At 33.4% G+C, this 51121-nt stretch overlaps 4 protein-coding genes across 7 annotated transcripts; all 4 read right to left on the reverse strand.

The window, feature by feature from the left end:
• Window positions 1-9523: 9523 nt before the first annotated feature.
• Window positions 9524-11222, reverse strand: LOC125844562 (steroid 5-alpha-reductase DET2-like). The gene is made up of 2 exons (XM_049523872.1): window positions 10770-11222; window positions 9524-10047 (listed from the first exon to the last, which is right to left on the reverse strand). The coding sequence occupies exons 1-2, from the start codon at window positions 11088-11090 to the stop codon at window positions 9577-9579; spliced, it is 792 nt and encodes a 263-aa protein (XP_049379829.1). The 5' UTR covers window positions 11091-11222; the 3' UTR covers window positions 9524-9576.
• Window positions 11223-12361: 1139 nt separating this feature from the next.
• On the reverse strand, window positions 12362-14773 carry LOC125845493 (uncharacterized). The gene is made up of 2 exons (XM_049525007.1): window positions 14404-14773; window positions 12362-12916 (listed from the first exon to the last, which is right to left on the reverse strand). The coding sequence occupies exons 1-2, from the start codon at window positions 14752-14754 to the stop codon at window positions 12446-12448; spliced, it is 822 nt and encodes a 273-aa protein (XP_049380964.1). The 5' UTR covers window positions 14755-14773; the 3' UTR covers window positions 12362-12445.
• A 1300-nt stretch (window positions 14774-16073) lies between these two features.
• Window positions 16074-19300, reverse strand: LOC125844677 (protein GAMETE EXPRESSED 1). Its single transcript, XM_049523994.1, has 6 exons — window positions 18758-19300; window positions 17470-18057; window positions 17177-17303; window positions 16911-17097; window positions 16618-16765; window positions 16074-16537 (listed from the first exon to the last, which is right to left on the reverse strand). The coding sequence occupies exons 1-6, from the start codon at window positions 19261-19263 to the stop codon at window positions 16261-16263; spliced, it is 1833 nt and encodes a 610-aa protein (XP_049379951.1). The 5' UTR covers window positions 19264-19300; the 3' UTR covers window positions 16074-16260.
• Window positions 19301-21687: 2387 nt separating this feature from the next.
• Window positions 21688-48302, reverse strand: LOC125843744 (ubiquitin C-terminal hydrolase 12-like). 4 transcript variants are annotated; one of them, XM_049522934.1, is made up of 32 exons: window positions 48142-48302; window positions 47803-47869; window positions 47455-47602; window positions 47206-47363; window positions 41919-42184; window positions 41627-41845; window positions 41404-41512; window positions 41189-41304; window positions 40406-40504; window positions 39268-39377; window positions 37659-37733; window positions 37271-37349; window positions 37028-37174; window positions 36863-36943; window positions 36655-36774; window positions 35796-35918; window positions 32641-32718; window positions 32424-32512; window positions 31605-31713; window positions 31439-31507; window positions 31203-31313; window positions 30891-30946; window positions 30636-30813; window positions 30409-30510; window positions 30233-30304; window positions 29839-29904; window positions 29404-29469; window positions 23383-23469; window positions 23148-23264; window positions 22882-22956; window positions 22712-22798; window positions 21688-22159 (listed from the first exon to the last, which is right to left on the reverse strand). In XM_049522934.1, the coding sequence occupies exons 1-32, from the start codon at window positions 48169-48171 to the stop codon at window positions 22118-22120; spliced, it is 3351 nt and encodes a 1116-aa protein (XP_049378891.1). In that variant the 5' UTR covers window positions 48172-48302; the 3' UTR covers window positions 21688-22117. The 4 variants fall into 4 exon arrangements, with proteins under 4 accessions (XP_049378891.1, XP_049378890.1, XP_049378889.1 ...); XM_049522933.1 differs by having other exon boundaries at window positions 23148-23267; XM_049522932.1 differs by having other exon boundaries at window positions 47803-47872.
• Between the last annotated feature and the right edge of the window lie 2819 nt (window positions 48303-51121).

Raw genomic sequence — 51121 nt, forward strand, 5'->3', positions numbered from 1 at the left:
AGTATAAGATGAATGAAGTAAATTGCTTGAAGAACTATAGTGTTAGGCATGTAGTAAATTGTTCGTATCCACAATTTAGTCTCTCCCTCACGGATATTTTCCACAGGGGGAGAACTCAGTTTGCCGCCTGAATCAATCCCTTTATGGACTTAAACAAGCGTTCCGAAATGGGTTTGCCAAATTTGCTTCTGTGGAGGCTGGTTTAGAAATTAAGTCATTGGCCTTTGTCATGTGTGTCTTTCAATCTGGACGGTGACTTCTTTCTAGTTCTCCAATCCTAGTCTGGATTTTTCCGCGTAAGGAGTTTTATTCCAGATTGGATTCATTCTAAATTTGAAATCACCGACAATGCATCTGCGATCGGACAATTGTGTAAATATACCCCGCGATATACTTTCATGCACAAAGATTCTCATCACTCTGTTTTCCCATTTCTTCCCCTGTTTCATCAGCATTGTAATCCTCTGTTTGATCTCTTCAAGATTTTACGATTCATCATCTTCTTGTTGAGCTCAGTACAATCATCATCTTAAATGAAGGGTCGCTTTCGATTTGAATCCATTATGCTTCTTTCAGTTGAAGCAGACGATGAATTTGAATTCAATCTGATCGTCCTTCTTCTTCGTCTTTTTCTTCTTGTCGTTGTTGTTGTTCTTGTTCTGCTGCTTTTGGGCTATTTTCTTCTATCATCAGCATTGTTATCACGAAGGGGTAAATGATTATCAGGAGAATCGATTGGATAAGACGTCGATTCTACTACTTAAGATGGGAGAGACGAGATTGAGATGGTTCAGACATGTGATGAGGAGATACACCATTACCCTAGTGCGGAAATATGAGAGGTTGGTTAGAGATCAAATTTGAGTACAAAAATGGTAAATTAACACAATAATCATATCAAAAAAAAATTATTTGTTCTAATTATATATTTCTTCTTTCATGAATTTCATATAATCATATAAAGTTACTTTACATTCTGAATCCGTCTATAATTAGTAACGCTTCACTTCCTCATGTTCCATACATGATATTACCATACCTTACAAACAATTAACTACAAGAAATTAAACTACAACAAAATATATCATAATTACCAAATAATGAACTTGACTTGTACAAATTGTTGCATGATAATTTTCCCATGAAGAAAATTGACTTCGTAGAAATAAAAGATCATTTTCTTGATCGTCATAAGAGATCATTTTATTGTACTTGTACCAAACTTCGAGAAAAATCACATACACCACCTTGTTAAAATGGATCGGACCACAACTGCAACCACTACTACTATATTCCCGCGATATATGGTGACGCCACTCTAGTGGGGCCACCACTACCAGGTTGGTTAGGGTTCGAATCTGAAAAAAGGCTTTGATTGTCTGGCTTCTTGCCTATGCAAAAGCAAAGAGATATTGATATTGATATCAAAAGAAGCAAAGTAACAATTAAATATATTATTATACGAACATCCATTTTTCTATAGCTCTTACAATAATTATCAACTTTAAGTTGTCTCTAAACTTCCTTTGTTTTATAGCTCATTAGTTAATGTATATCATTTTCTCCTTTAATTTTTTTCTTTTTTTGTTGGAAATCATGTTGAATAAGTCATAAAATGTCAACGATTTGCTACTTGACTTTTGAGTTTATTGAAGGGTTAATTTCACATATGCGCATTCATATAAAACAAACTCATGAGGCGTTTAAAGACGGAGCCAAAATTTTAAATTTATAAGTTTTGGATTTTAGAAAAGACATTTGAATTCTAAGTAAATTATTTTTGTATGATGAGTAAATATTTTAAAACAAATACAGATTTGAATCAAAATTACTAAATTCTATCGAACGTGTAAGCATATATATATCTCACCCGATGAATGCTTCATAGTGAAATCATAATTATTTTTTAAATATTTATATTGACAACAACGTATCGAACAAATTTCTGATTTCATTTATTTGCAACACTTGCAGAATTAAATGTCTTCATATCCCTTTCTCCTTAGTTGAGATATATATATATCTTGAATCATTCCAGAATCCAGCAGCACAGCAAGAGGAAGAAAAATATAGTATATAGTTAAAACAATTTAAAATCTCATGAAGTAGTCGATATATAACAAATTTGAACATTCCAACATATGAATTAGTGATTTATTTTAATATATAAATTAAATAATTAGTACTAACTATTGTTTGCCAGGGTATTCACTTAAGATTATTTCTTTATGCAACATAATTCAATAGACTCACTATCTCACACAAGATAAGAATAAGATCTGTGTACATCTTAACGTCTTCAAAGTTCAGACCCTATTATAGAATTTCAGTGTATATGTTATTGTTGTCCACTAATCATTTAAACTAAAAATAGATTGTGGATATATAATATATGTTAATTTATGTATGCCAACTATAAAAAAAAAGTAAATCGTAAATTTAATCGGCATTTGAACAATAATCATAGGCTCATAGCAGCAAATCTGATATACATAAATTCATTTAAAATACAAAAGGTATTAAAGCCTTGGCATTTCTAGGGTCCTTCCTATCAAATAAAATAATGTCCCTATGGTAGNCTTTGGAAAAGTCACAATCTTTCGGAAAGGTCACCACCTTTCATAAAAGTCGCAACATTTCATAAAAGTCATAACTTTTCATAAAAGTCGCAACTTTTCATAAAAGTCACAACTCTTCATAAAAGTCGCAACTTTTCATCAAAGTCACAACTCTTTATAAAAGTCGCAACTCTTCATTAAAGTCACAACTCTTCATAAAAGTCGCAACTCTTCATTTTCCATTCACACCTTTTAAAAACCCAACAACTATCTCACACAAGATAAGAATAAGATCTGTGTACATCTTAACGTCTTTAAAGTTCAGATCCCATTATAGAATTTCAGTGTATATGTTATTATTGTCCACTAATCACTTAAACTAAAAATAGATTGTGGATATATAATATATGTTAATTTATGTATGTCAACTAAAAAAAAGTAAATCGTAAATTTAATCGGCATTTGAACAATAATCATCGGCTCATAGCAGCAGATCTGATATACATAAATTCATTTAAAATACAAAAGGTATTTGAGCCTTGGCATTTCTAGGGTCCTTCCTATCAAATAAAATAATGTCCCTATGGTAGAAGAAAACGAAAACAAAGTCATGTTGCGCACACAAAAAAAATATATATATTTCCTATTCATATGTGGAAACTTTCAAGTCAGAAGTAAGTAATTTTAGATTTAAAATTTGAGGGGAAATAGATGTATTTCAGGTGTTTTGATGATCCTCACAAATGCAGGGACTTGATCCCTGACAAAGTGCTCTCGTCCAGGTTCAAAATGATGTACAACTGTAAACCTGTCTTGTCAGGTGATTGGTGAGAAGGTCAGCGTACTTCATCAATAGGAATGAACGAGGTTGTTTGTTCAGTGGTCAATAACTCTTGTTGGTGATTGATATATGCAACAAAAACAAACAACAATTATTCATTCATTCAAAAAAGGAGCGAGTGAGTCTTCAAGAACTCAAGCATCAAAGAACACACGACAATGTTTTGAATGTTCAGTGGTCAATAACTCTTGTTGGTGATTGATATATGCAACAAAAACAAACAACAATTATTCATTCATTCAAAAAAGGAGCGAGTGAGTCTTTCAAGAACTCAAGCATCAAAGAACACACAGCAAGGGACCTGATACACTGAAGAAAAGCAATCTTGAAGTGTCGTTGTTTTGAATGTTTGTATTGTGCTAAAATTGTAGGATTCGTTTCATATTCATAAAGAAATGTATCAAAACCTTTGGTGTGTATTGATTGTAAGAACACAATTAGAGTTAATTGTGTGTCTTACGTATTGAAGTCTATATTAATTAGAAGTAGTCAATATAGTGGACAATGGATGCATTGCGTTGGCTCAGTAAGTAATAGAGGTATTACTTAGTGTGAGATTAAGAGTTTAGTCTCATTGTTGTATTTGGAGTCTGTATTCACTTTTGCTTGTGATTAGTGAAAGCAGTTGAAAATTCTATGTGACAGGTCGGATTTTTTTCTCCCTTGAGCAAGGAGGTTTCCACGTAAAACTCTTTGTTTCCATTGTCGATTGTTTTATCTCTTTGTTGCATTTTTCTATACTTTTGATAGATTTTACTAATAATTTTTCTTTTATCTTATATATGAAACAATATTTAGTATGGATGTTCATAATGGTTATAAATAATCATATTTATTATTATCGCTAAATCTAATATCGAGACAATATTATATTATTACCGCTAAATAGTTAGCGCAAAAATCTTTTATTTGTAACAATAGTGATAACAATACTGATACTTACTTGAGAGTTGTCCAAGTCTCCCTTTTTGCTCAATATTTTAACCTTCAATTTTGCATTCTTCATTCATGTGTCTCAACCTTGAAGTACTTTTTTTAGAGTAAGATCGAATTTTTAATACACTTTCAATCGCTTATAAAATGTGTAATTGAAAATCTAGCTTTACTCTGAGGAGTACTTGTTATGCCTCCTTTTTTATCTGACATCGGCTGCGAGTTCAACAAAATAATTATTTTGATTTATATATATATATGATTGTTCATGGTTATGGTTAAAAAATCAAATTGAACCGCAATTCGAATCAAATTGATATTTGGTTTGATTTGGTTTTAAATTTTGAAAAACCGATACTATTTGTTTTGATTTTACTAAAAAATAACTGCAAAAATAACCAACCTGAACCGATAAATTATATATATAAATTTTATAATTATTTATATATTATTCATAAATAAAATATAAATATTTTGTTAAATTTTAAGTAACTTAAGTCTTTAACTTTACCAATTTCTCAAGCGCAACACTTAAATTTTAGCCCAATTATTATAATCATAAGTCCGAGACCATCAAAATTCATTACTTTAATTAGTCTTCCTACCATACCTTTCATAAGATAGTTACACCTTCTCTTAATTGAATCACTTTGTTTGTGTAATGATAACTTTAGTGTTGTTTAATTGATTAATTGAACCAACAATAGTTTTTTAGCATATTGTTCATCTACTAGGTGTTTGTGTCTAGCAAGGTACATATGTCCTCAAAAATTTATTATATTCAAACTGAAAAAACCAGAAAAACTAAATCAAACCGAACCAAATCGTCAATAACCAAACCGACGGTTATTTTTTTCGTTTGGTTTAGTTTGATTTTAGATATTAAAAAATCGACTAGGTTGATTTGATTTTGGTTTTAACCAATAACCAATCCAAACCGAACCACAAACACATAATATATATATATATAAAATTCACAAATACAAAAAATAATTGAAATGTATATACATGATAAATTACAATAATTTTGAGTTCATTCAATACTTTACATTCTGATTTTTTCTCTAATTGCTGGTAGTACAACTGTACAAACACTTCATCACAAACAATAACAATTATACCAAAGGTATAATATATAAATGTGTTATTTAATTTGGATCAATTACTAGCTATGTCCTTCGACTTTGGGTGTACACAAGTAAGCATTTAAACTATGCAAAAGTTAAACAAGTAGACACACAAGTCATATGTGACATATTACACGTAGGATGCCATGTAAGACGCATAACTGCCACGTAGAACGCCACTTATGACACGTGAGTCTACTCGTTCAACTTTTGAATAGTTTAAGTGCCTACTTGTGCACACCTAAAATTGGAAGGCGTAGATGCTAGTTGAGGCCAAGTTAAAAGACACACTTATGTATTATAACTATAAAAAAAAAGACTATAGGATACAACAAATGCATGACAATCACTCAATAGAGAAAAACATATACACACCATTCACCACGCCATCTTGTTATGGCGTCGGATCGATCACATGTTCATGTATGATCGACCACTATTATATTCCTGCCGCATATGGTGGTGCCGATGGGACACCACCATTAGCTGGTGGTGCCAATACGGCATCACCATCAGTGGCTTGGTTAGTAGAATTTGGAAAAAGGCTCTGATTGTCTGGCTTGTCCCCAAGATAGAAGCAAATTGATATTCCTATCGATACCAAAAATAGAAGAGTAATAACAGAATATAGTATTGTTTTGCCATCCATTCTATAGTCTATACACCTTAAATTACCTCTCTAATTCATTCTATATATATACATGAGTTAGGTTGAACCCTTCTATTATCCCCCCCACCCCACCCCCCACACCCCCCACCCCTATTTTTCATGACAAATTAATTCATGTTAACTTCTCTGTTCGTTCTAACTTGTTTGTTCTGTTTTGACTTGACACAAAATTTAAGAAAGTAAAGATGATTTTCGTGACCTTAAACTAAAAATATGTCAAATGTACAACGATATCTTTTAGAGCTTGTTTAGATCAAATTTTGGCTTATTTTGACTTAAAAGCAAGTGCTTATTTTATTTTACCCAAACACTATAAATGGTTTAAACATTATTTTGGCTTAAAAACACCTAGAATAAGTCAATCTACACAGACTAGGTTGGATCCTAGCTAGTGTAGATAAATGTTATCCGACTTTAGTGATTAAATTTTTCGTTTAGAGCTTCGCACGAAATATCCACTTACAAACTGATCCGAGTTTGAATTAGGGAACAAACGATCTAAGTAAGGAAGTAGCTCCAGGTTAGTAGTTCTTTGATCCAGTTCAGTGAGATCGGAACATAGCTCTTTGAAGTAGATATTTAAGGAAGTTTCTAAATGCTTACTCAAAAGAGTAAGGAGAAGAGTTGCTTTAATCATGCGGAATCAGAACTCTTGGATAAGAAGGCAGAAAGAAATTCACACCAGGATTGAAGAAGCGGATTTGATAGAACCAGTCACTTTTAATCTTGTGATCTTAAATATGTGTAGAAAATCGAAATTAAAGAATTGTCATAAAATAAGACAAATAAATTAAACGGAGAGTATAAATCAAAGAATGTCAACTGCTTGCTAGGTGACTCGTCAGTTTATGAAAAGAATTAGTTTACTTTGTCATCCAACTTTCTAGGTATTGTGCTAAACTCATAAAATAATTTTTCGTACGAACTCATAGTACATCATCAACATAGGGGTAATTTATTAATTTAATTAATAAAAGTATTATTTTATACTACTTGAATTTTAATTGAATTACTTAATCTATAACTTGTCCTATTTTAATTTAATTAAGGGAAAATTACGCGTATAAGCAAATATATACTAGTTAATTAGTTAACATAGTTATAGTTTGCTTTAATTACAATTCGCGATCTACTTTTAGCTATAATCACGCGGCTCAACTTTTTAGTTTTGTATAATTCAGAATTTATATAATATAATTTGTATAACTTTTGTATAATACAAAATTTGTATAATTGTTTACACTTTTGATGTTTGTAATTGTATAAATTCGTTATTTTGAATTTATACAAAAATATCTGAATTATACAAATGTACCCATGAATTATATAAACCTGTGAATTATACAAATCTGTGAATTATAAAAACGAGGCAACTTAAACTGTAGCTACAGCTCGTAAATATGCAAACTATGCTATGAAGCATAATTAAGTTTATTATAGTGGTTATTTGCGAAAGTACTCCTATAATTAATTAAATCAAATACCTTATACCATTTGAAATTTAAATTTCAAAATTTGTAGGTTTTAAGTGACTTTTTCATAAAAAGGGAAAGGGGAAAAAAATATAAAATCTGGTTAATTATGACAGAAAAACAAATTTCTGACTTTATCTGCAAACACTTGCAAAATTAAGTATCTTCATTTCCCTTTCTCCTTGATGTAGAAATAGATTTTGAATCATTCCAGAGGAAGAGGAAGAAAAGTATAGTCAAAACAATTAAAAACCTTATGAAGTAGTCCATATGTATATGAACTTGAAACATTCCAATAATATAAAATAGTACTCCCTTCGTTCCATTTTATGTGAGGTAATTTGATTCGGCACAGAGTTTAAGAAAGAAAGGAAGACTTTTAAAACTTGTGGTCCAAAATGAATGATAGAAATTTGTGTGGCTGTAAATCATTTCATTAAGGGTAAAATAGATATTTTATAGTTAAATAGTTACTTAATATAGAAATGTGTCATTCTTTTTGGGACCGAAGAAAAAGGAAAGTAAGTCACATAAATTGGGATAAAGGGAGTAACTAATTTTATTATGTAAAATAATTAATTAATTAATTAATATTGTTTGTCATGTGTAGGGGTGTTCACGATTTGAATAAAAACCGATCCAAACTGAAAAATCGAACCAAACCGATTAGATTAATCGATTTTATTTGAGCTTGGTTTGGTTTGATTTTAGATTTTAAAAAACCGATAGTATTTGGGTTGGTTATGATTTTGTTTGAAAAAAACCAAAGAAATAACCGAATCAAACCGACAAATGATATAGATATATTTTATTATTATACATACATAATATATTATTTTTTAAAACATTTTTAAATATCTTATATACATTTTAATCAAAATTTATTTATATTTACTTATGAAAGCAACAATGTCCAAAGTGAGAACATTTATCTTATTGGCTTCATGTATATGAGTGTCTATGACAATTCTTTGTGTGATTGAAAATGTCATTGTCTCTTCCTTCTAGGCCAAAATAATGAATTTTGAAGTTTTATTCGTAGTAAATTCAATAATTGAAAGTTATGTAATGTGAGACATTCTTACTATTTTTCATTTTGAATGGATTGTTGTCACTTTTTCACATTTTGAATGAATTATTTCTTTTATTTTTGTATATGGTTAATAACCGAACCGAAACCGATAACAATCAAACTGATAAATATATATTATATTTGGTTTGGTTTAATTTTGATAATTTTAAAACCAATTAAGTTGGTTTAGTTTTGACCAATAACCGATCCAAACCGACCCGTGAACACCTCTAGTCATGTGGATAGTCATTTAAGATTATTTAATGTATTATGAATATAATTGGGCTCCAATACAGATATCGAACACTTATAAAAAAATTTATTTTTAAGAAACTAGAGAGTTGATTCGCGCTCAACTTGGCTCAAACATGATTAATTAGCTTGAGTTCGGATCGACTTGACTCGACCTTATTCACTTATGCTAAAATATTCGGGATATCTCTAAATAAAGAGTTAATACAAGACATAACACATAAATAAACATTTTAACTTGTTCTCAACTGAACAATTTAATTTTGTGGATACACATATAGATACCTCAACTCGTTTTAAATGTGTTGGTTGAACACTTTAACTTACAAAATAATTATCTATGTACCTCTAAAATTTATGTGTCGACGTCGGGTGTCAACGAGATACAGTAAAGACAAGTCAAAGTGTCTAGATGTGCATTCTCAAAGTTGAATTGTTTAGTTGTCAGTTGCGAGATCAAGTTAAAGTGTTTATCTATATATTATATCAATATATAAATATTCAATCACTAACTGCTTAAATTAAAAATAGATAAATATGTATAATCGTGTATAATCTATATATACCAACTAGAAAAAAAGTAAACAATAAATTCGGCATTTGAACAATAATAATAGGCTCATAACAATTCTAATATACTCATAAATTTATTTAAAATACAAAAGGTATTAAAGCCTTAACATTTCTAGGAAAATCTTCAAATTTGGAAAGGTACCATTTCCTAGTAGCATAACTCCTCCCCATCAAATAAAATAATGTCCCGATGGTAGAAGAAAAAGAAAACAAAGTTTGGCTAATAAGAGAAAAACCCAAAAATGTGACAATCTCAAAAAGGTAATGTGGACAAATAACTAAGTTAAAGAGGCCACCTTTGGGAATTTTATATCCACTTTCACCCTTTTTCCTCATCTTAGAAAGAATAAAATGGTGATAAAAATTGCCAATAATTCCCACTAAAAATACAATAAAACCAAAATACTTCAAGTCAATTATTGGCTCTGTTGATCCTTTTGTCAAGTGTTGAATATATATTAAGCTTGAAAAGGCTATAAAATAGCTTGAGGAAATAGTAATTGCAGAGTTCATAGCCATGGAACCACTATATTTGTGCACAAACAAAACCTGCAAAATATGTAAATTGTATGTTAATACTTAATTGCTAGTCTCATAAACAGTCATTTTTCTCTTTACCTATCTGGACTATCGCCTTTTCGCAAGTTTCATATCTCAACTATCACTTTTTTTGTATTAAAACACACCTCAATACTGATTTGGCCTATACGTGTCAGACTGTTAGTTATCGAATGGGAATAAATATTTGGCCAACTTAGCATCGAAGAATATTTTAATATAAAGAAAGTGATAGTTTAGATATTTATATAAAACAACAAATTGTTAAAATATGAAACTAACAAGAAAAATAACAATTTAAATGTGTTTTCGATCATTAACTCTTAAATAAATAAAAAAGTGTGTACATTTTGGCGCTGTATTTTAGTCTATTTTATTTTTAGTCCTTGCACAGTCATATTTAACAAGTTTAATCACCATTAAAAAGTGTAGTGAAATATTATTATTGTAACAATTTCTACATTTTTAACTAAATGTATCGGATTTGAGCCCTAATAGTCCTAATATTGACACCCTCTTTAGTAAGGAGCAGAAAAAACTTCCACAGTAAACTTTTATCATGTAAATTTGAATTAATCAATCCAGTAATCCAAAACATTAGTTATTAACAGATAATCTAACTTATTTTCAAAATTAAAAATTTCACTTTTTTTTTTTTATCGCATCTATGCATATAAGTTAAACTGCAAAAAAAGGGTAAGATGATTAATTACCTCAAGAAGTCTTTTGAAGAAATGAATGGTAATAGCAAAATTAAGCATGAAAAATCTGATTCCACCATTTGGGAATATCCAAAAGAAGCTTAAACATGTAATTAAAGTAGGAGTATAAGCAATAATCATCCCAATTTTGCTTGGGATTTTAGCTTTTTCTTGAGATTTCAAATTCCAAAACTTTGAATATTCAAGATTTTGTTTGCCTGAGCCTTCTGAATAACCCAATATTGCTGAAAATATTAAATTCATCATTATCATAACTTTGATAAATATAGAATTTGGTTCTTGAAATAATATTTCTCTAAATATTTGTGCCATAATTGGTTTCTTTGTTATTGTTTAGGATGTGTGTGGATTGATTTTTATTGGATTAGGGGTAGAAAAGGACAAAATAAAAATATTTGAGGACTGAAGTGTTTAGAAAATAGCATCTTACAACTGGTTGGCTATAATAATAATAAGAAAATATGAAATACTATACTAGATCTACAAGCCAAAAAATAAAAATAGAAATATTTTTTTGAAAATACTTTTCAATTTTTCATGTATGATTGATTAATATATATATTATTTTTAAAAAATATATTGATGAGAAAAGGCCAAAACTAAAAATGAGGATGGAAAAAAAATCAAGATTGTAGTTATCTATTTGCCACGATTCATAACTATCAATCATTTAAATTAATATAATACTATCTATCAATAAAACATTTTGCATTTTGTATGGTGATTAGTGATAGTAATGGCTATAAGCAATCGTTATATTGTTAATTGGGGATGATGTTGCCTAATGGTTGGATGTTGGTAGTAGCTAGTGGTTTGTGGTTGACAGTATATGTTGATGGTGGTAGTAATCAGTGCTGATAATGACTAATAATTGTGGTGAATGATAGTGGTGAATAATGACAGTGATTAGCGATATATAACATGGTGGTTGATGATGATGATTGGTGGTGGTTGTGGTAATTGTAGTTAGTGATAATGATTGTAAGTGGTGGCTAGTGAATGTGACAAAAGATTAGAGTGATCGACAACAATGATGGTTGTGGTGGTGAGTGGTGACACACAATTGATAAAGGTGGGTGACAATGATAATAGTTGATAATGGTGGATGATGACAGTAACAATGAATGAATGAATGAATGAAATTGATGAACAACAAATTTTGTAGAAATCTTTAAATAGACACCTTAATGATATGAAAATTTTATTATGAATTTTAATTATTCAGATCTATTCATACTCATTAAGTACGGGTTATCGGTTGAAACATAAAAACAATACTTAATGATTGAAATTTTATTTATTAAGATTCATACATTGAACTTGTAATTCCTTTTTATTTCATTTATCACTTTGCCACACCTCTTTAGTCGAGTAGTTCCTTTTTATTATGATTCAGCATCTTAAGCTTAGAACAAGTATATATTGAAGATGAATATAATATATACCCCTTGCGAAGTCAGTCAATTTTATTATGACTCAGCATCTTAAACTCAAAAAATATATATATTAAAGACGAGTATAAGTATATACCCCTTACAAAATCATTTAATTATTTTTATTAAGATTAAACATATTTTAAAGGATCTACATAAATAACTCATAACTTATAATACTTGTTCAACATAGCCACATAAACAAAAATTGAAGGTCCTATTGCAAGTTATAACCTAAAATATGTAAGGAATAAGTGCCTTAATATCCTTTGGAAAATCATCAAACTTTGACTTGTACCATCTTCTTGTAGCAATGCTCCTTCCCATCAAGTAAAAGATAGTTCCCAAAGTGAATGAAATTGCATATAATGTTTGACAAGTGCATGAAACTCCTACAAATATAAGAATCTCAAAGAGATAATGTGGGCATATTGCAAAATCAAATAGGCCACCTTGAGGAATTTTGTACTCTTTCTCACCTTTTGTTCTCAATTTAGAGAGCAAAATATGATGGTAAAAGTTGCCAATTATACCAACCAAAAATATTATGTATCCACCATACTTGAGATCAATGGATGGCTCTGGCAAATCTTGAGAAAGGTGTTGACAATAAATCATGGTAATTGTGGAGAGGAAATAACTTAATGATATTACAATTGCATCTTCAACATCCATTGAACCACTGTATTTGTGAACAAATAGGACCTAGTATAAACAAAGCAAAGGAATTAGGATTTGTTCAAGATAAGTTTGTAGCTAACTTCACTAAAAGAGACTAGTTTAAATGACCCTTTTTTTAATGCTTCCCATCCGGTATATATATCTAGTATCCACTTTGGGACCAAACTAATCAGGGTTAATTCACACCTAGAAGCCCCACTTTTGAGCTATCAAAGGCGACTTCATTCTCAAGACTTGAGCGAATTATCTAAAATTATGTTACACTTATGTGTCAGATCCTCTAAAAATGGATTAATTTTGGAAGATCCAATTAGCATACACCCGACAATGACATTTCTAAAGAGTTCAAGCGACATAACCCAAAATTTCTTATTAAAGAAAGAAGGATACTTACCACTCCATCGCAATTTTTCGTGCTATTAAAAGAACATACCAGTCACAAGTACCAANTGGATGGCTCTGGCAAATCTTGAGAAAGGTGTTGACAATAAATCATGGTAATTGTGGAGAGGAAATAACTTAATGATATTACAATTGCATCTTCAACATCCATTGAACCACTGTATTTGTGAACAAATAGGACCTAGTATAAACAAAGCAAAGGAATTAGGATTTGTTCAAGATAAGTTTGTAGCTAACTTCACTAAAAGAGACTAGTTTAAATGACACTTTTTTTAATGTTTCCCATCCGGTATATATATCTAGTATCTGCTTTGGGACCAGACTAATCATGGTTAATTCGCACCTAGAGGTCCCACTTTTGAGCTATCAAAGCGACTTCATTCTCAAGGCTTGAGCGGATTATCTAAAATTATGTTTTACTTATGTGTCAGATCCTCCAACAATGGATTAGTTTTGGAAGATCCAATCAGCATACACCCAACAATGACATCTCTAAAGAGTTCAAGGGACATAGACCGAAATTTCTAATAAAAAAAAGAAAAATACTTACCATTTCATCGCAATTTTTCATGCTATTAAAAGAACACACCATTCACAAGTACCAAAACTACATAGTGGTGGGCCTTGTTGTTCTCATGTTCTAAGGGGCATAAGGCTATAATACACTACAATTGGGACCACATTGGTCTAAGTTTGAATTGTGTCAACTAGAGGATAGGGTTGTTACTTAGGACCATTGAAATGCAAACACCTTAATTGAATTAAAAGAGCAAATTAAATTTTCATAAGCATAAAAGATATATTAGTTGAAGAGTAAGTAATACCTCCAACACTCTTTAAGAGGAATCATACATCATATTCAGTATTATAAGGCGTATAACTAATATACAAGTATACAACAACTCATGATATTAGTAATACTGGAATTATTAACGCATGGCCAAACATATTTAAAGACATAACTATCCCTTGAATAAACCAATCCAAACAATAAATTAATAATAAAAAAATATTATTATTATTTTTATACACTATACCAAACGACTTCTTATACTATTAAAAAAAAAAATCATGAAAGAGAGACTAGTTGAAGAGTTAAGTATTAGTACCTCTAACACTCTCTTGAAGAAATGTATGGATAAAGCAGAACACACCAAAACAAACCTTAAATCTCCATTTGGAAAAATTGCAAATGAAGAAATACCACCAAGAAATGAAGGACCATATAATAAAAGCATCCCTAATTTACTCTCAATTTTTGCCTTTTTTTTCTTCTTCTTCTTCTTCTCATCATTTTCATTTTTTATTGTTCCAAAGAATTTGGAATATTGCATATGCTTTCCTTTAATTTCTGAAAATCCAGCATTTGCTAATGAAACAACACTTATAATAGACATTGTAGTAATAAACAAAGATGGTGGTGGAGGATATAGAAATTTCAACAATGTAGACATCACCATTTTTCCAGTTCTTGAAAAATGTAAAAAAAAACAAATTGTGTGTGTATATGTCTATAGAAAAATAAAAAAATGAAAAAAAAAGTTAACTAATTTTGTGCTACTTGTACTCTTGTTGGATTTTGGTGTATTTGACTAGTTGAAAAAGTAGAATTTTAAGAACCACACAATTAAGTGGGAGTAACAAATTTGGAGAAATAGAAGGAAAGGGGATATATATATATATATTATATATCTAAATAAAAAGTTGTGAGTGGTATTTGGAGTGTCTTATTAAAGACCTACGTGGTCACAAATTTGCCAGTCAAATTTGTACGTTGATCTAAGTGACAAGGGTCCAAAGTAGGTAACGATTATTCGGGTGCATTAGGCTTCTGCTATATATGTAAGGATCGAAAAAGTGTTGAATTACAAGAATTCATTGTATACATCCTTTCATTGTATTCTACGACTCAAACTCTTGATCTTTTGATCACATAATAGGAACTTTACCAATTACATCAAGGCTTCTCTTCACCGCAAAGAGAAAAAAAAGGAATATAAATAAAAGGTCTAGAATATGGCACAACATATATCATAAGGTGATTCCATGGGCATGAAAACAAAGTCTTGCTTTAATACTACAATGGATATGAATCGGGGTGGATTGAGAAAAAATTGATGGGTTAAAGATTTAGTTTTATCCAATAGAAAATCGTCACGTAATAAATAATAATAATTTTTAAAAAAGTTGTTAGTTATAAGGGTAAAAGTAGGTCAAAAAGGTGGATTGAAGGGTATTTTTAAATATGATCTACCTAAATATCATAGTGTTAAGAGTTGATTACATTATTTACCTACGTTTTTCCAAATTACAAAATTCCCTTAAAATTTATGGATTTCAGATACATCAGTGGACTTCTGGATACATTAGCAGACATCCAGATATATAGGTGAGGGATGTATCCGAGGGGGGAGGGATGTATCAGAGAGGGGATAGGACATCGGGATACATCACTAAACTTCCGGATACATCAGCAGACATTCGGATACATAGGTGAGGGATGTATTCAGGAGCAGACATTCAGATACATAGGTGAGGGATGTATCTAAGAAGGAAGGGATGTATTCAGGAGGGGGATAGAGATGTATCCGCAAGGAGATTTTTGAATTTTTTTAAAAATAGTAAAAAATTTTAGAGATTATGATAAAAATAAGATGTGTATTTAAGACATTTTTCCTATTTTAAACCAAATAGGTGAATGAGGAGTATATTTAAACCTTTTCGAATAGTCTAGGGGTACTTTCAGCCCTTTTCAGAATAAATAATCAAGTCCCAAAAATTACCAACGCATATATGAAGTCAAGTCCCAAAGTTTTTACACATAACTAGTACTATTTATACATTAGTATAAGAGAACACTAAATCTAGAACATGACCCTAGTTCAATCGATAGATAGATCGAAAACATATTTCTAGACAACAAACCGGTCAAACCAGTAACCAAGTTCATTATCATGTTAACAACTTCAATATGTCAAAAGGTGATTTCTTAAGTTGTATCTCCTTGTAATTGACTTGCTTCCTACTAAATTCTCAGCAATTTCTACAGGATATACAAAATCAGGATCCTTCAATTTATCAACATCTTCTGGTAATTCTTCTTCAATCCATGAAGACCAATCTACCGAATCGTCCGAATCGTCGTTCTCCATTTCCCATAACAAGTACTCCTTATGTTTTTGAATTCCATTAACTTTTTCCATTAGTGTTTGTAACATCTTATGATTCAACACTTCATAATCTCTGCAAAAAAAATTATGAAAATTTGTTATGATGGTAAAACTAAGTTTTTGAGCTTATGTTCTGTTTGTTCTGTTTGTTACCTGTATGTCCATATGGAATATAGAAGTTGGCATGAGGCTAATAGCACAAATAGTGACCTAACTATGCTTACAAACCATGCTTGATTCTCCATTTCGTATGATCTGTATCGAAGTATGGCTAGTTCAATCAAGAATGTGAATACTAATCCTACAACAAAAAGAGAAATGATGCAACAATGATGAGAATCAAAATAGTCAAATAACAAAGTTGGTTTCGCGTTGGAAGAAACCAGGCGCCTTTCCAACACACCAAGGGATGCCACATATTTTTGAAAGGTGTGATGATGCTTTACCTATGTATAACCTAGGTCTCACGTCATATGTTTGCTTCGTGCTGGTGAACATGTAGAGAAGAAAGATCGATAACGAGTAAAGCAAGAAAGCTTTGATCACTCTTGATTCAAGAAGCATAGCATTGTGCAAGGTGAATAGCTTGTCTAAGGCAAGAAACATGCTTGCTTGTTTAGACTCAAAAGTTTCCTGTTGACACAATTTGATGAAAATTAATGAACAATTACAAGAAATTTAAGAGAATATGATGATTTGAGAATTAACAAACCTGAGCAGCTAATATTGATTTTGATTTCTCAACTAGATGATCATGAGTTTGTTGTAGTTGTTTTTGCCTTCTTAGAAGCTCCTCTTGTTGCTCGTGTCCGAATTGAGCCAATTGTTTCAGAGTTCCCCTGTAAAAGTATTAACATATTGCATTACATCAATCCTCAAATGTCGCGGAAACACTTAACAATGCACTTACACTATCAGGTTAAGTTGACCTACGACAAGAAGTAAGGCATATAGTCGTAAGGAACATAAGAACCACACGAGAAGTTATGGTTGACGAGTTTTTACCTGCTCTCTTCAAGTGCTTGAGACTGAAAATTATGAAGGAGTTGAAGGCCATCAAGAGCTTTATATTGTTCATCCAAAAGTTGTTTCTGTTTACTCAAAGCTTGGCCAGCAATATTACCAATATCATTGGCTTTATTCTGCAATTTATCCATCCTACAACTCATTTCATCTCCAACTTTCACAATCTCGTCTTCAATGTCCTCCGTTTTAGTCCTTAAACCATCAATCCCATGGTCTAAATTAGTATATGATTCATGAACTATCGCCATGTTTTCGTGCAAACTCTCCTTCATTTTCGCCTGGCCTTCGTTCAACTCTAGTTGGGAAGATGCTATCCCTTTAGATTGCTCCAATATCACTTCTGACTGACTCAACACAGCGTTCACCCGGCCTTCAACATTCTTGGAAGTCTCTGCTACTTGTTGAGTACGAACATCAATCGAGGCTAATGATTCTTGAACATGTTTCGAGTTTTGCAATAGCAAATCCCCTACATGTAATATGTTGTCTAATTTTTCCTCAGCAAATTCAGCAGAATCCTTCAAACTATTCACCAACCTCTCTGTTACATGCTTCCATGCTTCTCTCCTGCAATTATCAAAATGCATAAGAGCCTCTTTACCTAGTGTATAGTATCGTTAAATTCATCCTCATGTAACAACGAAAGTCTCATTTTATGTATCGATTGTTTTGGTGTAATCTTATCTTAGCTTATTGTTTAGTAATAGTCTTAATAACTCTACAATATATCCAACTTTTCTATATAATATTGTAAGCTTATATTTCATATTGTTGATGTGTCGCATTATGTACAACAACAACAACATACCCGTATAATCTCACAAGTGGGGTTCAAGAAGAATAGAGTCTACCTTAGAAGGTAGACAGGTTGTTTCCTATACACCCTCGGCTCAAGGAAAAACATAGAAAAGCAGTTCAGGAAAAGAAATATGAAAGTGAAGAAATCACGACAAAATACCTAATGAAAACATTACAAAACAATCTGAAAAAAGAACAGTAACTACAACAAAATAATACTATAATCGAAGCTCATGACAAAAATTGAAGATCAAGAAACTACTTACGACCTCTAGTATGACATTATATAATGACCATCCAAATATTGTATTCATCAAAACAATATAGTTCAAACTAACCATGTGTCACAAACATCCAAACAAGTTACTGATACAATACATTATGAAACGATACATAAAAAATCATCCAAATAAGTTAGTATAACCTTCACTAAACCAAAAAAAGGGGGAAAAAAAGAAGAAAAACTTACTGCAATTGCTGGCAAATGGCAGGGGTTTCAATATAGAAAGCCAAATAAATCTTATGAACATCATTATCCAATTTCTGTAAACATTTAGTCATTGATGATTTTGCATCACAATAAGGCAAAGGTGACCTTCCAGTATGTTGTTGAAAACAATCACATAAATTCCAAGAAAGTCTAGACTTCAATTCTTCATCAGGCAGAGCTTTTCTACATACACTAAACAAATTCTGATAACTTCTTTGCCAACAAGAATCTGTAATCAACATCTTTTGTTCCGCGTTTTTAACGAGTTCAATTCCCTTTTGTGAATTCTCAAAAACATCCATGGAGAAATCAGACATCAACTTAACAACTTTGTTGTTTGAAAATTTGCCTGAATTTGTTTTTTGTTCTTCTTGTTTATCATTTTTGTTATTTTTAGTAGAAAAGAACCAACCCCATGATGATGAACTTTGTAACAACAAAACTAACAACATAATCAACACCTTTTGTATATGAAATCGACCCATCTTTGTACTCAATCTGCACAACAACTCTGCAATTTCAAAATCGCAAAATTAAAAAGCTTATAGTAAAAACTAGACAAAAAATCAAAGTATATATAAAGGTTTTTTGGCAAACTTGGGGAGAAAGTATCGTTGGAAATAAAAAAAAAGAGTCTATGTATGCATGTATGATAAGTATAAAAGAAAGAGACACAAATTCTGACTACGACTCTGATGAAAATCCACGAAGTAAAAAAACTTATAAACTGGAAATTCTGACTCTGATTCTAATGAGAAAATAACAATTTGGAATTTTTTATTTTTTTTACATAGCGTCAAAAACAAGAAATTTCCATGTTTGGATTATTTTATGTTTTTGATGTACCTTTTCAATAATTAAAGTATTTCCAAAAGTGAAACTTTGTCTAGAGTTGGTAAAGATGAAGAAAAAGGAAATAAAACCATAAAAAAATGAAGAAAAAAGAAAATCTTTGAATTATTTTTAAATTAAAAACTGTACCTTAGACAATGAATCTAATTAACTAAGTCGGTATTTTTTATATTAATCATAAAATAGACGAACGGTTATTAATTTCGCGCCCTTTCAATACCGGTTGTGTCCGTTCCTTTTATTTCCCTCTTTTCGAAAATTAAGAAAGAAAAATACAAATATGTGTTGTTTTTTTAATTATTTGTAAGTGTGTTCGGTACGAAGTCAATTTTAACATATTCGATTGGTTAATTTTGTAACAAACAAAATTGTTAACAATGAGAAGAATGATTAATTTTCTTCTTAGTGAATATAGGAAAAAACAAGTTACATTCTATATTCATCGTGTCCTTCCCACCCTCCAACAGATTATATCCCGTATCTCCCATCTCTATCACTCCACACCCGTAGCCCAGCAGCCTTCACTTCTCATAGTATTTGTTAGACCACTCATAGAGGAGTTTTCGAAAATAGTCTATCTATTTTCACGAATTAGTGGTAAAATCTGTGTACATAGACTCTACATTTTCAGACCTCACTTGTGAAATTTCATTAGGTAGATTGTTATTGTTATTGATTTTAGAATAATATTTTTTTACTTACGTATTGAGAACAAGAAATAAGAAAGAAATCCACTTATTTTTCAAAAAAAAAAACATTTTTCTTCATGCCGGACACACCCATTGTGCTTCTTCTTTTCTTATCCATTTTTTTTAATCTATTTTTTAACCTTGTGATATGTGTGAATATAAATTATTTCATTAATGATAAAATAGAAAATGTAAAGTTAAAATGTTTTTTAAATATAATAAATGTGTCATTCTTTAGATTGATTAAAAAAATACTGCATAAACGTAGATGTTTCAACTACCATCCAAAAAAAATACATACTCTATATAATATAATATAATAAATATATTTAAATAGGGAACACATTGTGACAAGTGACAACTTAGGACTCCTGATGACCAAAACGTCACGGCAGCTCGAACTTTCTAGTAATACTTATTTTGGAAGAAAAAAAAACATAGGAAAGAAATAATGAAAACTATATATTTGAGTACACTATTAAAGAATAATTTGATCAAATATGAGTATTAAATATAGTTTGGAATTTGAAAATTTCTGCCATTTTTTATTTTTCTTGGTGTGAACTAGCAAAATAAATAAAGAGAATATCATTTTAAACATCTTATAAATAACCATTGACAGCCAGAAATAACATAATTCATCTAAATAATACTCCCTCCGTCCCTGTTTCTTTTTCTTTTTTGATAATTATAGTATTTGAATCACTTTGCACACACCTCTAATATCATAGAATAACAAATACCGAATAACTCTTTCCACCAAACTAAGACAGATGAGTCCTTCCTTTCCATTTTAATGGTCACTTTAGCTTAAAAAATTTATCTTAAAACAATTACCATACAAATCATACTCGTAAATAAAAAGTCGTTCTTAATACATCTCAATCCTCAAAAAGCATTCAGTTAATAGGAATAACTTAATTAACTACACTTTGTATTTATTATTTTTCTTAATGGAAGTGAAAGAGCTAAATTTTATCCCAACTCAACTAAGATAAAAGACTGTCATAAGCAGAAGCATCTCACTTATTAAAAAGCATATAAACGACATACTAAGCATAAGAATATAGACTCTAAAGAAGGGAGATGAATAAGAGGAGTATTTTTGAAGATTTTGGAGAAAATATTTAAAAAGTAGATCGTACTTAAGCATATGTGAAAACAAATTAAGCAAATTGAGGACGATAGACTATAAGCCTCAAGTATGAAAAAAATAAAATTGGTAGAGTGTATTTACCCTGAATGGGCCTACCAAGCACGAATCCAATGTAAGTATCGGATAGAAAACCAAAAAAAAAAAAAACCGCTAACTCTATTTCATTCAAATTTAAATAGAAAAAGATAAATTCAATTATTACGAGTCGGACATTTTGCAAACAAAGACACTAAAAAACTGTGATATATCCCTTTCAACTGTTCTACAACAATGTCACTATGGGAAATCCCAGCCTTCTGTTCTTCTACATCGTTAGTTTTCCAGACAATATAATTATGAGAGAACTGAGAATGCCAAAAGTGAGGAACAGGAAATGTCAAAATAAACATCTATACCCTCTATATACGTCCACCCAAAATCATGTGCGTTGCCTAAAATTACAATGGAATCAACGTTTTCAGCCACCTAAACCTGCTTAAATTAAATATGGTGTTGCTTGCCCACGTTTGGAGGGCAAAAGTTAAATTACCACCGAGACATCACTGCATTAACTGTCAGCTGTCATCTTCTGATGATCCTAGTGCTGCTTCTTTGCGGGATTTTACATGCTCCATCAAAGGTATTGATCAGTCATTTAGAAGACTAGTTGTAGATCCGAACAGGCTTGTCAAAAGCGGGTCGATTCTGCAGTACCAATATGAGCCAGTTATACACCAACTAATATAAAGTGTTATCACTTGTGAATTAGTAGTACTGCATTATTAAACTGGCTTTGGGTTGGCTTAATAAATAAATGTTCTGATTTTTAATTTGAAAGGTAAGCCAAACAATATGTTCCTGAATTCTAAACAGGTTAATCTCACTGTGGTAGGATCTCAGTACAAAAGAGCCACTGATCCCACAGGTAAAAGATCAAGAGAAACCAATTTCATGCAACCAAGAATCGCCAGCCATGAAGTAATCTTATAAAGTAAATATATATATATAACATATATTCACGTACACAAAAGTATTCAGGTTCATTAGCATGTTGAAAGCTAGAGCGAGTGTTGCATTAAATTGACAGATGGGGCTGATTATTGCTCAACCAGCGTCAAAAGATATCTCAGAAAAAAGGACCTCAAAAGAAATTTAGCTGTTATATTTTTGCATTTCAATGATTAAAGACTTGTTGGTCCACTTGGATGGTTGCCTTATACGCCCATAATCACCAGCATAACAGAAAAAGTGGCATACCTGGTTGGAAGCATATGACCTTTTAGGACCATTGTCAGCATGCTCTAATCCCAGATACTGCTCCCAAGCACCATAAACATCTCTCCTCTGGAAACCAATTAGGAAATAGAATAATCAAACATTATACAAGGACTATCGAGGGAGATTATGGACGGAAAAGGAGCAAATACCTGAAAACGAATGGATACAATATCTGAATCCCGGAGGTAGTCAGGACGGCCCATGGACACAAACGCAAACATCCACTGCATAGTGAAAGTAGAACGTGTAAATAACTAGAATAAATAAAACACATGAACCCTCTATACTAATACTGAACGTGTAAATAACTAGAATAAATAGAACCCATGAACCCTCTATACTAATACTGAACCTAGAAATTTTCCAAGATTACTCGGTATAGAAACAACGATGCAAAGCAAGGAAGCTTGAATACCTTTGAAAACTCCTCATCTGGAACCTGCAATTTTCTCTGAATGCGCGCTTTAACTTCAGCCAGTGTCTCACCCTCATGAATAACAAGAAAAAATGGCTCGCCAAAGTTTTGTACATGCTGCTAAGGGATGGAATAAAAAACAATTAACTGAGGATAGAACCTCCACCATATACACTGATTGTAACTATAGCTATATATATATCAGGCACTTGTCAATTTCGACAGATGTACTTACTGCTTGATTTTGAGTTGTGTCCTTTGTAAAATGGTAAACATGAATCAAGCGATCAAGAGGACCCAGGTTTTTCTCCTCTTCAGGGATCTGTAATGGAGAAAAGTTAAGACATTAATTAGATAAACATCTAAGAAATGTAGACAATATTACAACTCTAACTGAAGGCAATAAACTTAAGTTGATTCATCTCCAGACATGTTTTTCTCTTTATTGGTGAAGACTTTAGACCTTTTTCTTCCCTGATTTATTTGGTCGGTCCAGTCCATAAGTATATACGTGGAGAAATAAACAGGACAACACCAATGACCTAAGCAAAACCCTTAGGACCAGCTGGACCGTAAAACACCAATGACCTAAGCAAAACCCAAAGGACCAGCTGGACCGCAAATACTCAATGTTGCCCGCACAGCAGCACCACAACATTAACGGAAAGAAGTGCAGTCATCCATCACTACACACTTTATTTGCAAAATATGACAGCAACAACTAACATGAAAAATCTCATCATTCGTTTCAGTAAAACTCAAAGTTAAGTGCATCAGAAAGACCCTTGCTTGGCTGCAGGTTGATATTGTTCATCCTTTTGTAATCACCTTAATGACCCCTTCTTACTATCCTGCCACCAAAGTTCGTCACTTCCGTCAATCCACTAAAATGTTCAATTAGATTAATAAATTCAGCCATCCATCGAATTTCCCAGTCAATGAACTGCCATCTGAAGTTGAATCTCCACTCTTCTGATGACTGTAGCTCTGCTATGGTGCTATGTTGCTAATATCCTAAGGAGTGTATCTCTGAGAACAGCCTTTCTAGGTTGTCTGCCTCATGCCAATCATCTTTCCAGAAACAGGTTTAACCCCATTGTTCACTTTGATCTTTATAAAGCTTTTCAACTCATTACACAAGACTCTTATGGACCTCCATAAATTGACTCCATATGGAGTTGTAACTTCTCCTCATACTTGGCTTCTATTACTTTCCCTCACAGAGTTAGTTTATTTCAATAGCATATTTCCAAAGTCATTTCATTCTTACGGACTTGTTGTGATTCTCCAAATTATTGATCCCCAAACCCCCCAACTTTTTATCAGAAATCAGAGTCCTCCACTTGACCAAATGGTAGTTTTTCCTGTCTTTATTATCTAGGCACGGGAACATCTTCCTGATTTTGTCTAATCTGTTCATGACCCGAGCTGGAATAGGGAACAGGGACATCATGTAAGCTGACAAAGAATCTAAGACTGAATTGATGAGGGTTAATCTTCCACAAGTGACAAGTACTGCCTTTTCCACCTAGCCAATTTCTACTCGCACTTCTCGACCACATTGTTTCATATCTCCTTAGCTTTTGATTTTGCTGCTAAAGACATACCTAGGTAAGTGGTTGGTAGACTACCAATCTCACCACCAAGTATTGCATTCAGGGATTCCATATTTGAGACCCCATGGATAAGATACAAAAAATTCTTCCTCCAGTTAATGTGTAATTCAGACATCCCTTCAAATAGGACCAGAAATCACACTCAGGACTCTAAGTTGTTCTTCATCAGCATCACCTTCAGGTCCAAGTTATCTCTTCCATCTCTGGTCACACTGAAACCTCTTATCCACCCATTTATATTTGAAGATTTAACCATACAATTAAGGCCCTCCATTGCTAGTAAAAACAGAAGGGGTGACAAAGAATCACCTTGTCTAAGACCCTTTTGTGCTCTGAAGAACCCTGTTGGGGTACCATTAATAAGAACGGAAAAACTCACTATTGATATGCAATTACATCCAGTGTATCCATTTATGTCCAAATCTCATTCTACTCAAAACTGCTAGCAGATAAGCCCAGTTGACATGGTCATAGGCTTTCTCTATGTCTAACTTGCAGAGTAAGCTTGGTTTTCCCTGCTTCTGCTTCATTAGAAACTAGAATGGCATCCACGATTTGTCTACCTTTGATGAAGGCCATTTATTGTTCGCCGACAGTATTTCCATCATCCTTTTCAGCCTCAGTGAGAACTTTGGAGAAAATTTGGCACCTTTCTTCTTTGGGATGAGAGCTATAAAAGCAGCATTGCAGCTCCTCTCAAACATTACATGTTCATAGAAGTTGTGGAATGCATTCATTATATTTGACCTTACCACCTCCCAACATTTGATTAAAAAAACCATAATGAAGCCATGAGGCCCCGGTGCCTTGACTGTAGCACACATCTTTAAAATTCTCAACACTTCCTCCTCCTCAAATCTTGCTTGAAGACTCCTTTTCTTCCACCATTAAAACTGGACAATATGGGAAGTGACTGGCCGGCCTCCATTGCACAGTTTGTGTATAAACTTTGGTTAAATTCTACTATCTCCCCTTCAATTCTAGTAGAATTCTGAGTGAGATATCCCTGGACCAACAACTGATCTATGTTGTTGTATCTTCACTGAGCATTGGCAGTTTTGTGGAAAAACCTTGTATTTATGTCCCCCTCCATCAGCCAAAGGGCTCTGGATATTTGTCTCCATGCAATCTCTTCCTTTTTAATCAGTTCTTCATATTCTAGAACCAGCCCTGATTTCCTCTGCATCCCTTTCAGCTAGAATTCTGCCTCCTGCAACTGCCCCTATAGCTGCCAATTAACCTAGAAGGATCTTCCTCTAGAAACCTAAGTTCACCCTCTTGTGCCACAAGCCTCTAGACAAGCAAATTTGATCCATCACCCCCTCCCCCCCAGTTGCTTAACTAATTCTGTTAAGTCCCCTCCCAGCTTTGTTCCTTGAATGCAAATGATATTAGCATTCCAACTCATCACCATGCTCTTCATTAATCTCCTTTTATCCCTACAGTTTAAACCCCCTACATTCCATGTAATCAGTTTGATCTGCATTAACCAATTTTCAAATTGTTTCTCCCATTGCTCCTTTCACCACTACTCTTCAATTCTTGAGCCCCTTTGAATCTAGATTTTTTACATATTGCATCCGACTCCATTCTTCTTGCTATTCTGCAGCTGTCTACTTGTGGTAATAGTTCCAGAGCTTCCTCCTCGTGTCCCTGAAAATCACCCCAGTAATTTGCAACTTTTTCATGTTTTGTTGCACCCAAACAGAAGTTCCCCTCTCTCACTTTGATCAACAACTGGGATTGAACTCGTAGAGGCTCTGCTTCTTCAATTTTCCAGTTCTCCGTTGTCTCTGCTTCATTTTTATTTTTATTTTTTTGATAAGATAAGTGGTATTAATCACAGCATCAAGATGATGCAAAATTTACAAGATATGGCATTTGAGCTTACAAAAAAAATCTCTGGCTAACTATACAAACTATCTAAGCCAGGGCTAATGAGTTAGTAAAATCCTGAAGTTGTTCTGCATTAACAGCAGGATACAAGTTGGTCCAACTAAACAGATTTTCAGTGCACCTAGTCTTCAAAATGCCTAAAGCAGTTGACTCTCCATCAAAACATCTCTTGTTCCTCTCTAACCAAAGACACCAAAAAATACAAGCAGGTATCATAATCCAGATCTTCTTGATGGCTTTGTCAACTTTCCATAGACTCCAACTCTCATATGCATCCTTAACAGTGAGGGGTGTGGTCCAATTGATGCCAGAGAGACAAAAAAACATGTTCCATAATTCTAAGGCCACCTCACAATGAAGAAGGTGTCTGGGGGTTTCAGCCTCTTTTTTGCACAAATAGCATTTGTTTAGGAATTGGATTTTTCTTTTCTTTATGTTGTCTTGGGTGAGACATGCCTCATATAGAGCTATCCAAGTAAAGAAAAAAAACTACCTTAGGTGGTAGCTTGGTCCTCCAAATGAGTTTCCAGGGTCAGTTAGCTATCACGGAGTTTCTAGAGCACAACTGTTGATACCCTTCCTTGACTGTATAAACTCCTTTCTGGTGCCCCCATTTGAGCTTATCAGCTGCCTGGAGATTAATGTGGCAATGTTGTAGTCTAGCAAAAAGGTCTACCAGATCATTCACTTCCCAATCGTGCATATTCCTTCTAAATCTCAGCTTCATTTTGGACCACTATATCTGTCAAAATTGTTTTTGAGTTCTCAATCTCCTCCCTCAATTTCCCATGTGCACCTCATTCCATGAATTCCATAGTGGAATCTTCATCATTGACCTCGTATATAGAGGCCACTGCTCTATCAAAGCTTTCCGTAATGTTCTCCGTCTTTTGCATGGTCTCTCGATCAAAACTCTGAGAGAGAGAGAGAGAGAGAGTCTTTCATGATATCGTTGAAGGTGTCTCTCTATTTAGATTTGGCTCCTGTAGTGGTATATCAATGAAGATCACTTCAGCTGCAAAATCATGCCCAAATTTAAGTGTTAAACGAAAACACTTCATTGGGCTTCCGGTCCGGCCCAACAAGTGATTTCATTTACTCTGGATACACCTTTCACGTGTGAAATCTGCACCACATGTTCCATTTGTAAAGTGAGAGACACCCTCGTGGTTTCTGAAATTTGAATCCCTGAATTGAATGGGAATTCAAATTTTCAGCATAGACATCGCCTCTGTTTATCCTCTGGGTAATAAGATGGACCATGTAATCTTTTCAATCATCTTTTCTGATGGTTTCCCTGGTTTTTTCTGGCAGGCTTTCGCATCTGGGGTTTATTCTCGGCCCAAATCGAAATGAATTAAATGATACCATTGCGCATAATGGATATTCGCTGGCCACCTTCCTTCCATCATTTGCCACCAGAATTCTTGCTCATTTCATGTGCTTTATGAGCTATGCCTCCTCTTCTGTGGCCACCCAACTCCCACACAGTTGGCCAATTTCGAAGAAAACCTTCTGCGACCACAGGTGCAGTGGTATTCCGACTTCTCTAATCCATGTCTTCTTTGTGACAAGAAGTTGGCACACAACCCCCATTGGAGACCATCTTTCAAGGCTGAATCTTATTTTCTTCCAAGATCACTGTCCTTGCATTACTTGTTCTGCCATGTATTTATTTGGGAATTCAACTAGGAACATGTCTCCATACATCTCATATATGTTCACCCCTAAAGTATTCCTCAAGCTAGAGATGACCATTTCCTTATATCAGCCAGTGTGGGTTTCGCCGTACAGACCACCTCTAGACTACCGACAAGACATCTTTAGCAGGCTTTAATCTTGAAGATCTGAGGTGTATTCGATTTCAATTCTGCCTTTCGAGCTACTCACCTCAGCTTCTCAAATGGCCCTGGATCGCCATTTACTTTCCTTGACAGCTTTTTTGAAAGGGTAGTTGGCTTCTGTTATATTTGGGGGACCTACCCTTTCCTGCTTTTGGGGGTCTTAATGAAATTCTCAATCTTAAATGCAATATCACACCAACCTGCATTTAATGCTGATTCTGGAATAATCAATACTGATCTTCCTTCCTTATTTATAGAGAGGATACTCATGTATCTCCCATGCTCATTCTACTACCTTGTACTAAAAAATTCTGAGTCTCTTTCTGAGGTTTTCCATCTCCTGTCCGCCTTCTTCTGATCTCTGGAAGCTTCTCTTTATGTGAAGCAAATACATCCATTATTTGCTGCTCATCGAAGTTCTTCTCATAAGTCTTCGACTCCTCTCAACCCATTCATATCACACTGCATTATCTGAGTTCCATCTAGAAATGATTAATGTCGAATGACTTGAACCCAGCATTTAAGTAAATCCTGTTCTTGTCCATCTTGATAGAAAAAGCTACAGATTACAAAGCTTGTGCAAGCTGAGAGAAAGATTTGAATGAAACAACTAAAACAGAAGGTGCTACCATAAGGAACGGGTGGAGGATTCTGACTCTCAGTCACCGGAAAAGATGACACTCTCTCTGAAGAAGTAGGACAGCGAGTGTTTCTGGGGAATGTGCCAGAAGCATTCAAAGAGGAAATATCTTTTTTACAGGAGCATTGAGACAATCACAAAGATTACAGCAAAACATTCAAATAGATGCACAATCACCCCTAACTGCATCTCCCCAGTAAAACCTGGACCTGCTCTTCTGCATAAAATAAAGGGAACTACCAGCAGAACATTCAGTGTACCTCTTCTGCACGCAGGGTCCAGTACTGATCATTTATGTTCTCAATCCTTTCAGTAGGTGGAAAAATCTGCAAAATAAATGTAGAGGATATGTTACAAATGCTACCAAGAAGCAAAGCTGAGAAGCATGATACTGCATGTCCTTTCATGAGTTCTTATCTACTTCAAAATGCATCAAACTGTGTGTGTGTGTGTTAATGTGTATTGTCCTGTCTGTTTATATCTGACTGTCCGTCTGTATATATGTAAGGTATGTCAGGCATGAGCACACAGACATGCACACTCTACTGTTCAACACTTAAGATTGAAAGATCATTTAGAAAACAAAGAAAGGGTAATCGTATAACACTCCCACAGCAACTCTATCTGTGCGCATTGAATCATTTGCAGAAGATACTGAACTACAGCAGAAGGAAGTTATGCAGCATAAATGGTACCTTATATATCTTGTGATAGAAAACTTCCAGCAACCTCAGTTCAGCATCTGGACGTGACAACTCAACCTATTCCATACCATGAGACAAGATCAGCAAAAATATCTGACAGATATAGATCTTAATGAAATGAATTTATAGCAGTGTACTTATCACTTATCAGAGAACCTTCCAATAAAATAGATTATTAGATGACATCTCAATGTAGACATCAGCTTGTTCTCTCTAAATTAAGACATAGCATGGCTGGGGAAAGACATAAAATGTTTTTCCTACTTTTCTTCCTAGTTTCTACTTTCAGGTTTACAGTTTAGGGTGGTAAAAACAATATGAAGGCGGCATCACTACTTTTATATCGAGGCATCACACTTTACAGCAATAGAAAAATCAAAAGTACCTTTGTCTTAAGATGATTAAGGACATCATATACAGTACTTTGTTTTGGCAATCTAATAGTATGGATTGTCACCTGAAAATGAACAGCCCAAGATTTTATATATGAGTGTAGGACACTGTATAAACCCTTATCAAAGGAAACTCTACACAAAATGTATAAGTATGTGTAGCACTTACTTCATATTTTGCAGCATTATAAAAGGCGACTTTGAGAGTTTTTAAGCACTGTAGCTCTGGTAATGGAATATCGAGGACTTCATAATACAAAATGTCTGAAGTCTGTCCAAAGAGGAGGGATGGTAAGCAAAATGTAGTCGCTGGTAAATAACTAAGAGCCACAAGATTGTAAATACATAAAAAAGTTTCAATTAGCCTAACCAGAGTAGACTCTGCTCCTACATTACCTGATTATAGTGAACCAGCATTTCTGTAAGACGGTCCACTCCTCGATACTTTATTGGCTGAGGTTTTGGCTGCTGTGAGTAGCAGTTATGTGATGTAAGCCTTATTTTTGATGGGTCATCCAAGCGGAGATGGCGAGCCAAACTCTCTACTACTTCATCATAGTTGTTCAGCTTTGACCTAGAGTTTGTTTATCGTCAATGAATTAAACAATACTGGAAAAAGCTTCTCATTAACTTACTGAAACAGATACATACAACTCAAGACTAAAATCCTCCTCCTTGGGTTTGTCCAATGAGCGGAAGTGAACAACCTGGGAGCAATCACATGGAAAACTTTTATCTTAGCTATCAAGCCACACAAAATATTCAGAGCTCTTTTGAAACTTAATACAAGTGAAACAGTGTCACATAAACTGAAAACAAAAGTGAGTGCGATGGAGTCAAGGCAGGAGTACTACCAAAGGTACTGCCTTCATCAAAGGGAAACAATTCTATTTCTTAGAGGTAACTACCAATCTAGCTCCAAGAGCCAAGAGGCAATATAAAAAAACAAGGTGCAACACATACCTGGCGATTGTGCACATACTCTAAAAATGAAGGAACATCAGGAAATCGATATTGTTCACTAGTTTGACTTTGAACGGGTTTCTGAAAGCAAATAATGTCCCCATCTTCAAGCTGAAAAAAGCAGAGTATCATACAACAAATCCACCAGAAGAAATGAAAACCAGAACAACTGAAAACAATTTGCCACCCAGCGAACGTGTAGCAGTAGTATACAGATGGCAAGTAATAGCTCGTACCTGACTGCTACAAAATGTTAGATTGCAATCAATAGGCTCACACATCACATTGGGTTCAAATTTTATTTCCTGTCAATAGAACATGATATTAAGCACAACCTGAAGCCACCTATATAACTGCTGTGGGTTAACATACTGGTAGCGAGATAAGAAAAAAAAAATTAACCTCAAAGAGTTCAATCTCTTCATCAGCTGAAATTCCAGCCAACTCATTTAGCTTGGTCAATATGTCCAGTGGCTTGCCACTGCCTTTTACAAAGAGCCGCCCAACATACCTGATAAGTGATAACAAGAAGGAAAACCAAGTAAAGAATAGACAAAGCCCCATTATTGCATGGCCACTTATATACAGACACCAAAGTACGTGAACAATGATATCACAAGTTTCAGGATATCAAATACATTAAAAATTTGAATTGTGCCCTACAACAGAATGTACAGATCGAGGTTTCAGCAATTAACTAATATCTCTCACGACTATAGACCTCTGACAAACTCTATTTAATGTCTACATCAAGTGCAAAAAATTGCATAGACTGCGATGAAACTGAAGTAGGTTTTTCACCACAGTAATCTCAGGTTAATAAAACATCTGTGTTACAGGAGTTAGATGTCTACCATGTTGAACAGTCCGACATCAAGTTGTTAGAACCTTACTCACTATGTGAACACTTGACACGAGACTAAAGCATTAGTGGTTAATGAACCAGTCATCAAGGATCTTAGCCAAACGGGATCTGCTACATAAGCACTTTTCCCGCAGGTTTCTTGATCGGACTTGACAAATTGTCATTGTCACATTTCATATATCAACGTCTGCAGGCTCTAAGAATGAGAAGAAGATGCACTTTCCATTTTTTATTTTTGATAACCAATGATGCACTTTCCAAACAGAGATGATATTAGAGATCCCAAACTAGACAAGCATAGAAACAACTCCTCTTATAAAGCACGGATTTCAACCTATAGAGGCAAGAAGAAATACCTTATCTCCTCTTTTAGAGGGTCATACAGTTTGAAAAATAGAAGAATATCTTCTTTGGTCTTCTCAGGTGGAGGACAAGGTTGCAAATCCTACAACAACACAAATGCAAAAAGTGCAAAACATAAAACTTGATATACACAAAAGTACAGCACCTGCCCCAACAATAATTCCAAGTGTGAACCCTAAACTGGAAAATGAGTACGCAATATTCCATTACCAGGCCAACTTCAACTTCCAAATAAAGTTTTAGCTCCGCGTTAGTTGTTTTATTAGAGACCTCTCTCAATTGTCCAACCTGAAATACATTGTGCAAGATCATTAGCACCAATCTTGGTAATTCGACAAACCAAATACACCAACAACAACATCCCAGTGTGTTCCCACAAGTGGAGGTTGGGGCCGGTAGAGTGCAAGTAGACCTTACCACTACCTTTGAGAAGGTAGAGAGGTTGTTTCCGAAAGACCCTCGGCTGAGCAAATGACAGAAAAGTACCATTTATAGGAAAAAATACACCACTGAACATAAGTGATTAAAATAACTGCAGCAGTTGTTAAGCAATTATAGACTTGATAAGGTGGGATGGTTCCTTCACGAAGCTATGATCCTGGGATGATTAATACCTCTGGTTCACTATACTATATCTCTTACATTGGGATAAAAGGAGTCTTAGGATGTTCATCCTGACAATTTTTCAACATCCAAAGTGGCTTAGGATGCTCATCCTGGCAATTTTTCAACATCCAAAGAGGACTAGTCACCTTATCAATCCTTTCCTTTTTAGTCCGTCCCAAAAAGCTTGTCACCTTCCTATAATTAGAAACATTTAACTTAAAATTTCCCTTTTACCCCTGATGAAATGATTTACAACCACGGAAATATCTAAGGATTATTTCAGACCACAAATTTCAAAGTGTTCTTTTTTTCTTAAACACCATGCCAGGTCAAATGGTGTCACACAAAATGGGATGGAGGGGGTAATAAAAATGAAACAAAGAGGATGAGGCCTCATTTGTTTGCACTTAATCTTAATCATTCAGATCTCACTCATTAAGTGTGTTTGTTTTTCTTATTTTACAACCGCTTAATGGGTCTAAATAGGTCTGAATGATTAAGATCCGTAACAAAGACTTAATATCATTAAGATGTCTATTAAGAATTGCTACGATGACAATTCATCGCTATTCCATCTACTTTCACCCACCACTCACAACCACCATTACAGCCACAACTACAACCACCTACCATCCACAACCACCATCCTCAGCCCAGCCACAACCACCACTATTGCTAATCACCAAAATCAATTGTCATCGCCATAAGTTGTCATTTGCAATCATCACCACCAACCATTATCACATCCACAAATCACTACTCATAATTATCATCAATAGTCAACATTATATATCACTAACCTAGTTGTCAATATCATTCCACTACTATTTATCAGTTCCCACCAACAAAAACAACCACAGTTAATCACTACTGCAACAACTATATCATAAGATACTACCCACAACCACCATCAATAGTCAACATCATCCCAAATCGACACACACAATCACCATTAGATCAATTTAATATTTTATTTGAATTTTATATTTATTATTCATTTAACAAAAAAAATTGTATACATTCAGGTATTGAGAAAACAATCTTAACTATTTAGTATTCAGATTCTTAATACATATTTTAATATTCAGATGTGAATTCAGATCTCTAAATCATAATACACATCTTAATATTCAGACGTGCATTTATATTCAGAGCTCTAAATCAATCAAGATGTCTCAATCTTAATGAAAACAAATTAAGCATGAGTCAGCTTAATGCATCCCCATCTCACATCCTACGACATGATGAGATGATGACTCATCTTGATGTCTCAGCCACTCACATCACGCAAATTGTCAAGAAATGGACTTTAGGCTTATCTTAACAACAAAACTAGCTCATGAGAGGAGGATTGTTCTAAGAACATATAAGAAAACAAGTGTCCACACCTTCAACCAATGTAGGCACTTTGACAGCCCCCAAGAACACGTTGCTCAGGGCTAGAGAATTAGAGCATGAACAACATAACATTTAACAAACCCAACATTGAGTAAGCCAAAAATAAAGATGGGTCTAATAGCATGTAAAGAAAATGGAACTTGGATCTAACTTATGTCCAAAAGCTAGCTCATCGCTCATGACCATATATAAAGACAACGGCCCATAACATCAACCAATGTGGGAAATACTAACACAAAGCGTGGCAATCTTTCCACATTCAAATAGGATGAGTCATCTTATTTATCAAAAAGAGAAAAGATAACTCATTTTATTCACATCCAAAGACCGGATGATAAATGACTCATCATGATGTCTCTTCAACCCATCTCATCACACAAATCAAACATACTCTAAAAGGGAAGTTATAATGTAAGAAGTTCCAAACACTGAATATCCACAAACGCATGTTTTTGTCTCTTTTTCCTAAGAGGGAAAGGACGGGGGAAGAGGGGGGAAATCAGATGTGGACAAAAATAAACCGCAAAGAGTATCCAGATAGTCAGCTATAAATTATGTTTAGACAATCTATTTTACAGAGCAAGACAAGGTCTGGGAGAGAAGTTCATAATCAATTTTAGGATAACAGATTTAAGATTCACCACAAAAATACATATGTTACTGACCTCGAGGAAGCATACTATGTTTTGTGTTACAACTTTAAGCAGTGCAAGTTATGGGTACAAAAATATCAATATGCAGAAGGAAGATAAGAATGTCCCACATAAGGAAATATGTATTTTTCACATAGAAACAACGGAAGCAAAAAAAAAAAAAGGACTAGCATCATTAGGTATAAATGGTATTAAAAAGAAAAGGTGCATGGCCGCAATCAATTATCCCTAATTGTTGTTTTCCTAGCCATTTACACCTACAACAATGCAATAGATACAGATGACAAATCACGTGAAGTGCATGCTTGATCTTAGCATGATGTTCTTTGCTTGTGTAATTACTGGACATTCCCTTGAATTATTTGCTGCAACTGTCTATGAAAGTATTGATTCATTATTTCTCTGTTAGTCTATTTCTGAACAAAAATCCTTTTTTTTAGCCAAATTTTTATTTCTACTAAATGTCAATCAAATTGTACTGATAGATAGCATAAAGAGTAAATATAATACTTGTCCCAGAATCTTTTGATCAGTATGTCCATGCAAGCAGAACAGTAGAAGTGATTGGAAAGCTAGTAAGGTTTAAATATGCCAGTTGCTCAATACTTAAAAACAGAGGACACTTTCTAGAATCTGGATACAACTGCAAAGCACTCTTAATTCAGCTCCACAAAACACAACAGAAAGGTAACCAGTCAGACAACTTACCGACTGAACTTCCTCTTGAGGTGTCAATGGCCGATTAGGCCGATATGTGTGATTTTGTCGTTTTGCCCATAGCCAATACCGCTGAAATTGCACGGGTATACCCAATACCTTAGCAACCTCCTCCTGAAAAAGACTTACCATTAAATGATACAAACATAAGAGGTAAAAGGATTGACCAAATACACAAATATAGGCTATAACTGTTTGACTTAGCAATTGGCCTACAGCATACGAAAAGCTGAACCATCAGATTCCAATTTTTCAAGAATCATTCACCTAAATTTGCAATCAGAATCTGAAGTTTATCTTCTAACAAAGTTAGATATTAAAATCTCAACACCAAATTTACATTCCATTACCCATATTTCAGAAGACATAAAAGTGGCACTTGAACCTCCATTGTTAGTACCTGCATTCTAAGAGTTTATATGTTTTTGTTGAATTATGTTATCACATCATCTAAAATCCTATATAGTTTGAGAAGGGAAACTTTTATCCTATTGTTTTATGCATGCAACACGCCCCTTCACGTGTGGACCTAATTCTTTTCTTAGAGCCCAACTCTTTTCTTGAGCCAAGCACATGAGAATATTTTATTCAAGAGTACCTGTGCAACTCAAAATCAGAACTTTTGCCATCTTTGATACCATATTTAATCATGGAACTACCCAATCTAAAAAATGAAGTTGTTCAAGAGGAGATATTTCTATTTATGTTCGAAATTCTGAGGCATATTTATGCAGTATCTACATATTATGCTTCAGAAGAGCAAACAAAACAGCAACAACGATGTAAATTTTTCAGTACAAAAATACTTTTTCTACATAAATATATACAAAAATAAATTGCAAAACCATACCTTGAATTGCGTAAATACCATCTGTTTCTGGATACGGAAACTACGGACTTTGTCATGATCCAAAAGATCAAAATAAATCTCCTTCCCAATTTGTTCACCAAGGTCCTCATCACGAGCAACCTAAGTATATAACAAGAGTATTTTCAGTAAGATTTCCAAATAACAAAGATGCAAGCAGGAAGGGATAAGACTAGGTTTTAAAGGAAACCTTGATGATAGTATAAAGGTGAGCCTCTGCTTTTTCCTTTCTCTTTTGCTCCTTTTCATCTTGCTCTTTCTTTAGCCTTACCTGCAATATAATGTTAGACAGAAGATGACACAACTCAACCATATTATCATCAATTAAATGGACAGAGTAATGTAGCACACACACCCTGAGATGCTCCGCAATGTCCTTTTCGTCCACATTGCAGATAATCTTTTCTTTGTCACTTTCACGAATATAAACAAGCATATATGCATTTGAATATTTTGTGAATTTGAATGGTGAATTGTTGAACGCAGGGTTTGCATGAGGCAACTGTTGCAAGAAATGGAGAATGAAAATGAATATTGGCTATATAATACAAGAAAATAATGCACATGCATATAAGGACAGCAAGAATTGGAAACAGACCTCCTCCTCACCACCATACTGCTCTTCCAGAGCCCTCTTTGGATCTTCTTTTGTCACACGCTCATCATCAAATTTAAACCTAAAAGTAATAGGCAAATAGTGAATCTTAAAAATCAAGACAGGCAGCAGAAACCAGTAAGATTGTGCCAAGGAAGTGAAATAGCTATAAATAATGATCGAAGGGCAACTGCCGCCCAAAATTTACTATGCATCTTTTATTTCGAAAAGAAAAAAGACAATATAATAAATGATATCGCCTTAAAGACGATAAAATCGTCCTTCTGATGACCCAGAGTAGGTGAGAGAACACTAAAAATAACATGGCAGAGAAAAACCAAAGAATTAAAGGATAAAGAAATGTGTCTACTGACTGCGACACAAAACATACCATTGATCAGAGAGTGTTGGTCTGATATAAGCATAATAGTGTCCCCCATGGACCCCACCACTGTGAACCAAAACACTGAAAACAAAAATAAAAGAATCAAATAAAACTCATTACCTAGTCTTCTGGCTATTCAGAAATCTGTGCCAAGTATACAAAGATAAAATCAAAAATAGCATAGTCTAGACTGAAAAAACAAACCCATGTATCTTTTTTTCACAGCAGAAGCAGAAAATATCAAACTACAACGCAGAATAGAGGAGGGACAGATGATAACAACATCACAATTGCAAAAGCAGTTAATTGAGGCCAAGGAAAGGGAGAGAGGAAGTGGGGAAAGGGAGGCAAAAAGGAAGGGTGCTAATTTCCATTTAGACAGTATCATCCAATTATGTAGATACTTGAATGAATCCCCACTGCTCTAATAAAACATAAATAGTGAAATAATATTTAAAATCAGCCCTCGTGTGGATAGGACACTAAGAACTCCAGCTGTGTAATCTCCTATTAGGAGCACGGAGAAAATGGACTCATCTCTGAGCAATCATGCTACTAAGTTTTCAGTGTGTAGCATGATCACATTCAAGATTAAGCACCATTAAAAATCAGAAAGGTGTACAAGGAAATACATAAACGAATTGATCAAAACTAAACCATGAGGTAGAAGTGTTTGAAGTTCTATCATAAAGTTTTCAGGCATTAAAACAAGGTTAAAAATTTAGATAGATTACAAAATATAAATTCAATGCCAAGTTTTCAATCCTACTATCCTTCAGGAAAAAAGCAATTCATGTCCACATTAGCATATCCCTTGCATGATGACCATTGAAAATAAAACAATTACTGTGCAGTAAATTAATTTGGAAGAAGATGCACAATAGGCCATACCTCATAAACCAAAACTCAAAACTTGCTAAGGGGTAAAAAAAACATTGATTCACAGTGGAAAGATTATATTTCCTAATTTACATGTTTACCCAAGAAACCATACTATCCTGTAAAATGTTCTGAGAGAAATCCAAAGTGATGAAATTCGACAGTAAGAGTCTTTCTTATTGCTACCATAGCAGTGTTGTTAAGAGTTTTCAAATAGGAAAGTTCACAAAGAAGAAATAACATAATCCCAATTAACTAGGGAATCAAGAAGAGATTATATTTTCTCTGACAGATGACTGATTTTACACCACCAAACCATGGGAAATCAAGTTGTTAGAACTTAGAAGCAATCTTACTATGTCTAAGAAAGTTAAGAGTCTGTAGCACATCTAGTTTATATGAGCCACATTGTCAAGTAAAAGTTAACTGGACAAGGAAAACAGTAAAGAAGTATGCATGAAGAAGTAAACAGAATGATATAATGTGGCCCTTATGATTAGATGATTCAAATCTGTATGCAAAAATGGGTAGAACTGACCCGCACAACTAATCACAAGCATAAAGTTAGTAAATTAACCAAAAGAGAAATTTGTCAACATGAAGAATGTGAGATGATAAAGGAATTCTATTAACGCAACCACATGACAGAAGTAAGATCACATTGCCAAATGGCAAGAAAAGAAGCATTAAAAAATAGAAAATCATTTATGCTTCATTGGAGGAAAGAGATTGATACCTGTGAAGAGTATAGAGATTCCGAACGCTTCGATCGGCATCTGGAGATAAATATTTTCCATTCTCTCTATCAAGGTCGAGTTGTAAAGGAAACTCATATCTGTCATTTATCTATTTAATCAATTCAAAAAGAGAATCAGAAATTACCATCACATTGAAACATACTGTTTTGATTAGAGCTGGAGAAAGATACAAGTCATATCCTCATAAAGCAACTAAAAGAGTGATCCTGAGATGAGTTGATTCCTTACCCTCAAAAATAATATCAAGGAAAGATAAAGTAAAAGACAAGACGGTTATAGACTGAAACTGTCAGCCTAGTAAATACAAGGCTCCAGTTATTGTCCTACACTACTTTCAGCTCCCATTGTAACATTTTATTTCTTCATTTACAATCAGGGTTTTTTCATGAGTTCAAGTCTTCTCTCTAGTTTCTTTCTTAACAGAATTTGCTGAAAAGTTAAGAGTTAAGACTTAGTTTAGGACTGACAAGGGAGACTCCCACATTCATTTCCATCTCCTTTTTAAGCCTATTCGGAGATATTGGCATTAAGAGTTAATTAGTTTAGTCACATACACCTTTCTTTAGTCATTGACTGAAAATTCTGGTTTGATAATGATCAAGGAAGCAATGAAATGGGAAGAACCACATAAGGTAGAATTACTGAAAAACCCATGATAAATTTCAGACGTTTTCTAAGCACCCAAGGGTGTCTCCTAGAGGTCAATGAAGCTGAGATGCACAATCTGAGAGATCAGTATTCAAATCTCAGTACAGGTAGGAAGGAAAAAAAAAACTAACTGATTTATTCTCATCTGTCTCTATCTTGTTAAACAGAGTTACCCGGTGTTTCTACCGGTGGGAAGTAGCACGTACTCAGTGAATTAGTCAAGGTTCGTGCACGTTGGACCAGACAACACCACTATCACAAGAAAGAAATCATATGTTCTCTACCATAACTGGCTTGCATATGGGTTTAGAAAACACTAGACCCAGCATATATATAATAAAATAAAGCATTTACTTCACTTGGTTATGCCTATACAATCATGTGAGGAATCAGTTCTATACTCCCTTTTTCATAGGCATGAGGAATCTATTTTATACATTAACCACATGAGAGTAATAAATGAAATACCTTGACCATAGTATCCCGTGCAAAATCATATTCAAAACGTTTTAACTGAAGCTGAAGAACAGGGGGGAAGTCAACAAAAAGGACACCTTTCCGAGCATCCTGAAAAATGGAAGTTCAGGTAAGTAGCAACAAAGATAACAGTCAACACATACAATTATCTTTAACAAAAAAAAAAACAGAGACCATTATACTAAGAACCAACCAACTACAGCCTCATTCTGTTTCTTTTTTTTATCTTTTTTTTTTTGGATGAATACAAGAAGGTAAGGAAATGCTGCTTTCGGGACTTGAATCTGCATTGGCGGCGAGATTCTTCAAAAAAGGCAACTTAGAGCAATCGAGCTAATGCTGCCCTCAAATGTAGAACAAGATTCATTTATTTGATAGGAGGGGAAAATAAAGTAAGAAACACAAAACACTTATCAGGTGCCTTTCCAAATTTCACCTCCTTGATTTTTATTAGGCATAATACATGAACATGTCATTTAACTTGACCTCAGTTGGCATTTACGCCCTCTAACTTTGGGTGTGCACTAGGCACTTAAACATGTATAAAGTTGAAGGGCGTAGATGCCAGATGAGGTCATGTTTAGGGCATGTTTCTGTAATATGCCTTTTTATTATTTTGTGAGAAACATTAATTAGTATCTTTTTGTCTCTCCATAAACATTTCACTTCAAGTACCAGTTATATCCTTCCTTTGGTGGCTCAAAATAATGGCACAAATTTAATATCTAACCAACTCTGCAAACCATCATCCAAAAATCAGTGAAGGGATTTAACCTGTAAACCATATTTTTCTGCATGGTATTTATTGTCACCCTCAAGGCGTTCTACTTCAACATACTTGTCAAAAGAAGCATAGACATCACGACACCCTTTGACATCAAGCTGCAAGTCTGTCAAATGAGACATGATTGAAAGTTAAAACTCACAATGTGGCATTCTGTGTTTAACAAGAAAAAACATGAAAAAATAAATATTGGTTCCATACATACCATAAAAAGATTCTTTTCTTGTTGATCTGTAATCCACATTGATACATTCAATATAATTCATATGATGCCCCTCGAACAGTTGTTGTATTGTTCCCTCTACAACGGTTCCCTGAGCCAAAGAAACCCATATACTAATCCATAAAAAATAGTCTCAAATCTAAATAAGCATGCCATCTATGGTACAATTTGTTTTAGGTTCACGTGCTACACAATTATAAATTACCTTCATTTTATCTTCAAGTTTTTCACAAAGAACCCTGTTAAGTTCTTGTACATCATGCTGCATGAAAGAATCATTTGAGTCCCATCCAAAGGACTTCGTCAACTCTTTTGTTGCTACACTAGTGTCACTGTACTGTAGCTTATAGAACAGACTCTGCAAAGCCAAAGGGATGCTCCCAGATGGATTGTCATTCTCAGTTGTTGGCATATGATACACAGCCTGAAACATGTGTGAATTAGTCACCTCCAGGAAAATAATAACAAAGAAATTACTCATGCTTTTCAAGGCTAACCTTTCTAAAGTAAGAAATATGATACAATGTTTGGAGGAGAGAGTTCATATAACAAGTGGCTCCCTGATTCTTAAGGCCAACACAACCAGTCTCCTTCTTAGAGTCATGGGACCAGTAATCAGCGACCTTACGAACAGAAACATCAGCTTCAACTACGACTGTATCATCCATAATAAAACCTCTGCTAGGATCATATAATTCACTAAGAGGCATGAAGGATGTGAAACCCCAGTCACTCTCTCTTGCATTAAACTGGTGCTGAGTATCTGCCATGACAATCATTTTTTGAAGTAAGTTTCATAGATTTCCCCAAGAAGGTGTCAATATGTACAGCAAATGTCTGCCGTATGGATCATAACATTAACTAAATTGTCAGCAGTCTACATAGCAAATCATAATAATATTTGGCACAAATTAGAACCTTCAAAAGGGAGAGAACATAAAAAGAAGCATCTGTTAGGAATAAAAAGCTGAAGAGCCATAAATTAGAGAATGCTCAGACTCGCACTAGCTTGTCTGAAAATGAAAATACAGGAGATTAAAGATACTCTCAAGATAAGATGCCAATAGAACTAAGATTAGCCTTCCATGTATCCCCCAATCATGCGTTATGTCAATCCTGGCATCATCTAAGTTTCTCTAATAAGCTGGCTTCAAAATCCTTAATCAGAGCTTTAAAGATTCATTTCGAAGCTCAACAAACCTTTATAGCATGTATTCAACTTCAGCAAACATCACAGGCTTAAAATAAAGTCAAGAATATTCTCAGTCAAGTTATAGATATTTCCCCTGAAAAAAAACATAGGCCACCTACATAATTCCTGCAGTCATCCAAACCACAGTGGTAGTTTCAAGCATAAGGGGATATCTCCTTATCAAAAAGGAAATTAAGGGGATATTTAATCTGCTTTCCTGAAATGAATGAAAACTCAGATAATCAACTAAATTTGTCTGCACAAGCATATACATCTGGCAGAAAACTATAAAAAAAACACAGAAAATAGGTAAATTATAGAATATAATCATTTTGCTTATATTTTACTATTAAAAGTAGTCCTGTATTAATTTCAGCAACAAGTGTTGTAGAGATAATTAAGGAAGGTTTTATGCAAATGTACAGGTCAGTTTACAAATAAACACTTTTAACAGTTAACATAGCCCAAAAAAGTTTTACATCTGGAATAACCAAATTGTTGAAAAGAAGTGTAGTCTCTTTCAATGTAGCCCCCAAGGCCTAGCTCGAGTGGCAAAAGGTGGAGGATTTGTGGCTTAGGTCGGAGGTTCAAACCCCACACCATGCAAAGCGAAGCCCGGTATTTAAGTGGAGAAGGGTAGAGGAGCGGGCCCATTATCCACCGAGTTTAGAAGGTTGTGATTGGTCCAAAGGGCGGGTCACAGACGGATTTCTCGGTTATCAAAAAAAAATGTAAGTACCTTTTAACTTTTTTCAGTTTTACTTTTGCACTTTCCGAGGATACACACACCTATTCCCCATGTAATACATATACTATTTTTTTGTTGTTAACTCTGTTTAACACCTTATATACAATGTTATACATAAATATACATTGTAGGAGAACCATATATAACTATTATTCCCTCTGTTTCAATTTGTTTGACTGATTTTGACTAGCTACGAAGTAAAGTAAAACGGACTTTTGAATCTTGTGGTCAGACCCTGCATGATCTAAATTTTAAAATTCGAGGGTACGGATCCAAGTACGAATACGGGCGCGGGGATTCAACTAAAAAATATAATTAAAACATCTAAACATAGAGTTATGTGTCAAAATTATGAGACATTATGTGGAAAACTTACAAGGTACACTGAGGAGTAAATATTGATCAAGAGGAAAACCCCGTAAAGAGATACAACGAGAAGTACCAACATAGAATTTATTTTTCTTCAACTTCACCCTAGCCTTTGTTTTGATTACAATTATTGTATCAGCGCTGAATTTCTCTATACCCAAAATCATTTGACCGAATACAGTACGGATCCCACACCCACACCACGTCATGTCGACACAGTGCAGCACTAAAAGTGAAAGTCCGAGCAACTTAGCTTAAATGTTAGGTGGAAAGATAGAAATAGAGAGATCTCAAAAACAGAAAGACGCCTTCTTTTTTTAAATGGACATAAAAGGAAAGACAAACAAATTGAAATAGAGGGAGTATATAACCGTGTATAAATATCACATTTCGGTAAACTCAAAAGGAAACATGCATTGGGTTGAACATAAATTTTCATGTCCTGATGCATGAATGTTTGCCCAAGATCTCGCGACTCTGATTCCTATAGAACATAATTTTTCACTCCCCAATGCATAGGGTTTTAGGATAAACACCCTCCGTTCCAATTTACATACCTTTCGGAAGCATTTTTCCCTTTATAATACCAATAGAAGTGTTAAATTCATGCTTCTTCATTCATTTTGAAGTAACTTGCTGAAGCATATAAATAACACCATTGGAGACCTTGAAAATACATGAAGAAATTCAAAATGGGATCAATATTTGGGGTTTGATCCTTATATTATTTCGAGCTTGTGGTTGAAATTTAAACACTTATGACTATAGAGAGAGAAGGCGGAGATATAGAGAGAAGAGAATCAAGAAGCAGTCACACATGAGCAGAAGGGAGGGCGGAGAAAGATAAAAAAAAATAGGGTTTTAATTAGGCTGAAAAAAGATTTCAAAAAATACACAAATTGGGCTAAAACTGGTACAAATAAGGAAGGTGGGCCTTTTTTGGTAGACTAGATAGATGACCGAAATGTTTTGGACCATAGTTATTTTAATCACGAGAGGTGGAGGGATACATAATGAGTTATAGACTATAATTGTTAATGCAAGACTTACCTCTAAACATGAGAAGAAAGAATCATAGCTCTTTGTACTAGTGAAGACTCAAATCCTTGCTTTTCTTATTCTCTTTCTACTTTTAGTTTTTAGGGTAAGTAAAAATAAATTTCAGTACTTGCACCAAGAAGGTGATACGTGCATAATCCTTGATAATTATAAACCTAATACAAAGGAACAATGATTCCTTGAGCTAATACAGCGAACTGTTCAGAGCATCCAATAAGAAATTGCAGAACGAACAATATCAATTGAAAAAATATATATATTGCACGTAAATAAGGAGTATCTTCTTGTGCACCACAAGAAAAATATCTTTGGAAACTCTATTAAATGACTGATTAAGAAAATTTACTCAAGAACCTAAAATGACTAATACTGGGTGGACTTATAAATATATATTGTAAGAATTAATGAATCAAACTTTCATCAATGTCATCCCTACGAAGTTCCATGGTCCAAGTCCAATATTAAATAGGCCTTTCTACGAAATACCAGAAGTGCAGATTTCAGTGATCTAGGTGAACCTGCCCACTACATCTTCCGCCAATAAGATGTAGCACGCTTACAATTAGCATTCACACATGCCTATACCAACATGACAGCACATGCAGCCTCTCTTTCCCTTCACTTATTATTGTTTAAAGTGCATTTCAAAATATATTTTTTTAATCAGTACAGAAAAATTTCAGGCCTCCACATCAACTAGGGTAAAAGTTTCATTTACCCAGCTGTATATCTTGGGCATGCCTTTGGGAGCCAAGAGCAAATCAAAGGGTATTTGGAATACTGTTCTGGAAAATGTGAGAAGAAGCTTGTCAATTGGAAAAGCCAATATTTGTCCTTGGGTGGTAGAGTCGCACTCATCAATAGTGTCTTAGATGTCTTACCTACTTGCATGATGTCCATGTTTCCTATGCCAGCCAATGTAATGGACAGAATGGATGCTATTATAGCATGATTCACATGATTGTTTGCCAAACACGCTGCTCTGGCTCAAGATAACCTAATGAAAGGGGATTTCAACTATGCTCCAGATGTTTTTTTTTGTGAAAGTGAGGCAGAAACAATAAATCATCTCTTTCTACATTTTGTAGAGATACTGTGATATTGTGGCAGATTTTCATCAACCTAAGGGGCATTAGTTGGTCTATGCCAAGAAACATGAAGTACGCTTTAGCCTGCTGGAATAGGGATGGAAATCAGTCAGGTCACGGGGAGAGATGGAAGATTGTCCCTTCATATATATGGTGGACTATCCAGAAAAAGAGGAACCAGAGGTGTTTTGAAGATAAAAGTTGCTCCCTACAAAATTGAAGATGAATTGTCCAGTTGTTTTCTACTTTTGGTGTAAACATGAGTATCCTCAAGAAGAAGAGGATACTCCTAGCATTTTAGATTACTTATGAGATCTAGGAGGTTGTTAGTACTAACGTGGTCTCTGGTTGTAATTAATATTGGATCACCTTTGGTGTATCCCTTTGTTTATAATATATGTTACCTTTCTCAAAAAAAAAATCATTCCAAAAGGCAGCAGAAGATGCTGAAATATGTACATCCAAATTGAAAGAGGAGTTTCATTAATCTTGAATGGAACATTGGAACTAATGACATCTGTCAAAGTTTCAGCCTCATATACATTTTCCATCCTACATCAAAAACTAAGCAAAAGTATAAAGTTAAGCTTGATCTGGTACACTAGACTTTTCCCTCAAAACATATTGGTTTCTCTCTTTCCACAATGTCCACCAAATATAAGCTGGCAGAATGTCCCAGATTCTTCTCTGTTCTTCGCTCAACCATTTCTTGTGCCAGCAGCTAGCACAATTAGTTGATAATACAAGTCCTAATTCACCTGTTATGGAATTTATCAACTTCTAATTAAGATAACTACATGTTGGAATGAAAGGAACCGTAGGTGATTTGATGGAATTTCTACTTCTAATATTGACCTTGAAGCTAAGTGTTTACTGAATATATTTAGCTGGTCAATGCAGGCTCCTGTAACTAGTTGTGAACATATTTTTGATGGGGTTTTCTCCTTAGTTGTAGTCTTGCAGAGGTAGATTAAGCTAACTTTTGTAATTGAGTAAACTCCCTTGCTATTCCCCTTTGTAATTTTGTTGCATCTTATTGATCCTTCAATGGATCTCTTCTTACTTCATCAACAAAACAAAAAACTACATGTTGAATGAACATTCATTACACTCGGTTCTTCATGATCAAAAAGCTAACAATTATGCAAGTGACACCGCCTGAAATAAGTAAAACCTGGAGAATCTACTATTTCACAATCTCTCTCCAACTAACGAGCAATGTCCCAAAAGGCTCAAACACATCATGTATTCAACCAACAGTCAATCTTCTCTCAGCAGTTAAATTTACACAAATTCATGTCTCTTATTCAATAAACAACAATTCTGACCTTTTCTCACTGTAAACTTGGTATGAGCTTGGTTGAGCACACCTAAGCTAAAATGAGCATATCTACTCCATCCATAAGGCAATGACGGTGAATCGGCAACATCCAAATACAATGACAATTGGTCCGCATTGTTCCCTTTAGGGAATATCAATATCCTCCTGCCATACGTAACGCACCATTAACGACATCAAATCGCTTACATATAAAAAACAATAAAACAATCCATCCAAAAAAAACACAAAATATTACCATTTATATCCTCCCACGTTGAAAACTTCCGAGTATAGCTTCTTCACATTCAACCTCGAAAAGTTCTCTATCGTCCACGCAAACCTACCAGATGGCGGATCATCCACTTGTGGACCCTCCACCGTACTAGCTGTATCCGCAGTCGCAACTAACAACAATTAAAAAAAGCAACTTCAAAAAAACAAAATCTCTAAATCCACAAAGCAACAAAAATAGACATTCAAAAAACATACAAGTAGCAGGAAAAAAAAACAAAAAGTGAACACATATAACTACAATCCAGCAAAACTACAATAACATATCAGTGTATAGATATAAAACTACTACAGAAGAAAGTAAAAGATTTACCTTCCATAGGCTGCGGACCTTCCACAGGAAAATCCGAATTAGGAACAAGCATCTCCTCGTCTTCAGGCTGCTAAAAAAACAAAAACAAAGCAAAATATTCGATCTCAAGTTACTCCACACTTCCGATTAACCTAATCCCTAGAATTTCACCATTGCCGCATTCAAATCAAAACGTTTACATGAAACTTCACTCCGACATCTCTTTCTGATAAAAATTCATCACTTATTCAATCCTATAACTATACAAACCTTTTTTTCAACAAAAAAAAAAACTAAAAAATAAAACTCGAGAAGTTGTGGTGTAAGAGAAGTGTAGAACAGGTAGGAGAGATTACGTACTTCAACTGGAGGAGGAGTCATGAGAGTCATTGCCGGAAAACGGTAGACCGGAAACTCAGCAAATCGGCGATGAAGAATGCAACGTAGAAACGATCGAATCGATCCAAGGACTTTCTCTTCAGTTCGAGTCCTTGGGCAAGGCGACGAACAAAAGAAAATTTTAGTATAATGAAAGAAGGAAAAATAAATTAAAAGAGGGATTTAAATTGCCAAAGGGTAGTTTGGGAATTTTATTGAACTTTTATTATTCTTATCTTCTTTTTTTTGGTTACTAATAAAAGAAAATAATTTTTTAGATTTCTTATATGTAAAAATAATAATTATATTTCATATAACAGAGTCATAAAATTATAAATAATCTACAAAATTAAATCCTACCCAACTTATACATCTTTGAAGATTTACTTGCCTTATAAATATTTGGAATGTGATTTATTTTGTTGCATGTAATTTATCTTGTCATGGTTGATCATTAGCTTTATTTTTAATATAGGGAAATTCTTTTTGAATTTAACTTGCGAAGGATAGTAATCACTTGCAACTTGAATATAAAAAAATAGTCTTTATAAATATTTTCTATGTTAAAATTGAAGATTTTTTATAGAAAAAATGTGAATAACTTACGAAATTATTTTTTCTTGGTTTATGTGTCTTTTGAAGTTTGCTTACCTTGTAATATTTGCAATGTGATTTAGTACGTTGACTATATTTTAATTTGACAATGAAATTAATGACCTACGAAATCAATTCTCACCAATTTGATAGTAATCACTTGCAACTTGAATATATATATATATATATATAATAGTCTTTATTAATATTCTATGTGTTAAAATTAGAGATTTTTTATAAAGAAAATTATGAAATTAAAGAAAAAATGTAAATAACTTATGAAATTATTTTTTCTTGACTTATGTGTCTTTTGAAATTTACTTACCTTGTAATATTTGCAATGTGATTTAGTTCGTTGACTGTATTTTAATTTGACCATGAAATTAATGACCTACGAAATCAATTCTCTCCAATTTGATAGAAATCACTTGCATCTTGAATATATTAAAAAATAGTCTTTATAAACATTCTATGTGTAAAAATTAAAGATTTGTTTATAAAGAAAATTATGAAATTAAAGAAAAAATGTAAATAACTTACGAAATATTTTTTTTGACTTACGTGTCTTTTGAAATTTACTTACCTTGTAATATTTGCAATGTGATTAATTAGTTTGTTGACTATATTTTAATTTGACTGTGAAATTAATGACCTACGAAATCAATTTTCTCCAATTTGATAATCACTTGCAACTTGAATATATATATATAAAAAAAATAGTCTTTATAAATATTCTATGTGTAAAAATGAAAAAAAAAAACTATAAAGAAAATTATGAAATTAAAGAAAAAATGTAAATAACTTACGAATATTTTTTTTGACTTACGTGTCTTTTGAAATTTACTTACCTTGTAATATTTGCAATGTGATTAATTAGTTCATTGACTGTATTTTAATTTGACCGTGAAATTAATGACCTACGAAATCAATTTTCTCCAATTTGATAATCACTTGCAACTTAAATATATATTTAAAAAAATAGTCTTATAAATATTCTACGTGTTAAAATGAAAAAAAAAATATAAAGAAAATTATGAAATTAAAGAAAAAATGTAAATAACTTACAAAATATTTTTTTTAACTTACGTGTCTTTTGAAATTTACTTACCTTGTAATATTTGCAATGTGATTTAGTTCGTTGACTCCATTTTAATTTGACCATGAAATTAATGACCTACGAAATCAATTCTCTCCAATTTGATAGTAATCACTTGCAACTAAATATATATATATATATATATATATAATAGTCTTTATAAATATTCTATGTGTTAAAATTTAAGATTTTTTATAAAGAAAATTATGAAATTAAGGAAAAAATGTAAATAACTTATGAAATTATTTTTCTTGACTTATGTGTCCTTTGAAATTTACTTACCTTGTAATACTTGCAATGTGATTTAGTTCGTTGACTGTATTTTAATTTGACCATGAAATTAATGACCTACGAAATCAATTCTCTCCAATTTGATAGTAATCACTTGCAACTTGAATATATATATAAATAGTCTTTATAAAAATTCTATATGTTAAAATTAAAGATTTTTTATAAAGAAAATTGTGAAATTAAAGAAAAAATGTAAATAACTTACGAAATTTTTTTTTCTTGACCTATGTGTCTTTTAAAAATTACTTACCTTGTAATACTTGCAATGTGATTTAGTCTGTATTAATTTTACCATGAAATTAATGATCTACGAAATTAATTCTCTCCAATTTGATAGTAATCACTTGCAACTTGAATATATATAAAAATAGTCTTTGTAAATATTCAAAGTGTTAAAATTAAAGATTTTTTTATAAAGAAAAATATGAAATTAAAGAAAATATGTAAATAACTTACTTTATAAATATTCAAAGTGTTAAAACTAAATATTTTTTTATAAAGAAAAATATGAAATTAAAGAAAATATGTAAATAACTTATGAAATTATTTTTTCTTGACTTATGTGTCTTTTGAAATTTACTTACATGATATACTTGCAATGTGATTTAGTTCGTTGACTGTATTTTAATTTGACACTTACGAAATCAATTCTCTCCAATTTATTTTGTTGTCTGGATTTCAACTTTGTCATGGTTGATTTAGCTTCCAAATGATGGTAGTCACTTGCAAATTGAAATAATAGTTTTAAACATATGAAAACTTATTAAATCATTTATGTGTAAAAATAATTTTTTTATCAAAAAAAAGGACCATGAGATTAAAAAATATATAAAGTAAACTACCTACAAAACTAAATTCTCCTTAATTAACTTATGTCTGTTTAGGGAATTACTTACCTTCTAAATATGTGCAATATGATTTATTTTGTTGTCTGCATTTTAATTTAATCATTAAATTAAAAAAAAAAATTGTAACTGACCT

Source organism: Solanum stenotomum, chromosome 11 (assembly GCF_019186545.1).
Source record: "Solanum stenotomum isolate F172 chromosome 11, ASM1918654v1, whole genome shotgun sequence".
NCBI classification, from domain to species: Eukaryota; Viridiplantae; Streptophyta; class Magnoliopsida; order Solanales; family Solanaceae; genus Solanum; species Solanum stenotomum.

Coding starts and splice junctions, on each gene's coding strand:
- LOC125844677 (XM_049523994.1), bottom strand. CDS start 19,263: ATGGGTCGATTTCATATACAAAAGGTGTTGATTATGTTGTTAGTTTTG. Junction 17,098..17,176: donor AATCAATATTAGCTGCTCAG/GTTTGTTAATTC, acceptor TTGTGTCAACAG/GAAACTTTTGAGTCTAAACA. Junction 16,538..16,617: donor TATTCCATATGGACATACAG/GTAACAAACAGA, acceptor TTTTTTTTGCAG/AGATTATGAAGTGTTGAATC.
- LOC125845493 (XM_049525007.1), bottom strand. CDS start 14,754: ATGGTGATGTCTACATTGTTGAAATTTCTATATCCTCCACCACCATCT. Junction 12,917..14,403: donor TCTTCAAGAGAGTGTTAGAG/GTACTAATACTT, acceptor TGTTTATACTAG/GTCCTATTTGTTCACAAATA.
- LOC125843744 (XM_049522930.1), bottom strand. CDS start 48,171: ATGACTCTCATGACTCCTCCTCCAGTTGAA. Junction 41,513..41,626: donor AACTTGAAGATAAAATGAAG/GTAATTTATAAT, acceptor TCTTTGGCTCAG/GGAACCGTTGTAGAGGGAAC. Junction 32,719..35,795: donor CTCAAGAGGAAGTTCAGTCG/GTAAGTTGTCTG, acceptor AATGTATTTCAG/GTTGGACAATTGAGAGAGGT.
- LOC125844562 (XM_049523872.1), bottom strand. CDS start 11,090: ATGGCACAAATATTTAGAGAAATATTATTTCAAGAACCAAATTCTATA. Junction 10,048..10,769: donor TCTTCAAAAGACTTCTTGAG/GTAATTAATCAT, acceptor CATATTTTGCAG/GTTTTGTTTGTGCACAAATA.